Here is a 71604-nt window from a genome sequence, read left to right as displayed (position 1 = left end):
AACGGGGCGCTGCGCAGGCCTTTAATCCCAGCGCTTGGGAGGGCAGAATTCAAATGGGATCTCTGAATTCAAGGCCAGCCTAGTCTACAAAGTGACAGCCAGGGGTACACAGAGAAACCCTGCCTCGAGAAAAAAAAGGAAAAAAAAAAAAAAAAGACAGACTTGCCACACAAGGATAAGGGAGTGTCAGTTCTAGTCCCCAAAATCCACTTAAAATGTTGGACCTGACCAACACTTTATCGGATGGGAAACTGAGGCTGCTGGTCTTGCTGGCCTCACCTAGCTCCGGGCTCAGTGAAAGACCCTGTCTCACAGGGGTCTATATGGTGGAGTGTGGCAAAGCAGGACACCCAATGTCCTCTAGACACGTGCAACAGCACACATGCATGCACATACACCGCACACATTCACACACACACACACACACACACACACACACACACACACACTGTTGAGGCAAACTGCATCTTGTGTTCTGATTCAGCAACAGATATCATGTGATGTGGAGAGATAACAGTGGATATATTGTACTTGTGTTTTATAAAAAGATAAGGCAAGAAGGAATGTGTTTGGTGGCTGTGCGGTGGGGTGCCTCTGTGGGCCCATGCTGAGCCATCCCTTCCCCATGAGGGACCAGCCACACGACAAGGACGTTATAGTATAGAATAGAGTTTATTCAGGGTAATGGGGAGGGGAGTTGAGGAAGTAGAGTCAGAGAAAGGCAGAGAGAGAGAGAAAGGAGTAGAGGAAGGCCATGAGCACGTGGAGAGAGAGTGGAGAGGGAAATGGGGGGGGGGGGGGTCGAGCAAGAGCAAGAGGACAGAGCAAGAAGGCAAGAAAGAGCAGTCCCTTTTATAATGAGCCAGGCACACGCAGCTGTTGCCAGGTAACTGTGGGGCGGAGCCTAGACTACACGCCCACAGTTCTTCCAAAGGACCTGAGTTTAGTTGCCAGCACCCATGTTGGGCAGCTCGCAAGCACCTGTAACTCCAGTTTCAGAGAGATCTGATGCCTGTAGACTCTGAGGGCCCCTGCTCTCACGCGCGCGTGCACACGCACACGCACACACACACATCCACACATAATCCAGATAAGAGAACCAGAGAACTGACCATACTAACACCTTTACTTTTATTCTCGCTCTGGGTACTACTTTGAGAGCACTTGTACTATATATATTTTTTGGCTTGTAGAAACCAATCAAGTAGTCAGAATTTACAGACAACGAAAACTAATAAAAGAGTAAAAGAGGGCATCATTGACTTATGGTGCATTTATTTAGTCGGCACATCAAACGTTTCACTGAAGAATTCAGAATTTCCATCAAAAGGTCATATGTTGTATAATTGTGCAGATAAAGGTTCTCAACACGAGAGCTAAAGGATGAAAATGAATCTCTAAAGATTCATATAAATCTGGATGAAGAACGTGTCAAGGATGTGTGCCTTGAAGGAAGGAAGAGAAGGCACAGAAAACCGGAGTGTCTACAGAAAGAATGGCTAATGGTGACAGTAATCGGAACCTCTGTGAACTGTCATCCACCCAAAAGTGAGACTATCAAGTGTGGTAGGGAACAACCCTTACTCCAAGCACTTAGGAGGGAAAGAAAATGGATCTCTACAGGTTCAAGGCCCACCTGCTCTTCATGCTGATCTCCAGGCCAGCCAAGGCTAACATTAGAAAGATGGAAGGAAGGAAGGAAGGAAGGAAGGAAGGAAAGAAGGAAGGAAGGAAGGAAGGAAGGAAGGAAGGGAGAGAAAGAGAGGAGAGAAACAGGAGGGAGGGAAAGAAAGAAAGAAGGAAGGAAGAAAGAAAGAATGAACGAACAAAAGAAAGAAAGAAAGAAAAAGAAAGAAAGGAAGGAAGGAAGGGAGGGAGGGAGGAATGAAGGGAGTAACGAAGGGAGAAAAAGAAAGAAACAAATATGACTAATAGCAGAAATGTAGGTTAGAAAAAAGATGAAAAACTGTGTGTTCAAAAGGAAAGAGCTAACCTATTAGTAAACTTGGAAGCAAAATGTTAAAGTAATCCTAATATATTTGACACATTAAATGCCCAATATTTATTTTATTTATTTATTTATTTATTTATTTATTTATTTATTTATTTATTTTCCCAAATAAGAAGCCACCTTCTTTTTCCTTGCTTTTGAAGTTTATTTCTTAGGCAATCGTGCTTGTATGCTGCCCCCTGGTGGCCAAAGGATCCCCTCTTTGGACATTCCACCTATGCCTGATCTTTCTGGGGCAGGATGTTGTAACCCAGGGAACCAAGGGTCTGTTTGTTTGTGCTTTTACCCTAGAAACAACACTAAAAAGTGAGAGGGTAAAGGAATTTGTTTCTAAGACTGACAATGTGAGTTTAATTACCTGAAGGGTCCAAAGGGTACCCCATTTCCCTCTAAAAGGGCAGGCCCCACAGACTTGGTCCAACATTGAGTCTAGGCTCAGTGCAAACTGGACTTCAGAAACCAAGAAGGATTTCTGATGGTTAGATTAAAGCCAACCTTCCTTGGGAACTATGAAATAGGCTCCCACCAAAAGGAGTCACTTCCCTTGCCTCTGGCAGAAGAAACGTGGCTCTTCATTGGTTTATACCTGTGGCATCTGTCAGCATATCCAAGTCCATACTGGCTTCCCGGCTCCATCAGTGCCTATTCACAAGCACCCATTACACATTTCAAAGCCCCATGCTAGCTAGCATCCTGGCCATTCTCACCCCAATGTCCACTCATTGTAAGGACAAGCTTTATCTTCCACAACCACCACCACTACCCTCCATTTTCCCCCACTCCAGTTGTCCCTCCTCCCATCTGTCCATGTACCCCCCCCAACACACAAACACACACACACATGGAAAAACTGCAATGAAATAAAAAATGATGAGTAAGTTCTGGGTTCAGTCTCCAACAGTGGAGGAGAAAAAGAAAAAATAGCAGAGTCTGGTTTAAAATTTATTTTAGCATGGTGGTGGTGGAGCACGATTTTAATCCCAGCACTTAGGAGGCAGAGGCAGGTAGATCTCTGAGTTTAAGGCCAGCCTGGTCTATAGAGCCTGGTCATGGAGAAACCTTGTCTCAAACAAACAAACAAACAAACGTAATAAAACTCCTCATTATAGTTTTAAATATGGAAGAAAATTACTTTTATTCATAACACTTGTTATATACAGTATATCATTCTTTATTACCCCTAAGCATGTTGGTGGTCTTTTAGGGGAACTTGGATGAGAGTTAGAACTCAGTTTTTTCATCTACACTATTGGTATCCTTGAACATATATAATGCTATTTTTATACTTTTTATTTATTAGCATATTATTTGTTTATTTATTTATTTATTTATTTATTTGTACTCTTCCAGAGAATTTAGGTTGAATGGTGGTTCACAAGTATCTGAAACCCCAGTTCCAGGGGAATCTACTCCCCTTTTCTGGCCTCCCCAGTTACCATCATACACATAGTGTGCAAACATGCATGCAGGCAAAACACCCATACACATAAAATTATGTAAATAAATAAATAATAGTTTATAACAAAAAAATCCTTAAAATTCAAGTTCTCGGGCTGAGCAGAAGGTACAAAGCATCGTCCGAGCCATGAAGAGGCGTTGAAAGGTATTTTAACAAATGCTGGTGAGGATGTGGGGGGAGGGGAGTCCTTTCCCTGATGGTGAGTGTGTAAATTAGTGTGACCACTATAAAGATGAGTGTGGACATTTCTCATAAAACTGAAAGAAGACCTACTGTATGTCATCCCTGGGCATGAACCCAAAGAGGTCTGTATCCTACAGAGCCGCTTGCACATCTGTGGTCATTCAATAGCTAGGAAATTCAAAATCAGGGATGCATGAACAGAATTATTCCCAGGAAAGTGGGTGGAGCTAGATCATTGCCGAGATAACTGGGGCTCAGAAGGACAGAACCTACCCGTTCTCTTTCATATGCAGATCCCAGCTTTGCATGTGTAGATTTGTTTAATTCTGAAGTGTCTATAGAGAACAAGAAACTAGAAAGAGCTCCGGAGAGGGAGGGATGAGCAGAACACACAAGATATGAAATCAGAAGAGCAGGGGATACTGGGAAAGGAAAGGCTTAAGCCAGGACAGGGATGAAGAGACAGGAGAAAGGAGGAGGTGGATGGAAAGATTTAAGCAGGAGATCAGGGGCAAGATGGCTCAGTGGGAAAAAGCCCCTGACAACCTGACTCCACAAAGTTGTCTTCTGACCTCCACGTGTGTGCTGTGGAACATGCGTGACCACGCACACACACGAGCACATGCATGCACACACACACACACACACACTAATGTCGTTTATGTAAAACTAAGACTTTTGGATCCTCATATGTCCTGTGGTTACTTAATTCTAAAGTGTACTTTTTAAAAAAGGAATTTTGAGCTGAGGCATTCTGCATGGGTGGATAACGCCATGCCCACAAGCCCTGGGATTATTCAACAAAATCCCTAGTGAGTCTAGGTTCTGACAAGCTGGTATTTAAAACTAGCCATCTGTATTGGTTTCTTTTTTTTTTTTTTTCCAACTTGACTAAGCTGAAGTTATTTGGGAATGAGGATTCTCAGTTAAGAAAACGCCTCCATCAGATTGGCCTCTGGTCAGTCTATGGTGCATTTTCTTTTTTTTTTTTTTTTAAGATTTTATTTATTATGTGTAAGTACATTGCAGTTGTCTTTAGACACCAGAAGAGGGCGTCATATCTCACTACGGATGGTTATAAGCCACCATGTGGTTGCTGGGATTTGAACTCAGGACCTCTGGAAGAGCAGTCAGTGAGTCAGTGCTCTTACCCGCTGAGCCATCTCACCAGCCCGGTGCATTTTCTTGATAAAGGATTGTTGTGGGAGGGTTGAGAGCCCAGAGCACTGAGGCTAGTGTTATTCTGGTCTGGTGATCCTGGGTTCTATAAGAAAGCAAGCAGAGCAAGCCATGAGGAGCAAGCCAGTCAGCAGCTGAGCAAGCCATGAGGAGCAAGCCAGTCAGCAGCTGAGCAAGCCATGAGGAGCAAGCCAGTCAGCAGCTGAGCAAGCCATGAGGAGCAAGCCAGTCAGCAGCTGAGCAAGCCATGAGGAGCAAGCCAGTCAGCAGCATTCCTCCATAGCCTCTGCATCAGCTCCTGCCTCCAGGATCCTGCACGAGTTCCCACCTTGATTTCCCTCAGTGATGGACTGTGGTGTGGCAGTGTAAAGCAAATAAGCTCTTTCTCTTCTGAGATGCTTTGACCCAAAGGTCAGAAGGGTTTATCAGATCCACAGAAAGCACACCAAGACACCATCACTGCACCAAAATGCATAGCATAACAAAACAGAGACCAGCTTGGGAAGGGTTATTGCATGGTCCTTGTTCTAGGTAGCAAAGATTCAACTGGGGTTGGAGTATTTGTGTGATTCAACGTGACCGTCCTGCATAAGCTCAACATGATGGTGTGCCTTCTTGCTACCATGGTGGTGGCATGAGTGTTGCTGTAGATAGTAAGACATTCAACTGAAATGGCTAAGCCATGTTGGAGTGTCACGGAGAGCATCCCACGGTGAGTGGCATCCACCATGTGAGTGTAAGGATGCCCTGAAATTGACCGAATGACAGGAGAATACATTGCCATCCCTGAGAGCATCGTATATGGGACAAGACTGCTGACAAGCAGTCATGTTGATGTGGCTACTGCTGGACATAAAGGGACTTGCAACCAAGGACAAGAAATGGTCCTGAGGGGAGGTGTGCTCATGCAAGGGAGGTGTCTAAAAGGGAAAGGGACATATGGACAGCATCCTCCATATTGTCCCCTGATTCATCAAGTAAATTGAAAGGAAGAGATGATGAAATGGAGGGGCTGGCTGCTTCTTACATCTGGATGAGGGCAGGGAAGCAAAAAGAGAGTTCCGCTGGGCGGTGGTGGCACATGCCTTTAATCCCAGCACTTGGGAGGCAGAGGCAGGCAGATTTCTGAGTTCGAGGCCAGCCTGGTCTACAGAGTGAGTTCCAGGACAGACAGGGCTACACAGAGAAACCCTGTCTCGAAAAACCAGAGAGAGAGAGAGAGAGAGAGAGAGAGAGAGAGAGAGAGAGAGAGAGAGAGAGAGAGAGTTCCGAGTTCCTCCTGGGATCCAAAAGCACAGAACCCATGGGAAGGCCTGGGTGGTGAAGACGGAGGAAGCAGGGAGAAGTGAGAGAAGATACTCCCCGAGTTGGCTCCTCAATATGGAAGAAGTGAAAATCCGTGATTCAGTGCACAGAGGAGGGCTTTGGTAATGGCCGGGGACAGGAAATTCTGATGGCCAAGGACTAACTCTATCTCTGAACTGCTCGAACTGGGAAAGACTTTTTAAGCTAGAGGAACTTTTCACAGCCTGGCTTGTGAGATTGTGGACATGCAGGCAGATAGAAACCGTCTAAGTATCACAGAAGCAGCGGGACTAAGTAGTCGTTCTCATAGAACTCATCCTCCCCTGAAACAAAGTCCACTTTAGCTGAGACAATATGAGGGAAATGGGCCTCTGCCGGATTGGCTTATAGGAATCATCAAGGACACTCGGTTATTGCTAGCTAAAGTCCCCGTCGATACTGGGGACTGGAAGATAATAAGGGAGGCTTGAGACAAGCAATGTTTGATGCCCAGTCCTAGTGGGACGGATAGGATTATGTTTGCAGGAGAACTAAGAAAATGGCTCAGCAGAGACCTCGGGACTTGTCTGTGATAAAATGCCACGACCAAAGGCAACTTATAAAAGAAAGAGTTTAATTGGCCTTACTGTTCCAGAAGATTAGAGTCTCTGGTGGCAAAGCAAAGGCATGGCAGCAGGAGCTGAGAGCTTACATATCAACCCATAAACAGGGAGAGCGCAGGCACACGGGAAAATAGTCTTTTGTAGCCTCCGTCTCTAACTCTACTTCTTCCAACAAGGCCACACCTCCAAATCCTTCCTAAACAATTCCACTACCCCAAGACTAAGAATTCTAACACATGAGGCCATTCTCATCCACGCCGCTACAGAACTAGTTTTGAATTCTAAGTGGTTTTGTTGCACCCCTGATGGAACATAATTTTTATAAGTAAGTAGAGGCAGTGTACAATCATAATAATTCAAACTGGCATGGAGATTGGGTTGATAAATGCTAAAACGATCTAGCGAAGAGAAGGGAAGGGAGTCTCAGACAAAAGGGTCTGCTAGCCTTGCTCAAAGGCTAACATGACAAGATGTGGGCCAATAGGAGTTCCTAGGAGGAAACATTGTCAGAAAGCCAAATACTGTGTCGTGAGCTTCTGGAAGGCTAAGACTTGGGCAACAGTTCATTGAAGGCATAAATAACAACAAGGCCAGTTGGAAAGACCATGCTTGTCCCAGAGTTGCCCAATTACCACCACAGAGTAAGCTGTACTCATTTTCTTCCTGCAAAAAGACTATGCTGGTGGGGTAGCCCACTCAGCTGACAAATATGGCTGAGGGAAAGGTAGTGGAAAAAAAGCAGGAGTCGTACCTCAATGCTGGTGCAAAGTCTGTCTGCTCCACAGAGCCAGCTCTGGCAGCAGGTGTGACCCTAAACCCCACTTAGTCCTGGGCCATGTTGAGCAGCTTGTGCCAACCCCAGTGGGCCTTCAGTGTGGGACATGCACACAGCTCCGCTCCATTGTCGCACCCCAGGATAAGAAAGTGGGACGGTTCAAGGAAAATGATTATGGGTTATAAACTGCTAAATAAGTACACTCAATCCATCCATCCATTGTTCCCAATATTATTTTTATAAGACAATTGAGAAGGACAATGGAACCTTTTCATGTTCTATTGGTCCTTGCTAACATTTTTCTTTTAGTATCCTCTTTTTTTTTTTTTTTTTTTTTTTTTGGTTTTTCGAGACAGGGTTTCTCTGTGTAGCCCTGGATGTCCTGGAACTCACTTTGTAGACCAGGCTGGCCTTGAACTCAGAAATCTGCCTGCCTCTGCCTCCCAAGTGCTGGGATTAAAGGCGTGCGCCACCACTCCCGGCCCTTTAGTGTCCTCTTAACTACTGACTGTACATTCTTGGAATGGAGGGGTGGCCCTCAGTGGTCCTTCTTCTCTGTTTAGGCTTTCATTATACAATCCCAATCTTTGAGCATCTTATAGATTTGGAAGGCACTAAAACACCAGTTACAGAGCATAACTGGGAAAAAAAAGGCACCCCAAAAGCCACATGGCTGTTGTCTGAAGCTCAGTGGGAAGGATGGGGTAGTTGTTGGCCAGGGAGGTTCTTTAGTGCAGAAGTTTTCGAAGAGCCACTGTGTCTGGCATGAACTCCAGAGTGGTGATCATTTAGGCCTTGTAGTAATCTCTTATCAACATTCAGTGATTGTTAGCTGAATTTATGGGATTGTTCTTCCGTGGGAATTTCAGAGCCTTAGCATGACCTCAGTCATAAGAGATTCCTGGCAAACCTGGAATTCTTATAATGACTGTGTTTGCTTAGGTAATGGTTTCCAAGAGGACTCCTAGATCAGGTAAGAGGTTTTTGGTATTTGGGAACTGACTTGCTAAAAGGCCTTTTGTGTGACAATCAATAAAAGCGCAGGGTGGTTCAGGTTCAGTCCTTCAGAGATTGTTCCTCCCCTCTACTAAGAGACCTCAATACATCCTGTAGTCTCTCTCTCTCTCTCTCTCTCTCTCTCTTTGATCAGACCCTGTACCTAAGGACACTGATACCCAAGGTCCCTCAGATGATGGAGACTATTGCCATGGCTGTTGCTTGCATGCTGGAACTGAATGATAAGAACCTATTGGTGAAGATGTCACCTGCTTCGGTGACAGGATATGGAGAAATGAAACTGGAACTGGGCTAAAAGTTTCCTCCCTGCTGGCTGATCTACCTGTTGCTGGAAGACATCTTGCAGTTAGCCAGAGTGAAGGGCAGTTACTGCTACAGTCCTACTCAGCTATGAATGTTGTGTGCTATATCAACAATACAGGGACCCATGCGTAATCGTGATGTGACTATTACAGGTACAACCAATAATTTTCCATTTGTATTTAAAGTCCACTCCATAGAAGAAAACACTCATCTAATGCTGCAAGCCAGGGTGAGTCGTAGGCTATTGCTTTGTTAAACTGATGCTTTATTTCTGTTAGTTTAAAAAATACGTTGGAATATATATATTGAGTTCATATGTTCACATGTGTGCGGAGGCCAGAAATTGAAATCAGCCATCTATATTGCTCACCACATTATTTTTGAAACAGGTCTGTCAGTGAATGTGTTGCTCACTAAGTCTTCTAGAACGGCTGGCCAGGGAGCTCCAGACACCACCCAAATCTGTCCCTCGGTGCTGGGTTACAGGTGTGTGCTGCTGCTACAGATTGGTCTGGGGGGGGGGTCAGGGGGGAACTTTACGCAGGTCCTCTGGATTGCATGGCAAACATTATTCTGAGTCATCCGCCCAGACCCCAGGTCACAGTTTCTTAAACCCATAAGGGATCACTGTAACTTAATGTCGGGGTTGTGAAAGATTTGGCAGCAGTGGGTTTCTGAGTATGCAACGATAACAGCCCAATTCAAAAATCAAATGTAATGAATGTGAGGTGTTTCTGGCAGGACTCACCCTGCAGTACCACATAACTTCATAAGCGCCTCAGTTCTGTACATGAAACATGAAAATGTTGTACCGTCCATGGCAGCAGGCCATGTGACACCAACAACTGGGTTCAGATGCAAGATGACTGTATATAATGAAGTGCAGCATGTTTAGTACAAAGCTCTGCTCCGTAGAAATTACAGAAACATTGTAATTTCATTTTGGACAGCAAGGAGTTAGGATTTTATCATTGTTACATCAAGGTAGGTTATCTTTGGGTTAATATTAATATTTTATCATTGTTACGTCAAGTTGGGGTATCTTTGAATGGGATTGAGTTAGAATGCTTGATTTAGTTGTTTACTTGACCTTGAGTTGCAGACTAGATATCCATAAAACATCAAGTGAAGTTTGACCTGGGATTGTCTTTTAACAAGTTTTTTAAATGGTCTAAGGCCTTCCACCATCTCATACTACATATTTATGTAAAGTGCTATATTCAGCATTGGCAATTAAAGTCAAAACACTTATCAAGTCTGACCACTGCTGAAGTGTTAAAGTGGCCTTTACTTGCCTGATGTAATTGTCTGACGCTCACTGTTTCTAGCACTTTCTGAACTCTGGCTGGCTGGTTCAACTCAGCTGTTCTAGCTCAAACTCCTCTCTAAGCTGACTGATTCAATCTGGCTTCTCTCAGCTTCAAGCTGAATTGCTCTGTTTGGCCTCAAACTAACTCTGGTAATTTGTTCCAGTCTTCTGGCTCTTTCTCATTCTCTGGCTTCAACTGTCTCTGCTGAGCTGCACTAGACTGCATAAACTCAGGAACAAACTCAACTCCACTTAGCTGCACTCACTGCACTGACTCCCAACTCACTCAGGGGACACTGCAATGACCTCAACTGGACAGAACTGACTTAATGGAACTGGCCTGACTTGCAACTCCTCTCTTCCTGAACTGCTCTTAAATAGCCTCTCTTTCTGGCTTGTTCTTTCCAGAGGCAGGCATATCCTATCTGTCTCATTCTGTCAGAAAAATTCTTTTTCTAATTTGCCACTTGGTCTCATTAGTATGTTAATAAATAGTAAAAGGTATACATCGGGTTGGTTACTTTTTTGTTGCTGTGATAAAACACCATGACCAGGAAACTTAAGAGACTTTAGTGTAGCTCATGGTTGCCCAGGGAAGAATCCATGGGGCAGGGAAGCACAGCAGCAGACAGCCGGCATGGCAGCAGGAGCAGGAAACAGAGAGAACATCCTAGAAGTAGGATGAGGCTTTAAACTTCAAAGCACCTCCCATTCCATACAAGTGCAAAGCTGCACCTCCCTTCTCCAAACAGCATCACCACTTAGGGTGCAAGAGTCTGAACCTATGGGGGGACATTTCTCAAACATACACACACACACACACACTCACACACACACACACACACGCATATACACACATACACACACAATTTTTTTAAAAAAAATTATAATTATCAGTGACTGATTTGTATACCTATTTCATACTCCTATATACCCAGATTCTCAGGTGGGGCTTTGGGTATACAGCTACTGGGTATAGCTCCATTGGTAGAATGCCTTCCTAGTATATGCAAATCCTTGGTTTTGATCCCAGTACCACACATAAACCAGAAGTGGTGGTGCATATCTGTAATTCCAGTACTAGGAGATAGAGTCAGGAATACCACTAGATCAAGGTCACCCTCAGCAATACAGTGTGAGCTAGAAGCTGCTTGTCTTTTAAGGGTGTTGTTTTTTTTTTTTTTTTTTTCTTCTCTTTATTATAAAGACAAGGCTTGTAAGTGGAAGACATTTAAGAAGTCCTTACTTAGAGGGATTTTTTTTTGAAGGCCTTGGAGAGATTTGTTCAACTATCACTATCAAGTTCACTTGATAAAGTCATTGCTGAGTAGGCTAGTTTCTGCTGCCCTTATCCTAAGAGCACTCAGAAACGCCCACGAAGCACTCCTCCAGGTCATGGCTCAGTCCACACATTGTGGCTGACATATCTTCTTTTGCTGAAAGAGTGATTTCTCTTATATGTGGACACTATGTGAACAAAAGGATGTGAAACTAAACATGTAATGGAGTAGGGGGAGGGGAATGGGGCAGATAAAACCAAAACACACTATCAGTACACATGAAAATGTGACAAGAGCCCTTGCCTTGTACAATTATATGTTAACAAAATGTCACAATCCTAGATAAGAAAGTCTAACTTCTTTTTGTTACAAGTAGTTTCTCAGACAGACAAGGTTCAGTAAATTATCTACTGTTTTGATTTTTTAAATTAACTGTTAGGAGAGCGTTCATATAGTATCTAACCAATAATGACTTAGCCTCTGTAGTGGCTATTCCTGGTCGTCAACCTGACTATATCTGGAATGAACTACAATCCAGAATTGGAAGGCTATGATCCAGTGATCCTAATCTGGAGGCTGGGAGATACAGGTTTCTGACCTGGATCTTGGCATGGAGATCTTGAGGCATAGTGGCTATGAATGCCAGAAGATTAAGACAGGGAGATCTCTGAGTTCAAGGTGGTACATACCTTTAATCTGGGCCATACCTTCTGCTGGAGACCTACATAAGGACATTGGAAGAAGGAAGATTTACTTACTCTCTCTCTCTCTCTCTCTCTCTCTCTCTCTCTCCTTCACCTGCTTGCCTTGTGGAACTGAGCAACTGCTAGATCCTTGGACTTCTATTCACAGCTGCTGCTGACCACGGTTGGGAGTTGGACTGTAAGTCATCAATTCCCTTACTGTATAGAGACTACCCATACCCGTTAGTTCTGTGACTCTAGAGAACCCTGAGCCTCCTTTTCAGTATTTAACCATATGCTTCTCCATTAAACGAATGATGTCTCTGTGATTAAGCTCATTGTATCATGCTAAGAATGTATATGCATGCATTCTCTCCCCCTCCCTCTTCCCCTCCCTCTCTCTAGTTCATGTCAAGGCTGCAGGATAGTTCAGTGGTTTAGAGCACTTGCTGCTCTCACAGAGGACCCTGGGTTGGTTCCTAGCACTTGACAGCCACTCCTAACCATCCCGAATTCCAATTCTAGGAGATTCTGATACCCACTTCTGGCCTCTGATGTACATTATGCACATACATCCAGGCAAAAACCACTTATATACAGAAGAATGCTTCCTTTTAAAAGACCTTAGAAAATGTCGATGGAGTGGCTTAGAAAGCTTAGAAAATGTTGTGGTGGGGCATACCTTTGATACTCTTTACTTCCCATGAGACAAAGGCAGGCAAGTCTCTGAGTCTGAGACAACTTCAAAGTCAGCCTGGTCTGCACAGCAAGTTCCTGGCCAGTCAGAGCTGCCAGAGCTGCCCAATGAGAACTTGTCTTTTTTTTTTTTTTTTTTTTGGTTTTTTTCGAGACAGGGTTTCTCTGTGTAGCCCTGGCTGTCCTGGAACTCACTTTGTAGACCAGGCTGGTCTTTTTTAAAAAGGTGTTGATGCTCATGGTGTGACAACAGCTGTAACCCCAGCACTCAGTAGGCACGGACACAGCCTGAAGTCTGAAGGTCAAGATTATTCTTAGCAATACAGAGAATTTAAAGAGAAAGAAAAAAAGGGGGTGGGGTGGGGGAAGCTGGGGTAGTAAAATGGCACAGCTATTTTTTTTTCATGAAAATAAGATTGCCTTTTATTTTCATAACTGAAAACTTTCACAGTAAAAGGTTAAAAAAAAAAACAACTAAGTATGTTCTAATGGAGGTTTTTAGGACAGGAATGTCTCCCTACATCTTCAGAAGTTGCTGGAGGCATTCTTCATCATATATTCTCTATCCTCGTAAAGATATATGGAATCTCTCTACTCGAACTCTGTAACACTGTGTACTTAATATGAAAACTGTAGGGCTGCCTCAGACTCTAGAACCTTAGCCAGTTAGATGCAAACGCAAATGGTCCAAGTTAGAACTCCTTCAGAAAGCTAGACCCAGATTTTCAGTGTTGAAGAGCATTTCATCAGTCCCTGGAGTAAAGGTTTTCTAGCACCCATGCACAAGGCACAAGAGGGGAGCTAAGACCGCAGGAATCTGACTAGACATAAAAGATTCAGATTGACAAGCCGGGCGTGGTGGCGCACGCCTTTAATCCCAGCACTCGGGAGGCAGAGGCAGGCGGATTTCTGAGTTCGAGGCCAGCCTGGTCTACAAAGTGAGTTCCAGGACAGCCCGGGCTATACAGAGAAACCCTGTCTTGAAAAACCAAAAAAAAAAAAAAAAAGATTCAGATTGACAAACAAATAGTAAAGAAGGGACACTCCAAAATCCGGAACCATCCATTCAGGAGAAAACTGCTGGCTAAGAGTGACTGTTCTGGAAGTCCTTGTAGATCCAAATGGTGGGAACACTTCAGTGCGATCTCATCCAGAGAACACCTCCATATCCTCAATTGGTAAGTCTCATTCCAGTTACTTTTTAAACAGGAAAGATAATCCACCTCAAACTATAACATCTAACGCCGGACAGTGTGTATTGGCCACACCCTCTCTTCTGCAGGTAGTGAGGGCTCCAGGTGTCTTCAGCTCACTGCAAGTGCTCACCAACCCCAGCAGGTGTGCTACAGATCACTGTGAGACAATTTTTTCCCCACGTGGCTCCTCTGATGTTGAGCAAGGTATGAAGTTCGGGTAAAGCCCTTCCCGCATGCATCACACTGGTAGGGTTTCTCACTCGTGTGGATTTTTTTATGTTCAAGAAGGCTTCTCCTCCGAGTGAAACTTCTCTCACACTCATTGCACTGGTAAGTCTCAGGAGCTTCAACATCTTCCCCCTGGCCTGCCACCAGACTCTGACCTTCCCAGGCCTCTCCATGCAGAGGTTTTGGAGCAGTTTTATCACCATGGATCCGCTGATGTCTCAGGAGATGTGAGCTACGCCTAAAGGCTTTGCCACACAAGCTGCACTGGAATGGCTTCTCCCCAGTGTGAATTTTGTGATGTTCAAGGAGGCTGCAGCTTTGAGTGAAGGTTTTCCCACAGTCATCACCCTCATAGGGCTTTTCCCCAGTGTGGGTTCTCTGGTGCTTGATGAGGTTGGAGCTGTGACTGAAGACTTTGCCACATTCTTCACACTCATATGGCTTCTCACCAGTGTGAACTCTCTGATGAATGACAAGGGCAGAGCTCCCAATAAAGGTCTTCCCACAGTCTTCACATTCATAGGGCTTCTCTCCTGTGTGGATTCTCTTGTGCTTGGTCAAGCCTGAACTCTGAGCAAAGCTCTTCCCACATTCACAGCAAAAGTGCTGCCTGGTTCCTGTGGCACGCTTCTGTGCTGTCTGTAACTTGCCTTCCTGCTCACTGGCTTCTACACCTGTAGGAATCGGGACAGTGTCTTCACCCAGGAAGCACACTGTCTGCTCAGGCTTTTGGTCCCTGTATTCTTCAGCTCGAGGCAAGTCCCTGGTCTCAGGCTTCATTTCGAGCCCTCTGGCCTGTAAGGGTGAACACTCCAAAGATTCCTGAGATTCATGCTTGAAGAGTGGCATAGCTATTAAAATGCTTACTGGGGGAACGTCACAGCCTGAGGGGCGCCTTGGAATCCACGGTGGGGGAGAGACTGAGAGACACTACCCATTCCTCTCATGTTCTCCTAAGAGGCTCTCTCTGGATCAATGGTTATTGTCTCTTTTCAGGGAGACTCTGAAATCAGCCATTTGTCTATTCTTCACTTCGTCTTTGATTAGGTTATCTCATGCTTTTGTTTTTGTTTGTTTTCGAGACAGGGTCTATGTTTCTTGGCAGTTCTGAACTTGCTTTGTAGACAGAGCAGGCTGGTGTCAAACTCAGAGATCTGCAGCATCTGCCTAAGAGCTGGGATTAAGGCATGAACTGTTACTCCCAGCCTAACACATTATATTAACGTTTAAAAACAAGATTTTTTAAATTCAGTTTTTGATTCTACACATTTGTTTTAAAATGGTTCTGTTTCATCAACTTCCAATTCTATCATATTTTTCTTCCATTTTTTTTTTCATTTCCCTTTTTAGTTTGACTTTGTATTTAAGCATCACTTGAACTACATCTTATTCATCCAGATGTTTTATTAGCTGGTATGTAGTCTCTGTCTTTAATTCCAGAGTTCTTGAAGATTAAAACATTTATTTTTTTAATTTTTAATATTTTTATTACGTATTTTCCTCAATTACATTTCCAATGCTATCCCAAAAGTCCACCATACCCTCCCCCCCCCCCCCCGCACTTCCCTACCCACCCATTCCCATTTTTTTGGCCCTGGCGTTCCCCTGTACTGGGGCATATAGTTTGTGTGTCCAGTGGGCCTCTCTTTCCAGTGATGGCCGACTAGGCCATCTTTTGATACATATGCAGCTAGATTCAAGAGCTCCGGGGTACTGGTTAGTTCATAATGTTGTTCCACCTATAGGGTTGCAGATCCCTTTAGCTCCTTGGGTACTTTCTCTAGCTCCTCTATTGGAAGCCCTGTGATCCATCCAATAGCTGACTGTGAGCATCCACTTCTGTGTTTGCTAGGCCCCGGCATAGTCTCACAAGAGACAGCTATATCTGGGTCCTTTCACTAAATCTTGCTAGTGTATGCAATGGTGTCAGAATTTGGAAGCTGATTATGGGGTGGATCCCCGGATATGGCAGTCTCTAGATGGTCCATCCTTTCGTCACAGCTCCAAACTTTGCCTCTGTAACTCCTTCCATGGGTGTTTTGTTCCCAATTCTAAGAAGGGACACAGTGTCCACACTTTGGTCTTCATTCTTCTTGAGTTTCATGCGTTTAGCAAATTGTATCTTATATCTTGGGTATCCTAAGTTTTGGGCTAATATCCACTTATCAGTGAGTACATATCATGTGAGTTCCTTTGTGATTGTGCTACCTCACTCAGGATGATGCCCTCCAGGTCCATCCATTTGCCTAGGAATTTCATAAATTCATTCTTTTTAATAGCTGAGTAGTACTCCATTGTATAAATGTACCACATTTTCTGTATCCATTCCTCTGTTGAGGGGCATCTGGGTTCTTTCCAGCTTCTGGCTATTATAAATAAGGCTGCTATGAACATAATGGAGCATGTGTCCTTCTTACCGGTTGGGACATCTTCTGGATATATGCCCAGGAGAGGTATTGCTGGATCCTCCGGTAGTACTATGTCCAATTTTCTTTAAAATTTTTTAAAAAATATTTATTAATTTAATGTATGAGTTCACTGTAGCTATACAGATGGTTGTGAGCCTTCGTGTGGTTGTTGGGAATTGAATTTTGTAGGACCTCACTCACTCCAGCCTGCCCTGCTCACTCCTGTCAACCCCATTCACTCAGTCCCCCAAAGAGTTATCATAAGTACACTGTAGCTGTCTTCAGACTCACCAGAAAGAGGGCGTCACATCTCATTACAGGTGGTTGTGAGCCACCATGTGGTTGCTGGGATTTGAACTCAGGACCTTCGAAAGAGCAGACAGTGCTCTTACCCGATAAGCCATCTCGCCAGCCCAGATTTAGGAATTGGATTGGAGCCCATCTGGGCATTTGGTAAGATTCCATCTCTAGATAGTTTGTTTCTAAGTTAGCAGCACTGCAGTAAAACTGTTGTCTGCACAATTATTGGTCATTTAGCAGTTGTCCTCTAAGTGCTTATAAAAGCGGATGTCTGGCTTCTTCGGGCATTCATGCGGTATTTGGATTCTACTATTCTTGTTCCATCCCCAGCAGCACTTTTTGTTCAACTAATGTCACTGAGAGATAGATGAGTGGCAATACCTTTAAAACAATGCTTTTTATTTGGCGTGAATTGGAGTTTTCCCTGCATGTGTCTGCATGTTGGAGCTCCTGGAGCTGAAGTTACAGTTGTGAGCTGCCATGTGGGTGCTGGGATTGAACCCCGGTCCTCTGGAACACCAGCTAGTTGCTCTTAATTGCGGGGCCATCTCTCCAGCCCCATGATCAATATACTTATATCTAATCCTTAAGTACCTTCTATAACTTCCTATAAACGTTGAATGTCAGCAAATATTTCAACTATTGGAAATTGTATCTATAGTTATTGATTTTTTGTTTTGTTTTGAGACAGGGTTTCTCTGTGTAGCCCTGGCTGTCCTGGAACTCACTTTGTAGACCAGGCTGGCCTCGAACTCAGAAATCCCCCTGCCTCTGCCTCCCAAGTACTGGGATTAAAGGCACGTGCCACCACTGCCGGGCTGTTACTGATTTTTTAAAACTTCAATTCAGACATTTCGAATAGTAAGAGTTAGTTAGCTTCTTGGTATATTTCCATGTTTGGTCAACATTTTAACAGTAAATATTATGTGCAAGATGATGCAAGCACTTGATATCCGTTTTCAATTTTTTGTGCTTATTCATTTGCCTTATGAACATCCAGTATGTGGCCGCTTGCTGCCTGTTTATTCCAGGTAGCTCTTGAAAACAGGCTATTGCCTCAAATATTAAGACTTACTCAGGGAAGGAAACTGAAGGTACATCGCTACCAGGCTCTGACTTTGTCTAAGGCAAAGGGGTTGGAGAGATGGCTCAGCAGTTAAGAGCACCGACTGCTCTTCCAGAGGTCCTGAGTTCAATTCCCAGCAATCACATGGTGGCTCACAACCATCTGTAATGTGATCTGATGCCCTCTTTTGGTGTGTCTGAAGAAAGCAATGGTGTACTCACATACATAAAATAAATATTTAAAAAAAGAAAGACAAAAAAAGAAAACTGAATGTACACCGCTCCCAGACTCTGACTTTGTCTGAGAGAGTGTATCCTGTGTCTCTTACTGGCCAGCAGTTCAGTCACAAGTCATTTTCCAGTAAGGGTACAGTAAGAGGACTGACCTGCTCTTTCACAGCTACCAGATTTAAGGGAGTGTGCTCTGGATGTGATTGCCATCCAACTACTAAATTCCAAACACAATTTTAGTGGTAACAGTTTCTCCAGAAAGGCAATACCAGGTGAAATTTTAGTGTAAGGAAGGAAGGGTCCCATGTAGACTGTCAGGTAAGATTGTTAACGTCCTGTCCACTTACCTATGCTTTAAGCAGCAGGCATCTGACACAAAGGGTGCCGTACAGGCAGCCTGGGCAGCAAAGTATTGGTGTGAGAGCAGCTCAAAACCGAGCAGACGACAGGAAACACAGGAGCAGGGGAAGCTCTGCTGTAGGCTAAGTTTTTGACCAGTTCTGTTTTGGGAGCATAACTTGGGGACTTGGGATCAAAAGTTGGGAGTCAGTGGCTGGCTGTAACGGTTCTCCTTCATATGTTCCGACACAGCAATAACTGGGTGGACGTCTTGGCAACCATGCTTTCACTTTTTTTTTTTTAATCTATTTTGGCTTGCTCAACACACCTTTTCGTAGTTAAGGTTTTACGAAGGAGAGCTACCCTGAAGCAATGAGAACTTTGAACTATCCCTACTATTAAACTGATGCAACCGGTTCAAACTGTGGTGAGTACAAAGTCAAAGAGAGTAGGGCGGCTGGGCGTGGTGGCACTCATCTCAAGACCACGGAGCACAGTTAAAGGAGTAAGAGGGAAGTGGGGACCGCCTCTGCGCACAACTTGCATTTTAATAAAAGTTTTAATTCTTTTTTTGTTTTGTTTTTCCAAACAGGAAACACTTCAAAAGTACATGAATTTAAAAGACAGAACCAGGCACAGAGGAACACATGTATACACCAAGCATGCAGGAGGCTAAGCCAGGAGGGACATAGGACCAGACCAGGCAGAGCTGATCCTGGCTTAAGAAAATAAACTGGGGCTGGTGAGATGGCTCAGTGGGTAAGAGCACCCGACTGCTCTTCCGAAGGTCCAAAGTTCAAATCCCAGCAACCACATGGTGGCTCACAACCACCCATAATGAGATCTGACTCCCTGAAGACAGCTACAGTGTACTTACATGTAATAAATAAAAAGGTGCTTGCCTCTCAGCATCTAACACCCTAGCACTATTCTGACCTACCCGATCCAGCCATATGGTCTCAAATGAAATTACAACTCACAGATAGGCTTTCTGGATACTCAAGTAAAGACCAGATTGAGCCTGGCAGTGGTGACACATGCCTTTAATCCCATACTTGGGAGGCAGAGGCAGGCAAATTTCCCAGTTCGAGACCAGCCTGGTCTACAAAGTGAGTTCCAGGACAGCCAGGGCTATAAAGAGAAACCTTGTCTCGAAAAAACAAAGAGAGACCAGATTAACTCACAAATTACTTATCACTACTTTTTTTTTTTTTTTAAAGAAATTTCTTAATCCTTAAGAACCTAGAGTGAAACATGCTACAGTCTTAACTCTCTAACCATTTTGGGATCTTTGGAATGTAATTCTAAGTATTTAGTCAGTTTGTTTCTCTTGAATGCCTAGTTCTTTCTCAACTTCTTTGGGAGTCGAATGATCCTTACACAGGGGTCACCTGAGAACATCGGAAAACATATACCAGATGTAATAGTAGCAAATTTAGCATGAAGTAGCAAGAGAAATAGTTTTATGATGGGGTCACCACAGCATGAGGAACTGTATGAAAGGGCTGCAGCATTAGGTAGGGGGAGAACCACTGGCCTAGGATGAAGCTGCCTTTCTTATAGCCATGACTCAGGAAACTGGAAGGTTTATGTTGGCTTACAGCTCAAGGGTATATACAGCCCCTAAAAGCATGGAAAGCCGTGACAAGGACACCGGACAGCAGGTCACAGTATCTAACCAGGACAGGAAGAGAAGCCAGGCAAGGCATGGTGTTACTGATTTAAATCCCAAGAAACATGTAGATGTGTGGTGTCTGTCTAGTCTATATAGCTAGCTTATTGTTACAGAGTGCAATCCTGTCTCAAAGCGGGGGCCAAGCTATTCAACTTTAAGACCCGCCCCCAAAGACTCCTGTCCTCCAGCAGTGAGGCTCCACCTCATAGAGGTTTCACAACCCCACAAAACACGGGAGAGCACTGTGTATGTAACTGTTATGGCTACATCAAGTGCACTTGGGCCCTTGGCCATTTGCTCAGCTGTACTTGGAGAGTACATTTACAATTTTACTCAGCACCAAGTACATTTAACATCTATGAAACTAGAATCAAACAACTGAGGTTAGCCACGGAGCAATTACAGCTTTACCATTTACCTGGCGGCTTCCACAGTGATACGTGTACTATCTACTATGCCTCCAAAGTCTTGAAAATCCCCAAGAACAGACTTCAAAGTTATTTTTCTTTCACTACACTGTACTAATGAATAACTACAAAATACATATTTGTTTTAAGTCAGAGATCTTGACTGCTCCTTTGCTTACTTGTTAAGGTGTATATAGACGGCTCTTTCCGTTACTCTCCACCTTACAGATTGAGGCTCCCTGGGACTCCCCGTTTTCCCAGTGCTGCAACGACAGATGGGCCATCACTGTCGCCCAGTGTTTACATGGAAGCAACAAGTACTCACCTCACTGAGCCAACTCCTACCATGGGGATCTGTAAGTTCTTATTAAGCGCATGCTGTATAAATGAACAACATAACTGTAGGAGTCACACAGCTATAGCCCCGGCACTGAGGAGCAGAGAGGAATACTACTTTCCAAGTTCAAGACCAGCCAGGACTATATATAATTTACCCCCCCTCTCAAGAAAATATATCATCAGTTTTCATTTGCTCTGTTTTATGGAGGTACTGGAAATTCAACTCAGGGCCCTGCACACTAAGTAAGCATTCTACCACCTACCTTTTCCTTGGTGAAGGGGGTTTCTCACAGCCACCTGTCTCTGCCTCCAGAGTGCTGAGATTAGAAGCATGCACCACCAACACTACCACAGGACTCATATCCCAGAGCCTTTTTCTTTTCAGACAGACAGGGTCTCAAACTGCTGCTCTAGTGCTCAAAGGCCTTAGCTCTTCTTGACTTAGCCTGTCAAGTAGTTGAAATTATAGGTCTATGAGAGCACACATTCTTCCACCTCAAAAGATTATTATTTAAAGGATTGTCAATATAAAATGCCTTTATAAATTTGTTTAAAACAAATCACTTGAGGAAATTACCCAATCATCTTATAAGATATATTTCAGAAATGTATTTATTCTAATTTTTGGCTCACTTTTCTGGTAAGCATTAGTTTACAAAATACACAACAGAAGAAACTTGACAGTGTTTTTTACAACTCACTCATATTAGTGTTTTCCACACTATGTAAGGGCAGCCAGACCATTTACAGAATATAGATTTTGCTCTGGTATCCAATGAGCCATTCTCAAAAAAACAAATAATTTAAAAATGTTATCTGGCAAAATACAAACATCCCTGATTATTTCAGTTCAAGCTCAGGAAATTAAGTGTCTTTATTATTCCTAAACTACAAACTAATTTTTACACACTTAAATTGTGCTTATGTTCAACCTTCCAATACCAATATAACTAGTAAATATGAAAGGTCTTTTTTTCTATATATTATCTCCATTACTGTCCAGTGTGCAGTTCTTAGAAAGCCAGAAGGCCAAAAGTCATATACCTTAGACAAGACTTTTAAAATAAACCGTATCAGATTAATAGAATTACCTAAGACACAGAAACAAGATTCTACTTCATAACTAACAGATGCAGTCCACATGAATACAGTCATTAAAGAACTGACCATGGCTCTCTAGTCTTCTCCACATTCTTCTGAAATCTACAAATACAAAAACCACCTGGTTCTAGACATAAACGTCCCTATTTATAAAAATGTTTTATACTATGAAAACTACTTGGTTGTAGTTTGAATAGCAGTGAGGAGCCTTAGTTATGACCAGGGTGGGAGAAAAAAAAACACAACTTCTTGAAAAGGTAAAATAGCTTAAAGCATTTAATATCTAAACAAATCAGTCTGTTCATAGTAGTCACAAAATATGCTTCCTATAGAAACCAACATTATGTCTTAGGAAAGTGTAAATTGAAATTTACCTCAAAACATAAATTAACCTGCTTAAGAATCTGCAGCCATCAAAATTATGGTGAATTTTAAACAACTTCAGAATAAAATAACAATAAGTACTTTATACTGCTTTATATCTAAAAAAAAAAGTTTACAGCTTTTCATGAAAATAGTTTGAGACAACTCCTCTTGTTCTTTAAGAGCTGTTCAGCATCATGAGCAACATTTTTAAACCTTAGGTTGTATAGTTTCACACATTCAAATACTGTGGTCCCCCTTTTATGTGATTCAATCAAGTTAGGAAAAAAAAAAAGGCATGGTAGACAACTTAATACATTTCTACCAAGTTGGTAGTAGTACAAAAAATTTTAAGATTCTACAGAACTACACATCGTACCTAATATATCATTAAAAATAGAAGACAGTATTTTCTTCAGCAAATAAAACAGCACGCTGGTATGCTGTCAATGTACACCCTTTAATATGCACTGTCATAAATTATTTACAGCTCTACTTTAGTGAAGAGAACTAGAATTTAAATTTTCTGCAAAACTGGAAAAAAGCAATATAAAATCTGTGAAAGCCAGTGTTTTATATAAAAGCCAGTTTTTCTCTTCAAACACCAGATACTGGATTCAGTGACTACTTAGAGAAGTTACAGTAATTCTTGAGGATGTTTCAGTGCTGGAGGTAAGTTTATGGGTCTTGCTTCTTCATCAAGGAGTACTAGATCCTCAATCTCGTTACCTCTGTACTTCCTTTTACAGATCTTCACCACCACCTTCTTCTTGAGAAATAACTTAAGTGCTTCTCTCGATGCAACTGCTTTTGCATTTTCTTTGCTTTTTCCACAGCCAGTGCCCAAATACACCGACTTACACCTCAATTCACAGACAATACTTTCTTGAGAGCTCTTATTTTGAGGCAGATCTGCCAGTTCTTTCAGTGGGACAAAAAACACATCCAGTGTTGCTTTCAGAGCCTCAATAGCTGCGTTCAGCAGCTCTCCATGATTCACAGTGGGGCTGAAGCCACCAACTGCTACTAACTTCCAGGCCACCGTCTTATACAGTCTATTGAAGAAAGGCTGCTTCTGTTTTATGTCTTCGTTGGTTAACTTCCGATAAGCAAACTTAACAGAACTCTCACTGGCCTGGGAGGTGCTTTTCGAAGGCAACTGTGAAGTGCTACTCTGAGACCCACTCTTGGAAGCCAGCTGAGACACGCTTCCTAACGAAGTGCTGCTTTTGGACGCTAACAGTGATGCAGCTACCTGAGCCGTGCTTTTGGATGATGTCAGCAGTGATGGATTTGTGGAACTGCTCTTGGGGGTCAGTAAAGAGCTGCCTGATGAGGAGTTGTTTTTTGAAACTGATGATGAAATATTTGCCTCTGAACTAGTTTTAGATGCTAACCCACTTGAAGCTGTCTCTGAACTAGACTTACAAGACAGTAGCGGCAACTCTACTTCTGCACTTCCAGAGGAGCCCAACAAGGGCACCTCCATCTCTGAGCTGCTCTGAGAGGCTGAGCCTGAAGAACCTTCCAGAGCACCCTTTTTAGGTGATCCACTCTGCTGTCTGTTATCAGTGGACTGGGTCATATGACTATTCATACTAGACTTCAACAGGGAAGAAACAAGTGACGCTGAACCACGTTTATCTGGAGCTTCTGACTCCGAAGCCTTTCCAGACCCTGCGGTTACCTGAGAGGAATTGCTGCTGCTCTGGCTGCACACAGATCTGTCTCCTTCACTTGTGGAGCTATCCTGATGGGAGCCACTGGAGCTGCTCCGAGCTGAGGTCCCACCACTCTCGGACTTGGTGGACGACCCCCTGGACGGTGAACTGTTTTCTTGCTGAGCTGCTGAACGATCTGTTTTGGCAGATTTTTTCCCATGATCTCGCTCAACTGAAGAATTGTTTTTTCCTTCTACGGCTCGTTTTTTGGATGGTTCCTCTACCCCTTCTAGAAAGAAGAAAAACACAGGTATTTTACTAAGACTCCTACAGACATCACAATCAACAAAACATTCATTTAAAAAGCACAGAGAGTGGGGTGGCAGCAAAGTGCCTTTCATCCCAGCATTCAGGAAGCAAAGGCAGGCATGACCCCTGAGGTTGAGGTCAGCCTGGTCTATAGAGCAAGTTCCAGGATAGGCTGGGCTACACAGAGAAACCCTGTCAAAACAAAACAAAGCAAACAAAAGCACAAAAAAATTTTTTTTTCAGAACCAGTAGTTTCTTTTAAAATATGGAACAACTTCATTAATATGTTAAAACAGGATCAATTAATATGATTAGTTTCTAATATTAACAGCATCAGACATTGGACTTGAAAATCTAAAAGTTAATCAAATTCAGCACCAAAACAGACAGACAGACAGACACATACATACACACACACACACACACACACACACACACACACACACACACAGTGTAGCTTTAACATTTTAACTAGATTAATACAGCATACACATTCTGGATTGTTAAAAGAAATTAGTAATGTCAGCGATTCCTAATTTTATAAAGCATATTTTCTACACTCCTATGTATGTTCACATCTATGATCTGCTAACCATTGCTACTTGATATCCCTCTTTTCTTCACCTTGGCAACCAGTTCGTCTCGTGTGGTATGGATTGGAGCATCTGTCACTTTGATGCCTTCAGCCATACTAAGAATTTTATCCATAACTTTTTGAGGGTACCTGAAAAAGAAGCAAAAGTCGCTCTCAAGAAGTGGTTTGTTTTTGTTGTTGTTATGGTTCCCCCCCCCCCCCAAGTACTGGCAGCGTGAGGAATGCAGGAGCGCGAGGACTGCATTTCCTGGTCGTGATCAAAGTGTACGATCCGCGCGACAATCGGAGATGGCCCAAACGAATGCCCTAAGGGCTCGGGAGGCGGGTCTGTGCCAGGGAACCTTTAAACTCGGGGTCTCCCGGGCGGAGTACTGCCAGCTAAAAACCAACAACTCCATCTGCCGGGCACATACCACCCGGACGCCCGGCAACTGTGAGGTCGGGGGCTGCCCCGGACGCCCTTCCTGCCCTCCCTCCGAGGACCCACAGTGTCACACCGATTCCCGCGCTTCCCAAGCGGCCGTCCCCAGCGTCGCCGGTCCCCGCGAGAGCGCTCCCCGACCAGCGGCAGGGGGCGTGGAGCAAAGCCCGGAAGGCTGGCTGGAGAGCGACGCTCCCTCCACTCACCGGCACCCTAGGAAGACATGGTTCGCCCAGGCCATGGAGAAGGAGACGAGCTGCTGGAGCTGCCGAGTGCGGGCTCCGCTCTCCGCGTCCGCAGTCTCGTCGGTGGCGGGGACCAGGTCCCCGGCATTGCGAAGCAGAAACTCCCGGCGGTGGCGCCAGTGTTTGTCCGTCTCGCCCTCGCAGCGCAGCGTCTCCACCCAGGCGGCTACCCGCGGGTTTTGGCTCAGGTACTCGGACACCTCCTGCGCCATGTTGGGGACCCTGCGGGACGGGGAGAGCGCGAGCGCACGGAGCCCCGGGGGCGAAGCGGCCCTGTGTCAGCGCGGCCTGCACCGGCGGCCCTCCCGAGAACGCCCCTCCAGGAGCCCAAACCCCAAACAACAGAACAAGGCACCGACGAACCGCCCACTTCCGCCGGCCGCCGCCTCGCTCCCTTTTATAACCTCGCCGCCGCCGCTGCCGCCGCACGCACACAAGACCTTCCGGCGCGAGCGCGTCCTCCCAGGATGCTTTGCAGCGCCCAGCCGCCAGCGACTCGCTCGGCGGTCGCGCCCGGCGGAGGCGGGGCCGAGGCGACTTCAGCGGCCCGCGTCCCTCCCGGCCCTCGGCGCCTGGGGGCGGCCGCCGCGGCGTTCCGCGGGCGCTTTGTGACGCCGCACTCCGGGTCCACCCCCGGGGCGCCGGGGTGGGGGGCGGTGGGACACAGCGGGCGGAGCGCGGAGACCTGGCGACGTCCGAGTCACCGCCCCGCCCCTCCTGCGCGTTCCGCCCTCGGACGCCCGCGGTCGCACGCCGCCAAAATAAACAAAAGCTGGCTTCCGCGCCTGCGCCCTGCTGCGAGAGCCGCTGAACCCATGGGCCCGAGGCTCGGAAGGTCTCCGGGCGTTTGGGGACCTGCGGATACCTTGTGGGATGGGGACAATAAAAGTACCGAGCACGGGTGTAACATAAACGACGAGCACAAGCGGCTCCTCCGGTTGGGTCTAGCCGGCTCTTTGAAACCAGGCCTTTGCGCTTGCGCCCCACGATCTGGCTGGGTTTCCGCGGTTTCTTAGGTTCCTGGTTCAACCCGGGCAATACCCGCTTCCTCTCCCTTAACGCTTTTGGTCCCCGATATAAACGACCCCGTGCCAACTGGTTTTAACTGTTAACTCCGATTGGACCAAAGTGGAAATGTATCTGCTTATCTTGTCCTCCTGGCCTCCTCCCTCAAGAGCAACTGCTTCTGCATTTGTTTTGTTTTGTTTTTATGAGTTCGATGGTTTTTGCTTGCATGTATGTCTGTGCTACATGTGCGGGCCTGATGCCCTCGGAAGCAAGAGGGCAATGGCTTTCCTGGAGTTGAGGTGACCCAGGATTTTGAGCGCCCTGTGGGTGCTGGGAATTGAACCCAGGTCTTCTCGAAGATCTGCTCGTACTGCTGAGCCATCTCTCCAACCCATGGATTTTTTTTTTTCTGGCGTGTTTATTAACATTTCCAAATCCAGGTATGTGTCAATAAATCAAAGCATCAGTGTAATAATATGAGATGGTGATAAATTATGTAATTGAATTTTCCCTCAATAGATGCTTGCATTTTGTTGTTAAAATGCTTAAATCAGAATAATCACGCAAAAATTCAGTCATTTGGTTACTAAACTTGACAGCCATGGGCCTGTGCCCCAACACTGTTCAGCTCCAATACGGCAATTAGAAGGGACACATTAGTAGTGGAAAGCAGGAAAAGGCTTTCAAAGAGGCCACACTGACAAGGAGAGACAAAGCAACCTTTTAATTCCAGCACTCTGAATCAGAGGCAGGGGGATCTCTGTGAGTTGAGGCCAGTCTTATCTACAGAGATAGTTGCAGGACTACGCAAAGAACCCCTTTCTCGAACTCTCCCCTTTCTAGCAGAGAGAGAGAGCGAGACAGACAGAGACTCACTGGCATCCATCCCATCTCAAACGAGTCTTTTGGAGCTCTGAAATGAGATTCACGTTTAAATAAAAGGCCAAGGACATGGACATTTAAGATAGGAGCCATCAAATAGTGGCTTGCCCATCAACCAGCTGCCTGCTCACTGGTGTCCGGATCTGAGGCTGCTGGGACAAGGTGGCTTAACCGTGTTTAGAACGCGAACTCTTTCTCTGGAAGACAAAGTCTCCGTGAGCTGGGACCTTTTACTTCTAAGATGTTTGGGGGAATTCTTATTTCTCCGGGGTCCATTGTCTCAATGGTCTAATGAGAGAGTGAGAAGCAAGAGTCTCTTCTAAAATAACCAAGTCAGCCCAGCTTTGTTTGAGGCCAGCCTGGGTAACAAAATGAACAAGAACAGCCAGGGCTGCACAGAGAAAGCCTGTCTCAAAAAAACAAACACCAACTCTAAATTTTTTTTTTAATCAGGCCAGTTATAATTTTAGATAACACCAAATAAGCAAAATGGTGTTTTGTTTTTGTTTTGTTTTGTTTTTTAATTTATATACATGCTGAAGCAATAAGAACCAGATACTTCATGAAAACAATATTGCCTTCCTTGCCGTACCAGAAGAAACTACAATAGGTCCCCCAAAAAAAGCCACTTTTTTTGAAGTTTGAAGCTTCAATTTTGCTATCCCATTCCTTTTATTCCTGAAATCTAAAGACTATAGAAACATTTGGCAAGGGGTTTAGAAGAAAATATGATTTCATAGCTGATGACATTGGTAAATTGTTACTTGTGACAGGGTTTCTCTGTGTATCAGAGCCCTGCCTGTCCTGACTTTGCTTTGTAGACCAGGCCTGCTTCTGCCTCTCCGAGTGCTGGAATTACAGGCATGTGCCACCATGTCCAGTGGCATTGGTAAAAATTTTATTTTTTTTAATTAGGTATTTTCTTCATTTACATTTCAAATGCTATCCCAAAAGTCCCCCATACCCTCCCTGCCTACTCCCCTAACCACCAACTCCCACTTCTTGGCCCTGGCATTCTCCTGTACTGGGGCATATAAAGTTTGCAAGATCCAAGGAGCCTCTCTTCCCAATGATGGCCGACCAGGCCATCTTCGGATACATATGCAGCTAGAGACACGAGCTCTGGGGTTACTGGTTCATATTGTTGTTCCACCTATAGGGTTGCAGATCCCTTTAGCTCCTTGGGTACTTTCTCTAGCTCTTCCATTGGGGGCCCTGTGTTCCATCCAATAGCTGACTGTGAGCATCCACTTCTGTGTTTGCCAGGCACCGGCATAGCCTCACAAGAGACAACTATATCAGGGTCCTTTCAGCAAAATCTTGCTGGTGTATGCAATGGTGTCAGCATTTGGAGGCTGATTATGGGATGGATCCCCAGGTGTGGCAGTCTCTAGATGGTCCATCCTTTCGTCTCAGCTCCAAACTTTGTCTCTGTAACTCCTTCCCTGGGTGTTTTGTTCCAATTCTAAGAAGGGGCACAGTGTCCACACTTTGGTCATCGTTCTTCTTGAGTTTCATGTGTTTTGCAAATTGTATCTTGTATCTTGGGTATTCTAAGTTCTGGGCTAATATCCACTTATCAGTGAGTACATATCATGTGAGTTCTTTTGTGGTTGGGTTACCTCACTCAGGATGATGCCCTCCAGGTCCATCCATTTGCCTAGGAATTTCATAAATTCATTCTTTTTAATAGCTGAGTAGTACTCCATTCTGTAAATGTACCACATTTTCTGTACCCATTCCTCTGTTGAGGGACATCTGGTTCTTTCCAGCTTCTGGCTATTATAAATAAGGCTGCTATGAACATAGTGGAGCATGTGTTCTTATTACCAGTGGAACATCTTCTGGATATATGCCCAGGAGAGGTATTGCGGGATCCTCCGGTAGTACTATGTCCAATTTTCTGAGGAACCGCCAGACTGATTTCCAGAGTGGTTGGTAAAATTTTAAAACAAGATATTTTTTTTCTCTTGCTGTCCCGTGTCTTCCTCCTGACTAGCTTCAAGATCATGGCAGAAAATCAATTAGTACATTTCTTTTCCTTTACCTCTGCCTTTCTCTCTCTCTCTCTCTCTCTCTCTCTCTCTCTCTCTCTCTCCCTCCTCTCCTCTCTCTCTCCTTCCTCTCCCTCACTCCCTCCCAGTTTTCTTTCTTTCTTTCTTTCTTTCTTTCTTTCTTTCTTTCTTTCTTTCTTTCTTTCTTTCCTTCTCTCTCTCTCTCTCTTTCTTCCTTTCTCTCTCTTTTTTTTAAAGATTTATTTATTATATGTAAGTACACTGTAGCTGTCTTCACACACTCCAAAAGAGGGCATCAGATTTCGTTACGGATGGTTGTGAGCCACCATGTGGTTGCTGGGATTTGAACTCAGGACCTTTAGAAGGGCAGTCAGCGCTCTTAACCACTGAGCCATCTCGCCAACCCTCTTCCTTTCTCTTAACAGGGTTTCTCTGTATAGCCCTGGCTGTCCTAGAATTAACTTTGTAGACCAGACTAGCCTCAAACTATAGATCAGTCTGTCTGCCTCCCTCAAGCTGGTATTAAAGGCCTGTGCCATCGTTTCTGGCTACAGCTAACCTTTCAACGGCAAAGTGTTTTCTCTTTGAAGACATAGTCTTGCTGTCTCTATGATGGCCTGAAACTGGTGGTTCTCAGAGTACAGGCCCGGGGCTCCTCACTTGGATTCAACAGTTATAACAAAAGCCAAAAGAGTCTGGAAACAAGTATTTATTTGCAAAAATTGAGTTCTTGATAGGAAATATATATGTATTTTGGTTTCAGATTTTTGTGAGGAGCGGGTGTGGCGGCAGTCCCAAAGGTGCCAGGGACTGCAGCTAAGTCTTATGACTTGCACCTGACTTCCTCATATAAGCCACAAACATCTTGAGAGCTGTGCAGGTGTACCAGGATACTGGTGAATCCATTTTGATGGAGATATGCCCCTGCTGCCCTGATTAGCTGAAGCTGCGTGCCTGGTGAGGTGACGTGGCCTGCTGTGAGTGGATGGGAACTGAGAGTATATAAGAGTGAGAGGCCCGGGGTTTGGGGGAGATATAAACAAGAAGAAAGATGAAGACTGAATAAACTGCTGTTAGAAGGACTGGTGGTCGTGTCGTTCTTGCTGGTCGAGAGTGGACGTGACAGATTTTTTTAAAGGTTTTTTGAGAAAGGGTTTCTCTGTGTAGCCCTGGCTGTCCTGGAACTCACTCTGTAGACCAGGCTGGCCTCGAACTCAGAAATCCGCCTGCTTCTGCCTCCCAAGTGCTGGGATTAAAGGCGTGCGCCACCACCACCACCTGGCGGTTTTAGAGTCTTAAAAAGTTCAGTTTAAGACCAGTGGGATGGTCCAGTCCTCCACGCTCCATCTTTGACCTCCACATGTACCACATTGCACCTGTGCATCCTCCCACAAATACACATTCACACTACATAATGGGTTTTTCATTCAATATAGCCTGATTACAGTCCCCCCATGATGTAATTTTTGTAAATATGAAGATTCAGGGTATAGGCCATAGACCACAAAGTTGAGAATTCCATTCAAGAGAAAAGAAAACTCAGGATAGCATTATGATTTACGTGTGAAATGTTCCCCCATAAGCCCATATGTCTGAACATGGCCCCTAGCTGACAACACTATCTGGAGGAGGTAAGACTTGGAGGAAATCACTGGGCATTGGACCTTGAGAATTATAGCCTGACTGGCCATCCAGTTGGCCTCCCTGCTTCCTGTTCTACTAGGAGTTAAGCAGTCCTGGTGGTACAATTGTGTCTCCACAGAGCTGTCTGCTGCCTTGTTTTCCCACTGTGAGGGACTGTACCCCTTGACTATGAGCCAATGTTTATCTGTTGTGTTTTCTCCACACTGTCAAAGTGTGGAGAAATGAGCACAGAAGAGAATCCTTATGCCATGACCTACCACAGTACTTTCTTTTCTCTCCCAACAAATGAACACCACACAGACATATATAGCCATATACAGAGAGCAAGAGACTGTGTGTATGTGTGTGTGTGTGTGTGTGTGTGTGTGTGTGTGTGTGTGCACTCCTGCAAGTATCTTAGGACCTAGAGAGAGCCATGAAACTTTTCTAATAGCTAATTGAACTAATTAAATGGTGAAGTGCCTGCTCAATGTTGAAGAACAGGCAACAAAATCCAAGGTGATTTATGGCTGGGATAGTAGCCTAAGTTGGCAAAGGGAATTCTTGGTAACACACCTGGCTGCTGAGATCCAGGGAGAGCCAAGCCAACAAGGAGGAGCCCTCAGCTTGTCCTGACCTGAACAGAGATTGTCCTAAATAGACTGGAGGTCAGATGGTGTCACTGTCAACAGAGCACAGGCCTAGGATGTTCAAGCCTGTCTCTACTAGAAACCCAAGCACAGCTAACAGGGAGAACCTGTGAAGAGATATTCACAGCCACTCCCCCTAGTAACTGAGTTCAAGCGCTAATGAGTCTTCCTCGTTTGAGGAGATTAGGCTTTGTGCTATCAGTGGGAGATCCATCATTGTAACTGCTGTTGGATTCTGTCTCTCTGAAGGAATCTGTGAACAATTCCAGCATGGAGCCAGTTTTTCTTCAGATGTCATCCCACAAAACAACCTAAAGGGAGCCATGGAGATGTGAAGACCCACATCTGGACTGCAGAGCAAATATTCCAGCTGGTGTCTTGGCTGAAGTTCTGGTTTAGTTTGAAAAACACCTCACAGTGAGGGAGAATTTTTGACACAAAATATGTGAGGTCACAAGGCATATAGATCCCAGTGATAAGGAGTCCTGAATGTCAAAGCCAAGATTATCTAACATATGGGCTGGTGAGATGGCTCAGTGGGTAAGAGCACCCGACTGCTCTTCCAAAGGTCCAGGGTTCAAATCCCAGCAACCACATGGTGGCTCACAACGAGATCTGGCGCCCTCTTCTAAAAAAAAAAAAAAAAAGATTATCTAACATAGATTTTATTTATTTAATTTTCTTGAGACAGGGTCTCTCTACATAACCATGGCATCCCGGAACTCACTATGTAGAGCAAGGTGGACTCAAACTCACAGAGATTCTCCTGCCTCTGCCTTTTCAGTGCTGAGATTAAAGGTGTATGTCACCATGCCTGGGATACATTTTAATTTAATATATAGTTACACCATTATTCCCTTCCTCCAGGCCAATTCAAATCCCTCCCCTCGTCCCTTCCCAAGACCCCTCTTCTCAACCCTTTCCATGCCCTCCACCATTCTGAAATTGATAGCCTCTTTTCCCCAATTATTACTTACATGTATGAAAAAGTGTAATATAAAAACATAAAAACTAGGTCTTTAGGCCCAGGCTTGAGAATGTGACCTTTGTGACTCAATGCTCCAAGGCATGCTAATCATAAAACAGATATCGACATTCCTCCACCCACCTGCTTCCTGGGTTCAGGGAGTGTTTGTTCAAAAAGGACCACCCTGACCATTCATGGGACCCGCTATACAAATGTGCTATTGTTAGGGGCTCATAGAAATAATGTCTTGAGAAATGACCCACACAATTACCAGGTATTCCTTGTGACTCTTAACTGGTATTTTTTGTATTTTCCAACAACACCCTCCCCACCCCCTTGAGTTGTGGTTTCTTCCTTTAAATACCCCCTTACCCAGCTACTCAGGGCGCCACAGTCCTCTACCCCTGTGTGGTGTATGACTGTGGGCCTGAGAGCACTCTTGAAATAAAATTCCTCTTGTAGTTTGCATCAAGACCGTTTCTCGTGAGTGATTTGAGGTGTCGCCTCTCCTGAGTCCTCACCTTGTGAGTCTTTCATTATATGCACAAGATGTGTTTTAACAAGAGCATGTTTTGTGTTAGAAGCAGTAGTCAACTTAGAGGAACACTGGTATTGATGGTTGTCTTATTGTTTTATTGCTATGAAGAGACACCATGACCACAGCAACTCTTATAAGGGAAGCATGTGGTTGGGGCTTGTTTACAATTTCAGAGTTTAGTAGGTTATCAGCATGGCAGGACACACAGAAGCACAAAGGTAGATGTGATACTGGAGGAGTAAAGACTTCTACATCTGGATCAGCAGAAAGAGACAAACCTTGGGCCTGGCTTGTGCTTTTGAAATGCCAAAGCCCACCTCCGGTGATACACTTCCTCCAACAGGCCACATCTACTCTAAAAAGGCCACAAGTCCTAATCCTCTCAGATATCGCCACTTCCTATGAGCCCCACTCCCTCCGGGGGCGAGGGGGCCATGTTCATTCAAACCACCACATTTAGAGATTGCAACCATTGGTGAGCTGAGCAACAGAGTTTCTGTTGGAGTGAAGGCATACCGGACATTTAATAGAACAAGAAGGAAAGTGTATATTAGAGTATATTAGCCAGACAGCAGAAGAAGGAAATGGAGTTTTAGTTGGGAAAGAGAGAAGAGAGAGGAAGACCCTGAAGCTCATGGGTAGTTGAGTGTTGTGGTGCAAGCCTTTGATTTCAGCACGCAGGCAGGAGCCAGAGACAGATCAGCCTGGTCTATATAGAGTTCCCAGCCAGCTTCTGAAATTAAGGTGGGAGTGGTTTGAATGTGATTTGCAAAGGCTGGTTGGTAGAGCTAAGAGAAGACTGTGAAGACCTGTAAAGGAAAACCAGGTAACAAGTTATTCATAAGTAGAGGGGGCCATCTGTGATGCAGGTAGATTGTTTTAGATAACTCTGCTGCTTCCTCCTCTTCCTCCTCCCCCTCCTCCTCCCTCTCCTCATCCCCTTCTTCAACTCTCTTCCACCCCCTCCTCCTTCCCCCACCCCTCCCGCTCCCCCTCCTCTTTTCCTCTCCCCCTCCCCCTTTCCTTTTTGCAAGCATACTACTGAGTATATCCCCAGTCCAGTTCTCTAATTTAAAAAGAAAAAGAAAAAAAAAAGTGTTCCAGCTCGCCCTGCCACGGCGACAGAGAATGACAACATCAAGTTCAGCAGAGGAAAGGCTAATGTGTTCAGTTTCCTTGGCTCCCGCATCCTCTGCGGGTAATAGCACGGAGTGTCGAGCAGAGAGCACAAGGACGAGAAAGTCTACTTGCTTCGTGGGTGCTGAGAAACGAAGAAAGGAAGAGCCTGGGGTCTCCGCACGTTCTTCAAGGACACGGCCTCTCTTATGACCTACCTTCCTTCAGCTTGGCTTCACCCCCAAGAGATTCTACCACCTACCAGTAACACCACCAGTGGGAGCCCAAGCCTTTAGGGTACATGAGCCTTCCAGAGACTCCAGATCACACCGTAGCAGAAGGCTTTATAAACCTGGAGGTGGGAAGTCGGGATGGAGTGGAGACTGGAGTGTGCATGCTGGAGCTGAGAATGTTTGAAATGGACATTCTGGAATGCAGAAAAGGAAGGTGTTCAGATAAACACAGCTTCTCTACGGCCATACCACTCTGACCGTGCCTGATCTCCTCTGATTTCGGAAGCTAAGCAGGGTCGGGCCTGGTTAGTTACTTGGGTGGGAGATACACACAGCTTAAGCTCTGGCCACTTTTAAATAAACTGTAAAGCACACATGCGTGGAATAAATGAATGTTTACGAAAAATGAAAAAGCATAAAAGGAAAGTGGAAATCTGTTGATGGTTGGTCTGGTGCTGTGTATACAAGTGCTATGCTAAATTCTGAACAGTTACTCTTTTTTTTTTTTCTTTTTTTCTTTCTTTTTTTTTTTTTTTTTTTTTTTCAAGTCAGGATTTCTCTGTGTAGCCCTTACTGTCCTGGAACTCACTCTGTAGACCAGGCTGGCCTCGAACTCAGAAATTCGCCTGCCTCTGCCTGCCAAGTGCTGGAATTAAAGGCGTGCGCCACCACTGCCCAACTTATGCTAAGTTCTGAACTGTGGGATTTGGTTGTCATCTTGTAAGCCAGCGTTTATTGTGTAAATCTTGCTCCCCAATTTAATTCCTGATTAGTCAATAAATAGCTGAGGCTTATAACTGGGCAGAAGATAGGGTGGTGGCCCTTAGAATCGGGGGTGGGGGGTGGGGAGATTATCTTGAGAGCCATCATGAGGAGGAGGAGAAAGAAGACAGAAAGAGCAGGAGGTGTCCATTAGATGGGATGGACCATCATCAAGGCAGAGACAAGTGCACCCTGAGCACAGATCGTTGGAACAGAAGCATTGCGGGAGACAGCAGACCTGCAAGGGACCGGCATTCCATGGGTTTAACAAGTGGAGGGATTAGTAGAGCTTGCCCGGCTGAATGCCAACAGGTTTTTAATAAATTATAGCATTTCTGTGCTGTGTAGTTATACAAACAAGAAGTGGGGTAGAATCCCCATACATATTAAAGAGTAAAAGGGGTCATACTAAACCCCCAGGAAAATAAACACGCCAATAGAAATCTCCCTCATTTCTGGGCCCAGTCCACCAGGCCAGGGTTAATGCCACTTTCTGTCACTCTTATTCTCACTTATATGTCTCTCTCTCTCTCTCTCTCTCTCTCTCTCTCTCTCTCTCTCCCTCCCTCCCTCCCTCCCTCCCTCCCTCTCTCCCTCCCAGCACCCACAAGGTGGCTCACAGCTGTAATTCCCGTCCAAGGCCATCTGCAATCTTCTGTCCTCCCAGGGCACCAAGCATGTATGCGGTATACATACAGGGAAAGCAGCCATAAGTGAAAAGTTTAAAAAAACTTAAAGCATTATTTTATTTTCGAATGTACAAGATGATGAATCCACAATACTTAACAATGCCTCCTTCTCCTCCCAATTTTGGTCAGTTAAAAGAAGCTATCTGACTGAGTGTGGAGGTGCATGCCTTTAATCCCAGCACTTGGAAGACAGAGGCAAGCGGGTTCCAGGACAGCCAGAGCTATTTAGAGATTCTGGTTTGTTTGTTTGTTTGTTTGTTTGTTAAAGAAAACAAACAAACACAAAAGAGGTTGTTCTTTGTTCTTTCATAAATTTAAATATTGTGCTTCATCTTTACCGTCATAATCTCTCAATTTTAGACAAATAATGCTTGACTCTTATATAAAGAAATTCTAAAGGAGAAATCCCACTGTAGATATATGGATAGTCTAAAAGTATGTGCTTATAAGAAAAATCTAATCCCTGGTGGTAAATTGGCAGTGTGGAGAACTCTATGTATAAACTCATGGTTTATCCTAAGACCTCTGCCTTGGTGTTAAGGTTCAAAAGTAGCAAGCTGGGCAGACATCTTTAATCTAACTACTCTGGAGCAGCGGCAGGCAGATTTCTGAGTTCGAGGCCAGCCTGCTACAGATGGAGTTCAGGACAGCCAGAGCTACACAGAGAAACCCTGTCTCTGGAAACCAAAAATAGGTAAACAGAACTTAACAGTAACCAATGTTAATCCTCTGTAGCAGCTTTGAGGGCTAAATGAGACTATGAAGTGACACTGGTCACTGGGTTCATCTGGGTTCCTTTCTCAAATCAGCACAGACCCCTGTCAGGTGTGCTACAAGGACTCATTGCCTTCTTTTCTGGTGGCACAGCAATTGACTTCGGTTATATTTTTTTATGTCAAGCTTACACATACGTTGTATATAAGGTTGGCCTCTTTTTTTCTCCATCCCCTCTTCTCCCTCCCCTCCCCTTCCCTCTGAGCACATGTGTGTGTGTGTATGTGTGTGTGTGTGTGAGATTTTAAAATGGCTTGTGTTTAAACAAAAAAGAGATGGGTTGGCCGTCATAGTTAAGAAGGCAGACTGTGGGAGCCAGGGATTCAGTATAGTCAGGAAGCCCGTTTTTTTTTTTTTTCTGGGTCTGTTGACATTTCTTTCTCTGAGTCAGCTAGGATCTCAATCAAGTTTTTCAAGGGAGTGGCATACGGTTGGTTCTCTTCACTCACTGTATACACTCTTCAGGGCTTAGCAATCTCAGGAGGAAGGGAGCTTGCATTTTATGGCAGATTTTGCCAATCTGCTGAGACTTGGTCGGGAATTTGTTGAATTCATTGGCTCTCGTCTCTGTGCCTTAAATAAACGCTCTGGCTAGTGGTATGAAATCTTCTAATTATAAAGGTCTGAGTCATGTTTCTACCACAAGAATAATAAAATATGAGACAGGCCAGTATCATGGAAGAAAAAGAACACACTCAATACATACTGGAGGAGACCAGGACTACTCTGTGATGATTGGAATAGGTTTTTATTTATTTTCTTTCTTTTTTCATTATTTACTGGAAGGAAGAGGGGTTTCTCACCCGTAGCCCAGATTTGAACCAGGTAGTCTTTCTGCTTCACCTACCTAAGCACTGGGATTCCTGACAAACATAACTATGCCCAGCTACCGGCCAAGTTCCTAAAGAATGGCCGCAGGCATGTTCAAGAGACATGGGGCAGCTCTGGGAAGAGACATGGGGCAGCTCTGGGGAGTTCTGTGGCCAAGAGGACTTCTTTTTCTAAACCTTTTAACCAAAGTGGGACACGTTTTTAAGAATAGAAAGTCTTGTGTTTCTTTATATGATTTTATACAGTCTCATCTTATTGATTTCCACCTTCCTTTTAATGGCGATAAGATCAGATGTTGCTGAACTTTTTCTCCCTTTCCCCTTGAGAAATTCTATACTTTATCCTAGAATGTGCAAGATTTAAACCTAGAGAGAGCACACACAGACCAGGGAAGGGCTAGTATTTGGAGGCGTGGCATGGGTAAGACAATAAACCTAATCCTGATTCTTCAGAAAGTCAGGCCTCCGTGGGCCCTTGGAGACATTTATCATGCACATAAAGAGAGCAGTCTTTAGAGTGCTTACGTGGTTAGTTCATGGCAGAACAATAACAGAAAGCCAGCCAATGCAGCTGGTTTCTTGCCTTCTACTGTATCGCTCTTTGGTAAAACGGCGATTATGAAACAGCGAGGATCTGAACCAAGACTGGAACCCAGGGACTAAGGGCACAACAGAAGAGGCACTCAACGCTGGGCGACTGAGAGTTATCTGTGTGAGTGAGAACTTTCGGGAGGAAACTGCAGAGAATGACTGACCAGTTAGCACTGCCCAACTGTGGGAGGTTGGAATATTGCAAGTCCAGAGGGAAATTATGTTATCCTGGGCTAGTTCTAACCCAGTTCCAGAACAGCTGTTTCTTGCCCATCCCTGTGTCTTAACTAACATCTTATAAGTAATACATTCAGAATCTATTAACTCAGCAGGCCACTTGCTTCCACCAACCCAAAAGCTAAGAATGTCACCACGTAGCATCTTGAACCTCTAGAAAAGCTTTTCCTGGGGCTGGAGAGATGGCTCAGCAGTTAAGAGCACTGACTGCTCTCTCAAAGGTCCCGAGTTCAAATCCCAGCAACCACATGGTGGCTCACAACCATCCTTAACAAGATCTGACTCCATCTTCTGGAGTGTCTGAAGATAGCTACAGTGTAACTTACATATAATAAATAAATAAATCTTTAAAAAAAAAAAGCAGCTTTCCCCATCTTCCTGTAAATGTCATTTTGATGTACTCTCTCTCTCTCAATTCATTTTAAACTAGCCTTGTTATGACTTTCTTTGCTCTATAAAACCAGAACACTTAATGTGGAAACTCCTTCCACATTATAACAGAGAATTTGGGGCAACCTATATCAGTGTTCCCAGGCTGTGGTCACTCAACATGGCTCCAGAATAAACCATATCTTATTCCCTGTAAGATAAGAGCTGTGAGCTGGTGGTAGCAACACGTGTCAATCCTACCACTCAGAAGACAGAGGTGGACAAATCTCTGAGTTGTGAGGCCAACCTGGTCTACTCAGTAATGTCTTGGACAGCCAGGGGTACATAGATAAATCCTGTCTTTGGAGAAAAAAATTAAGTAAGAGCTGTGGGTTTTGTGTTAACAGCAAGAAGAAGAGATGTGTGATTCTCTGCTCCCTCGGCCCCAGCATGTGACTGTGTGGTCGCCATGAACCCGAGCGCAGCAAGTTAGCAGGAAGGAATGTTCCTGAAGAAACCCATGGGGCCCAAGGAGCATACACTGGGTTGTTTTACTTGGTGGTTTAAGAAAATACTGCCTTTAGGAGTCAGACATTCCTGAGACTGAATCTTGGCTCTACTGTTTAGCAATACTGCGATCTTAGGCAAAGTATTTAACTTTTTAAATGTGTCTCTTTTTCCTTATATATAAGATGTGGGTACCATCACTTATGAATCATAAGGAGAAAGCAGTGCTCTATGTATAAACAAATGAACACTGGTTGTTTTTATGAGACAGTCTCATGTAGCCCAGGTTGGCCTTAAGCCCCCTATGCAGTCAAGTACAACTTTAAATTCTTAATCCTCCTGCCTCCACCTTCCAATGTATCCAAGGCCCCAGACATTAGCACAACTGACTCCATGATGGAAGTACCACTCAGGCTACAAAACTCAGCACGGAGACAGCATCATCTGCTAAAACAAAAACAAACCCCTAATCCAACAAAGTGCATAGTTCCCTAAATGAACTAATCTTGTTTATGAGTTTCTGTCGTCCTGCTTCTGGCTTACTGCTCTTGTTAACTGGAGTATGTCAATTCAGGGCATGATTTGCTGTGTGTAAAAGCTCATCCCGGGAAAGGCTCAGGGCTACACTGGGATCCCGAGCACATAGTCAGTTGCCAGTTGGCTGGTAAAGACTTTGTACTGGCTTAACCCCATGGCCGAGCAGTCTTCCCCGGGTGACTATTTTTTAAGGCCAAGTGTTGATGAGAGGCCAAATCTCTTAAATTCAGATTCCATTTTTCAAGAGAACTTGACCTAAGTTTAAATTCAGGTAAACTAACAGGCTGGCGTCTATCATTAGTTTCCAAGTTATTTGGGGGCTTCTCTCTCTACCAAAACCATCCTGCATGTCGGTGGTGAGCTGAGGGACCCGAGCTAGTTTGAATAGAATAAAGACCCTGCCGTTAGTTGCATCCTGTCTATTGGGGGGGTGGGGGTTAACCCTTCCTTGGCACTACATTGTGACTCTAGGTATGAATCCATGCCTGAATTCAGTGAAGGAACTTGAGAAATGGTGGGTTTTTACTTGGCAACAGGGATGTAGTTAGTAGACCACACCTCTTAATCCTTCCCAAACAGTTCTACCAAGCCAAACACATGAACCTGTAGGGGCCGTTGTCATCCAAACTGCCACACGCATATATAGAGGTAGATGTATTTACTACTGCATCCTGTGTGGTATGAGAGTTCATATTAGTAATTGAAGTCACAGTAAGGGAAACTGTATTCACCTTAGCCAGATTACGGAGGTAGGCAGGGTCATCTGGCAAGTTACTACCCTTGAAACCATTTTACCTTGAGAATTTATTGTTCTTCAGTAATTTCTAATATTTTGAAAAGACACCAACATGTTCATTTATGTTTCTAGCTAACTTGCTACAGGCACTGTAGAGGGAGCCCCTCAGGTCCCTGCAATCTCTCTCCCTCTCTCAGGAAGAAGTGATCACTGGACAGACCTGTTGGGGTACCACATGAACCTGCTTCTGGCCCACTGGCCCAGGCACACTATGTAGTTGGTTCTAGTATATGTCTTGTTTAATTTTTTTTCTTCTTCTTCTGTCATTGTGACAAAAATATGTGAACAAAACACAACAACTTGACAGATGACTGATGCGCATCATGGTCTCAGCAGTCTCTGCCCACGGTCCACTTTGCTCTGTAAACTAGAACAAATGGAGAACACTGATAATCTCTCAGTAGTCAGGAACCATGAAGGTTTGTGGGACAGAATGCCTTTCTAAGGCACTCCTTCAATGGCAGGCTTCCTCCAATCAGGCCCCTCCTTTCATGGTTCCTGCTGCCTTCCAGTACTTCATTCAATTATGAATCCATCAGCACACTAACACACTAATGAGGTCAGGGTGCCCATGATCCAATCTGTTGCCCAAAGCCACACCCCTGAACATTTGTATTGGAGACCCAGCCTTCATGCATGTGAACTTGTAGGAGGTACATTTTGTATACAAATCAAGTGCCACACAAGAAGAATATGTTCCATGGTGTCCCTGGATGCGATTGGCAGTGGGGCAGGGGTCACATTGCTCAAGGATTCCCCAGACCTCTTTAGTTTCCACCTTCCTTCCCTACATCTTATCCCCCTGTAGCTACAACTCAGCTTTAGGGCAGAAGGCAGGACACAGAGCCTTCCTTAGGAAAACGTATCAGCCGTCAAGGTCTCTTGGTCACCTTCCAGGTCTCGGTTTCTTTAGTTAATTTCTTTTCTGCATGCGAGCAGCCCGCTATTTGTTCTTCGAAGCCTACAGTGAGTACTTTGCTTTTGGAGTCTGGCCTTCATGCCTTTTGTCTACATTCTGACGCATTGTGAATCCTCTGCTCTCAACGATGCTGCAGATGATTACAAAAGGTAGAGCTGCCTCTGGAATTCCCCAGGAAGAGAGAAGCAGCCCTCTTCTGACATTAACTATCAAACCCCCTCAGACATTAATACTGGAGGGTAGTTTTAATTTGTTTTGTTTTGTTTTGACAGGGTCTCTCGGTGTAACCCTGACTGTCCTGGAACTCACTATAGAAACCAGGCTGGCCTCAGACTTACAGAGATCCTCCTGCCTCTGCCTTCTGAGTGCTGGGACTAAAGGTATGCATCACCCAGCTCAGTTTAATTTATTTTTTCTTTCTTTCTTTCTTTCTTTCTTTCTTTCTTTCTTTCTTTCTTTCTTTCTTTCTTTCTTTCTTTCTTTCTTTCTCCCTCCCTCCCTCCCTCCCTCCCTCTCTCTCCCTCTCTCTCTCTCTCCTCTTTCTTTCTTTCTTTCTTTCTTTCTTTCTTTCTTTCTTTCTTTCTTTCTTTCTTTCTTTCTTTCTTTCTTTCTCTTTCCGAAACAGGGTTTCTCTGTATAGCCCTGGCTGTCCTGGAACGCACTTTGTAGACCAGGCTGGCCTCGAACTCAGAAATCCACCTGCCTCTGCCTCCCGAGTGCTGGGATTAAAGGCGTGCGCCACCACGCCCGGCTCAGTTTTAATTTTTAATGAGCAATTTCTTTACTTCATAGAATGAGCAGAATAGGCTGGTGGCAAATGTGCAAGCCAATAATGAATCTATGTGTCGACAAATATCTATTAAAAATTCCTGCCAAGATCCAATGCGTGAGGCCAGAGCTACAAAACAGGAGAAGAAGAAAACAAAGGGGCTGAAAAGTATTCAGAGAGTGGTCTAAATAGGAAGACTCGCTGAGAGCTGTTGACAAGCGAGCGAAGACAACATTTTAAAACCTCATCTACTTCTCCTCTTGCCTTCTATGCAACTGTTGGTTGGGCAAGGATGAGTTTTTTAAAACGTCAATTAATTTTAAGGACAGAAACAAAGTAAGTATTTTCCTTCTCACCAGGGAAGGCCATTTTGATGTTAAACACCTCATTGGTGGTGGTAATACTATGAAGTTAATTTTAAAGATGGGAACAAAAGCGGTGTTTCCATTCTCACCAGGGAAGGCAGTTTTAAACACCTCATTGAGGGGAGCACCGCCTGGCTCATTGGGGACTTGATAATAGCTCCTATTGACAAGACAATATGGAAAAACACAGGGTGAAACCAGTCAGCGCCCAGGCGGTCGTCACCCCCACCTCTTAGCGAAGGCACAATTTCTCTATTCTCGGAAAGAAGTGTTAAGAGCCCAGCACGTTCCAATTATTTTTTACAGTGCCAAGTCCCATGGAAATGACTTCCAGAGCTTATTGCACTGAGTTCAGGGGACTCGGTGTGGTGAAATGGAGTCCATGGGGCTTTGATACACATAGAGAAGGAGCTGGGCACTTCTATTCACTTTAGCTCCCACTCCCCACCCCCCCACCATCGCCCCCTCCAAGCTAAGGAATAAAAGGAGAATCTTCAGGTTGTCCCTGCCATCTGGAGCTAGAATTGCTAAACAGGAAACTAATAGTTACATTACCCTCACCTTGGGGGGGGGGCAGGTGGGGGGATGGGGGGGAAGAGATCTGATGGTACTTTTAATCAATCGAGAGAGTGGGGTCAGACATTGTGGTTGGCATCTCAGCCTTGCACTCACAAGAGGAATGTGTTGTGGGAGTCCTTTGCTGTGTGAGTCCCGCTGCTCAGGGTAAGCAGTGCTTTCATGATCTAGGTGGCTCAGGGTCACAACTTAGTATCGCCCTGGATTGTCCTGAGAGTCAGAGATCATAAATGCTCAAGTTATTGGGTCAGTAAGAAGATACAATGTATCCACTAAAAACAGTAATTCAGTTCTAAGAATCTAATTGTAACATTTGAGACAGCAGATGCAGACTGGCAGAATTGTTTGTATGCAGTCTTCTTGGGCATGACTAGGATGAAGTCAGTCCTCGTTTTTTTAGGAAACTTGAGAAAGATTAGAAAACCGGCTTGCAACAGGCATTGAGCAGCAACTAACATGACTTTTGGGCTGGCTTTCTTCCTTTTAGCTTTGGTTTGGAGGAGAGAAGAAAGAGGCTGGGGGCTAATCACTTGAAGTCCCAACTCAGACACAAAGAATCTTGGTTTCCAGTGTTAATCATCTTCATGTCCCTGTAACAAAATATTTGAGATAATCAGCTTAAAAAGAGAAAGGGGGCGGGCAGTGGTGCTCCACGCCTTTAGTCCCAACACTTGTGAGGCAGAAGCAGGCGGATTTCTGAGTTCAAGGCAAGCCTGGTCTATAGAGTGAGTTCTAGGACAGACAGATTTTCTACACAGAAAAACCCTGGGGAAGGGGAGGGGATGTAGAGAAAGAGTTTGTTTGGGTCTACAATGTTTTTGTTTTTTAAGATTTACTTGTTTGTTTATTTTGTGTGTGAGAGTACCTGTATGTTTGTATGTGTACCACATGTGTGCCTGGCACACCTTGGAGGCTGGAAAAGGGCATCAGATCCCTTGGAACTGAAGTTACCGCCTGCCAGGTTCAAAGGAAATTCCATTTCTCCAAATTCTAAAAGGCAGAAGGGACAAAAGGCTGTCTGTGGTGCCTATTAGCATACCAAAGTGCAATGCTGGCCTTCAAGATCCCTCAGTGTGACAAGTACCTAGGACACATTTCAAAGTCCATGCTAGCTCTTCTCATCCCTCCCCTTTCCCCCTCCCCCAGCTACTCCTTCTCCTTCTAACCCTGCTAATTTGGCTATGTTCTCGCTGTCCTCACCTCTCTGTTTACCCGACTCTCCTGCTTCTGCTCCCCGCCCTTCTCTCTCTGCTTTGCTATGCTCCTGCCCCTCTCATGGCCAGATCCAGCCTGCTGGCCATAGTCAATCTGCTTTGGACGCTTCCAGCTGCCTCTGGCTGTCCTCTCCCTCACACCTACAATAAAAACCTTCCATATAACCATACCATGGAGCGGTCACATCATCATCAGTCTATCCAGTTACAATTATGAGCCATGGGTGTTGGGAATTGAAACCTTGCCTTCTGGAAGAGCAGCCAGTACTTACTCTCTCTCTCTCTCTCTCTCTCTCTCTCTCTCACAGATTTATTTATTTATTTATTTATTTATTTCATGTATGTGAGTACACTGTCTCTGTCTTCAGACACACCAGCAGAGGGCATCAGATCCCCATTACAGATGGTTGCCAGTCACCATGTGGTTGGTGGGAATTAAACTCAGGACTTCTAGGAAGAGCAGTCAGTGCTCTTAACCGCTGAGCCATCTCTCTAGCCCCGTGGGTCACAATTTTGAAGGTCTATAGTCCTTTGCCTCAGGCCTGTAATAAGGCAGCAGATCATGGTGAGAGCCTGTGGTACAGCAAAAACATTTATTTTATGGCCAAGAAGCAAAAAAGGAAAAGAGACCAGGGTTGGTTCCAGAGTCCCCTGAAGAGCATTCCCCACCAGGCACTACCTCCTGAAGGTTTTACCATCTTCCTCCCAAACTACCCTAAGGACCATGCCTCCAAACCAAAGACCTGTGGGAGGGAAGTTCAAGAGCCCAACCATAAAGTCGAGGGTACTAGGTGGTTTATTAATAAACATATATTAGAGCTTGATGACACCTGATAACCACAAAGAGATAACAGGAAAGAAGTCTGTCTACACCCAAGTGGGAAGGCCATGGGTGTTAGAGTTCTTAAACGAGTACCATCTGATTCCAGCGTGTGTATGTGCGCGTGTGCGTGTGCGTGTGCGTGTGTGTGTGTGTGTGTGTGTGTGTGTGTGTGTGCGCGCTCGAGCAGAGCCCAGGGGACTGGGTGGTTCTGTCTCTTCTCTTGTTAGGGAGGAGAACCTTACATTAGGAGACTATTCCCACCAGGCACTCTTGAGCCTTTTAGAACGAGAAGTAGGTTTGAATATGTTACAGGACATTTTTATAAAAAAAAAAAAAAGAAATATGATAAAACAATAAGACAACGTCAGCCAAGCTCTGGGTTTGAGATCCTTGAAATTACAAGCTCTCTAGAAAGTATATTATTTTCCTTTATTCCAGAACACGATGGATGGTCTTACATTAGCTTTTACAATATGAGAAATTTTCCCCCTCAGAGTGTCACTGATGCCTCTCTCAAAACAACAGGAAAGGAGCTTCCATAACCTCAAGTGTTCATAGAAGTTTTCTGTGAACTCTACCCCGTTACTGTCTGTAGAACCCACTTTTGGAGGCTTCAGTTTACCTCAGGGGCAGGAGGAGGCTTTCGATCCTGCTTTGTGTGGCCCCAGCTTCAAGGAATCAGAGCGCCTTCCCAATTGTTCTGGGCTCACACTGTTAAAGCGTGTTTGAAGTTGCAAGAAACCCAGCCTGCCAGGAAGTGCCAGGGTCCAGTCAGAGCTCTCTATTGACAGGGGTGCAGAGGGCATTATGTCCCACTTAGGACCTTCCAAAGCACAGGCTAGGGTCTCATCCTATCGCTCGCGATTCTGGAGTCACACAGAAGGAAAGAGACGCCAGAGGACAGATTATGTTTCCAGGAGTCCATACTCACAGTCCCTTGATGAGGTCTCCAGCCCTGCCAGGGATCAGTCACTACTCAAAACTCAAGGCTGTGTCTTCCTATGGTTAGCTTGTTGCCCTAATGATGTAAAGACCCCGTGGCAGGGGTCCTCTTTACTTCCCTTACCTCCTTCCTTGCCCACTATTTGCAAAGCAGAAAGGGCAGAAAGGTTTCCAAGCTACATTTAGTGGGGTGACCTTCCTCAAATTGTATTCCCCTGTGTGTTGAGGTTTGGTCTTGCTGTGCATTGTAATGCTAAGTGAGGGCCCCGGTAGTCCCAGGTGATGCTAAATGACCATGCCTCCAAGTTATTTCTGATTGCTAAATAAAGATGCTGGCAGATAATAGTTGGGCAGAAGAGACATAGGTCGGGGTTTGAAGAGGAGAAGGAGAATGGAGGAGAAGTTGCCATGAGTTAGGTCAGCCATGAAAACATGGCCCCGAGGGCTGGCCAATTGGAATTAAGAGCAGCCCAGATAAAACATAGTAAGTAGTAACTAGAGGTTATCAATAAGAAAGTAGATTCTAGTACCATAGAGGGTAAATACCTGCGCTAGTGCTGATTGTTTTTGTTTGTTTTTGTTGTTGTTTTGTAAATATAAAGGTTGTGTGTGTGTCTTTTATCCGGGAACTAATTGGTCTAAAGTGGGGTAGAAACCCTGGATTGCGATTAAAAATTTCTACAACAGTATTATAATACAGTCTCTGTATTTTCAATTGTTAATTCTGTACCAGCTGAGAGCTAAGTGCTGGCAGGATTCTGGTACTGTCATTGCTATGGCCCATCATTACCCAGTTAAATGTTTATCCTTCTTTATCTGCCTACAGGCAACCTAAGAGAGGGATCAGGTGTTGTCTTGTTGCTGATTGGCTGTAATAAAGAGCTGATGGCCAATAGCTGGGGCCGGAAGACTGAGGGCAGAACTTCCCCAGGCAGGGAACGTGATGCAGGAAGAGGCAAGAGGAAGCGAAGTGAGAGATTCAGAAGCAGACACAGAAACAAACAAACAAACAAACAAAAAACAAACAAAAACCCGGCGTGGTGGCGCACGCCTTTAATCCCAGCACTCAGGAGGCAGAGGCAGGTGGATCTCTGAGTTCAAGGCCAGCCTGGTCTACAAAGTGAGTTCCAGGACAGCCAGGGCTACAGAGAAACCCTGTCTTGAAAAACCAAAAAAAAAAAAAAAAAAAAAAAAAACCCAAAAAACAAAAACAAACAAACAAAAACCAAACAGAAGCAGACACAGAAAGGGACAGACACAGACCAGCGTGGAGCAGAGAGATAGAGAACTACAACATGGCAGGTTGTTTAGAATAGCCAGGATACGTTTAAATGGGAGAGTGTCTCAGCAAAGGGCCTATGCTTTAAACTACATTAGAAGTCTCTGTGTCATTATTTAAGCCTCTGGCAGGACGGAGAAAGTCCTGCCATATACATTAGTGGGACTCTATATACTACTCCGGCACAAGGGTCAGTTGGGTTTTGACCCAAATCGCCTCTGTCCTCTTATGGGAAATCATCTTAGAAAAGAGTTTACTAATATTATTTCCAACGTCTTCGAAACAATATCTTGGGGCTACTGGGATGGTGTTTGCTGGTGGAGGCTTTGATGGAGGTGGAAATACTTGTTAGTGTCTAATAATAATTTTATAATGATAATTTTCAAATGTCAAAGCCCCCTTCCCTTGTCTATAATTTGGAAACACTGGGATAGACAATCCCTGAAGCACGTCTTTGAGCTGCTTGGATCCTGGGTCTAACTTTGCTGATGGAGAATGGAGGTCTGCTTCGGACTGAAGGGAAAATAAATGAATTGACTTCCAGTAGTCATCTTTGTCACCCACTTAGATAACTTAGATAAGCATCGGGGACAACTGGGCTTGAATCTATGATATCATATTAACTATGAAATGAGTTAAGCTCTTTTATAAATATATGAAAAGACTCAAATCTCCCCAGCCTCTTAGGTTTCATTTCAATATCTTCCTGATATTTAGAAACATAGTTCACTCTTCTTTTGGACTCAGAGTCACCATCTTGAATACTAGTCATTCCCCAGTGAGATTAGGATTTCAGAGTTGAGCGAGATGACCAGGGTATCTGGGAATGGCAAGATTTAGTCTTGGGTCAGGGTGAGAGGCAGGATATAGAGACCGGAAGCTCCCAGAGAGGAGTGGATTGAATATTAAAGGAAACAAAAGGGGGTGGGAACTCCATTACACATACCTGTCCTAAGGCAGTTTAGTTAAGACTGGATTGCTCATCTGTGAGAGGGAATAGTTAACAACTGTGGTTACACAATGCAGGGGTCTTGTGGGGTGATAACAAGAAAACACCCCATTCATTTCTTAGCTCAGTACCCAGAATTTTGTGATTCTTTGATAAGGAGTATTGCTATTAATCATGAACAATTTTAATTGTTTTAAATGCTATGTGTTGGTAAGAGATGAGACATATTCGATGATAAGTCATAGATAGTCACAGAGCACCTTCCCCCGGGCAAGAGAAGACTATGTTATGAGGGGTGTGATTGTACTGTCCCCACTATTGTTTGTACCAAGTCTGTGGACAGATGTCAAGTCTTAGAACCTTTACCACGTCCCACTAGACAGCATTGCATTGCTGTGACAAATAATGAGGCAAGATTTCTTTTGGCTTATGGTAGTGAGGCTCCAGCCTGTGGTCAATTGGCTATATTGCTTTGTGGCCTGTAGTGAGACATGATATCATGTTGGCGAGCACATGATGGGGATCGAATGGTGGGGAATCACATGGTGGGGAGCGCATGGTGGGGAGCACATGGTGGGGAGCGCATGGTGGGGAGCACATGGTGGGGATTGCATGGTGGGGAGCACATGATGGTGGGGAGCACATGGTGGGGATTGCATGGTGGGGAGCACATGATGGTGGGGAGCACATGGTGGGGATTGCATGGTGGGGAGCACATGGTGGGGAGCACATGAGGGACCAATCCTCTTTTCCTTATGGTTACTAGGAAGGGAAAAATAAAACAACCCAGAAAAAAATCATTTTTTAATATCCCCTCGAATGGCATGGCTTGAATAACCTTCTGCTAGGACCCACTCCTAATAGTTCTACAACCTTCTAATAGTGGCCTAGGCTGTGACCATATCCCTCACATACACACCTTTGAAGAACATTTCACATCCAAACCATCACAATGTCGGTTTACTGTTTAGATCCATCCTGCTTAGACATCAGCCAGTGCAGTAGGCAAGGGACAGATGGGGGAAGAGATGGGTCTTCCAGCTCAGCTCCGAGTATCCCATCAAATCATGGGGATGGTCAGAGGTCCTCCAAGGCAAATGGTTCCAGGTAGCCTGTCCCAGTGACATCTGCCAAAGTTCAGGCAGATCCCACTCCTGGATAGCAGGATTACATTGGCTGATAAGTCATAGATAGTCTCAGAGCACCTTGCCCTGGGCCTAGCAGGCAAGGCAGAAGCAATTGATCTCTCAGCCTGTGATGATATCACAGGCATCAAGAGCTACTTAGTGTCAAGGGCCAGAGGATGGCTTGGAAAACCAGAACTGGAGTCGACCGACGAGCAGTCAAGCCATATTACCAGTGAAGTAATTAAAACTCAGCCCTCAGAGGTGGTGGCATGTTAAGTGACGTATGATACTCAGTCCTGTCACGACGGAGTAGTGGCTTGCTTGCGCTGGAGGTCCCTGAGTACTGGGGCAGTGCATTGGGAGCAACTGGCTTCAGAGATTGCTATGAGACCTTAGAGAGCTGAGGAGCTTAAGCAGTGCTGGGCCCTTTTAGGTCTGAAGGTGGTTTGCAGATTTTCTCTGTCTCTCATAGAGTTCACCACTTTAACCTGTCCCTGAGTGAGGGGTTGTTAACTATAGTAAGTACTCCTGCCCTTCCTACCTTCTCACAGTCCAACACAGTACTGAAAGCAAATGCAGATGAAGAGCTGAGAAACACTACTATTGGGTTTGTCTAGATCCTCTGATCTTGGGATTTCAAAGACTGTTAGACAAATACCTAGCGGCAGATAAGAGTCCCCTTCATTTCCTAGATAGATAATCTGAACCCCACTCACCAGGGAGGGATGGATCCAAGTGTGTAATGTAGGTCAAATGCTTTAGAGGGGAGATGCCACAGATGCACGAATGCAATGGCTTTCAAACGTGCGTGTGGATGTAAGCACACACACACACACACACACACACACACACACACACACACACACACACACTCTAAAATCTCTCAAACTGCACACTCATCAATTCTCTTCACACAATCTTTCTATGAAATGTGGGTGTGGCTCTAAATTCTGAGTTTCTATGTAGGCAGTTGGAAGTGTGTGTGTGTGTGTGTGTGTGTGTGTGTGTATAAAACATTTAAAAAGTACTGATTTAGCCGGGTGTGGCGTGGTGGTGCACGCCTTTAATCCCAGCACTCGGGAGGCAGAGGCAGGTGGATTTCTGAGTTCGAGGCCAGCCTGGTCTACAAAGTGAGTTCCAGGACAGCCAGGGCTATACAGAGAAACCCTGTCTCGAAAAAACAAACAAACAAAAAAGTACTGATCTAGAGGAATCACAAAGTTGTAAGCTCTGCTGGAGGGATGGTGGTTCTTGGAATGGCCAAGGGGAACGCCTCTGTGGCCAGAATTGAAAGTCTACAAAATTCATAGCTCACAGTTCTGTCCTCTAGGGAAAAGACATGTCTCAGGCTCTCTCTCTCTCTCTCTCTCTCTCTCTCTCTCTCTCTCTCTCTCTCTGTTTGCATTGGCAGGATTTTGATATGTAGCTGAGGCTTGCTTAAATTTACTTCACTATGTAGCCCAAGCTGGTCTTTGACTCATGATCTTTCCGCATCCACCTCCGGAGTGTTAGAATTACAGGAATGGACCACCATTACCTAGACGGAACAGCTTTTAATAATGAAATGCAACAGTTTTCTGAGGGAGAGTGTGCCCCCTGCCAGGTGGAGGTGGGGCATACAGGAAAGCACTCTTTCCAGGCACTTTAAACCCACAGCTCAGAATGGGAAACCGGGGGCTTACTTCCAGCTTCTGATGGCTCCTGGGGTTCTTGGCTTGTGGGTTGGTAACTGAGCTCTGCTTGGCATTCCCTCCTCCCTTTGCCCTTCTCTGAGAAGAGCAATCATGGTTAGATTCCGGTCCCACTCTGATAATCCATCAAGAACCATCTCTGCCTTTTCTTTCTTTCTTTTTTTTTTTTAAAGATTTATTTATTTATTATATGTAAGTACACTATAGCTGTCTTCAGACACACCAGAAGAGGGCATCAGATCTCGTTACGGATGGTTATGAGCCACCATGTGGTTGCTGGGATTTGAACTTCGGCCCTTCGGAAGAGCAGTCGGGTGCTCTTACCCACTGAGCCATCTCTCCAGCCCCCATCTCTGCCTTTTCAATGTCACATCTGCAAAGACTTCTGAGAAGAAGCCTAAATTGGGCCACGTCTATTTCAGACGAATCTCTCGTATAGGACACACAATTCCAACAACTGTAGCTTTTGGTGACATATCACTCTATTCTCTCGTTTCTTTTGGCACAGTTTGGTATCAACCGTCTGCACAATGCATCACCTGAAAGGCTTGAATCTCAGAGTGAGCTCTGCAGGACCCTATGCCTAGAACATGGGCCTTCACCGTTGGTGTTAATGAATGAATTAAGTATATTCCATTGATCTGTTCATTTGACAATTACTATTAGTATAGTTTAGTATGATGTAGAACTATCATTGCTAGTGAATTACTAGATTTGTTTACTCCTAAGTTTTAATAACTAATACTATATTTTATATGTAAATATAAGGTACTATTATATATGTATAATTATATACAACATATAACTATATATTACATATATAATATGTAATAAACTGAGAAATTGTGTACTGGACTATTTGTTGTCAAGGTCTGTACTGTTTTTTTGTTTTGTCTTGTATTGTTTTTGTTTTGAGACATGGTCTCACTATGTAGCTCTGGGACTCACCATGTAGACCATGCTGGCCTTAGACTCACAGTGATCCTCCTGCCTCTGTCTCTGGAGTGCTGGAACTTAAGGTGTGTGCCACCACTCCTGGACTGTGTGGGTTGATTTTTGTCAACTTCATACAAGCCTAGACTTCTACGGGAAGAGTGAATCTTAACCGAGACAATGCCACCATAAGATTGGCCTGTAGGGGGGCTGGAGGGATGGCACAGCAGTTAAGAGCACTGACTGCTCTTCCAGAGGTTCTGAGTACAATTCCCAGCAACCACAAGGTGGCTCACAACCATCTGTAATGAGATCTGATGCCCTCTTCTGGTGTATCTGAAGACAGCTACAGTGTACTCACATACATAAAATAAATAAATAAATAATCTTAAAAAAAAAAAAAAAGATTGGCCTGTAGGCAAATCTGTGGGACGTTTTCTCATTTAATAGTTGATGATGGAGGGCCCAGATCCCTGTGGGTGGGGCCATCCCTGAGCAGATGTTGCTGTGGGTGGGGCCATCCCTGGGTAGGTGTTTCTTGGTGCTATAAGGAAGCAGGCTGAGCAAGCCAAGGGGAGCAAGCCAGTGCACAGCACTCCTCTATGGCCTGTGCATCTGTTCCTGCCTCCAGGTTCCTGCCTGACTTCCCTCATTGATGGAGTATGACCTGAGTATTGTAAGATGAAATAAACCCTTTCCTCCCCCAAGTCGCTTTTGGTCTTTGTGCTTTGTCACAGCAACAGGAACCCTAACTAAATCACCCAAAACAATCACCATTGTCCCCTCTGTTTGGAGATACTGAGTCAAAAGATGACCACATGTGGGCTTGGACCTGCCATGGCCATGGGCTGGATGTTCGAATCTCCTTCAATCTTTCATGTCGGCATCTAATCCCCGATGCAATACTATTTTTTTTTAGAAGATAGCACACATTTTTAAATTAGGTATTTTCTTCATTTACATTTCAAATGCTATCCCAAAAGTCCCCCATACCCTCCCCCCCCCACTCCCACTTCTTGGTCCTGGCGCTCCCCTGTACTGAGGCATATAAAGTTTGTAAGACCAAGGGGCCTCTCTTCTCACTGATGGCCGACTAGGCCATCTTCTGATACATATGCAGCTAGAGACATGAACTCCGGGGGTACTGGTTAGTTCATATTGTTGTTCCACCTACAGGGTTGCAGACCCCTTTAGCTCCTTGGGTACTTTCTCTAGCTCCTCCATTGGGGGCCCTGTGTTCCATCCAATAGCTGACTGTGAGCATCCACTTCTGTGTTTGCCAGGCACTGGCATAGCCTCACAAGAGACATCTATATCAGGGTCCTTTCAGCAAAATCTCCGATGCAATACTATTAATGCCAGGAGTAAAAGAAGCCCAGAGAACCTTTCAAATCTCTGTGTGTGTGCCTAGTATCCCACAAGAACAAGTTGCCTTTTTCTCTATGTGAGTCCACCAAGGAACAGTGTTTACGATGAGTGACTTGTCACCAGGCATGCACTCTGCCAGCACCTTGGTTTTCCCAGACTCCAGAATAGCAAGAAATTGGTTTCTATGACTACAAATTGCCTAATCTAAGGCATTTTGTTATCACAGTGGGAGTGGACCAAGAACCCATTTGCTCTTTTTCTGTTCTTGAGCAATATACATCTGTCAAGACTTTGCTAAAAAAAAAAAAAAAAAATCCTAGCCTTTGTTGTAAATGACACTGGTCCTGTGTGGGTGTGCATGCGACCAGACATTTGTCAGATGTCGGTGCCAGGGCTGTATTGACTTCAGGAGCGAAACTGGAAACCTTTTGTGTTCTTTTACACACTGCTGTAGGGCTGGAGCATAGTCTACTGGCAATACCCATGTGTGCTGGCCTCAATGAATGTGTGCAGAAAGAAGGAATGAGAACTCTCTCAGGGTGGTGTGCGGGTTTGCCACAGACCAGCCTGTTTCCAGATGTTCGCCATGGGAAACAGATTGTGTCTCCACAGTGCCATCTGGCTCGGAAGGTTGACTCCGCAGACATCAAAGCTCACTTGTCAGAACGTTGCTCACGTTCCCAGTATATGTCCCCACCATTGCCCCGAAGCTGTCACCTTCAGCAATGCACCCTGGAAGGCCGAAGTGCTTTGAGTTGCCAATCATGAAGCAGTAATATCTTTATGCAGAGGAAGGACGAGACTGCATCGCTCAAGTGCACAGTTCTATCATTGGCTTTAAAAATAACATTTCCGGCTGGTCTTAAAAGAGAAAAGAAGTTTCTAAGCGGCGAAGAGATTAGACTCTGAACCTAGTTTTTTTGTTTGTTTTTTTTTTTTGGTTTTTTTGTTTTGTTTTGTTTTTTATTCTCTGCAGAAGAGATTTCATTTGAAATGTTTTATCGCCAGCAGGTTGACAGGCTACTATAGTCACTAGCTTCATTTATTGGGGACTGGAAAGTAATAATAATAATAATAATAATCCCTCCCTATTACAGGCCCACCTGTGTCTGCAGGGTGAACTAGATGTCCTGAGCAGCAGGAGTGGGATGGAGGGGTGGAAGTAAATTGAAACAAGAGTAAGAACCCCAAGTGACTTATCACAGCTATGCTTTTACCCAGAGCCTGACAATTACATATACCCGTATGATAATATCTAACATGAAAAATGTCTACATGGGGGAGAGAGGACATGTCACTTCATTTCATAAACTCTGTTCATTTTAATATATGGACATTTTCACTAAACTATATAATGTTTTTTTCCCCCTTCTAAACTTCACCTCAGGGTTTATGAACGAAATGTCATTCTAACATGGTTCTAAATGACCAGATGAAGATTTATCGTCGGAGTGTAGAGGGCCTGGAAAAATACTGACATCGAAATAATTGCTTTTTGGCAGGTGGTCTTGCAGTTTCATGATTAGAGCTACAAATTCTATGCCAGCAAGCTGTCCGTGAATGCCCTCCCTGGATCTTCATGAAGAATGACCTCTTCTCCCAGAATCTGCCTCCTCGAGGCTCCTTGGCTCCAACAGAGCGTAGCCAGGGCTTTGGATGGACACCCTTCCATTGCTTGTCTAAAGTCACAGCATATATTAACATAGGGCTGCCTTACTCACACACATAGGACTATGCATGAAACTAACGTGTGTATGTTTTCAAGTTGTACAAATGAAGAAATGGGGTGACAAAATCTTGTGAACTAAAAAAAATTAAAAATAAAAAACCAAAACAAAACCCTCTCCTCAGAAGTTGACAATATTTAAATATGCAGAGCCCTCTCTAGGCAACCAGGGCCTGGAAAGGTTATGTCCTAGTTGAAGGATGTCTCACAAACAGCTCAGAGGAAGCGTGGATGTGTGTGGATAATAAGTGGTCTCCAGAGATAGGCTGCTACGAAGATGCTTTTGACTGTATCTTAGTTACTTTTCTATTGCTGTGAAGAGACATCCTGATCAAAGCAACTTAAAAAAAGAAAATACTTAATCTGGGGCTGATGTATCCAGAGGGCAGCAGAGTCCAGGACTATCATGGAGGGGAGGCATGGCAGCAAGCAGGCAGGCAGGCATGGTGTTGGAGCAGCAGCTGACAGCTTACATGTGTCATGACAGCTAACAACCACAAGGCAGAGAGACAAAGACAGAGAGACATAGAGAGAGAGGGAGAGGGAAGGAGGGAGGGAGGGAAGGAGGGAGGGAGAGAGGAAGGGAGGAGAGAGAGAGAGAGAGAGAGAGAGAGAGAGAGAGAGAGAGAGAGGGAGGGAGGGAGGGAGGGAGGGAGGGAGGGAGGGAGGGAGAGAGAGAGAGAGAGAGAGAGAGAGAGAGAGAGAGAGAGAGAGAGGTGAGCTTTGGAAACCTTCTCCAACAAAGCCACTCCTCCTACCTCCTAATCCTTCCAAAACAGTTCCACCACCAGGGGACAAAGCATTCAAACATATGAACCTGTGGGGGCCATTCTTATAGAAACTACCATGGAAGTCAGGCGTGGTGGCACACGCCTTTAATCCCAGCACTTGGGAGGCAGAGGCAGTCAGATTTCTGAGTTCAAGGCCATCCTGGTCTACAAAGTGAGTTCCAGGACAGCCAGGGCTACACAGAGAAACACTGTCTCAAAAAAAACAAAAACAAAACAAAACAAAACAAAAAAAAGAAACTACCATGGGATACAATGAAGATTTCATTTGGAGAACTGTTCATTGGAAGCTCTCATGTGTCAGGCTCTGTTGTGGGTATAGAGGAGGAATAATTAAGAGATACAAATAACCTGTTGTCAAGGAACTTGTTTTCAGTGGGGGATATAGGTAACAAATAAGAAAAGCCATGTCTCTGTTAGTCTTCTTGCCTCTGTGACAGCTTGTCTGACATAGAAGAGGAGGGATCATTTGGCTCTTGGATTCAGAGGTTTCAGTCCTCTGTGGTGGGGAGGGAGTGGTGGAGACATCATGCCAGACAGAAAGAGAGAGAGGAGAGTCTGGGGGACAGATGGAATTCTCAGAAGCACAATCCTGGTGAGCTACTGGCAAAGGCCCAATTCCTGAAGTTTCTACCACTGCCCAAAGTAGCACCACCAGGTGGAAGCCAAGGGTCTACCACAGGGGCCTTTGAGAGATATTTTGTATCCAAACCATAACAAAAAAGATACATAGACTAGTCACAGTAGCAGGAGAGAGAAGTGCTGGAAAGGCAGAAGCAAGAGTAGGCAGAAACAACACACTATCCTGGAAGCAGAAAAATGACAATCTCAAGGAAGAGGGTAATAAGCAGATCTAATGCTGATGGTCAAGGGTGATGTCAAGTCAGACTGATGACTGGCTATTAGATCTCACAAGAAGGTCCCTGGAGATCTCAGGTAGACTGAACGAGTGCATGGTTAAACTAAGTACTGAGGTTCAAAAGAAACTAAGTTTTTATCCTCTTATGATGATGCTTACTGAGTACCTACTTTTTGCCAGGCTGCGTATGGCCATGGGCAATGCCACTGGAGCCATTAATCAATGCCATTCCGGTTGGCCGACGTAGCACAGTAAAGCAGCCTCCACAATACAATTAGAGGGCTACACGCCCGCAGTAAATCCACCCAGGAATTATGCAGGCTTCCAGCCTATTAAGTTTTACCACTTCCTTGATACAAAGAGAATTTTATTACCAATTATGCAGCAAGTTAAATTAATATTTATAAGAGTCTCGGAGGCCGAGAGGTGTGATGAAATTTCTAGATGTTCCTTGCTGGTGCTAGATTTTTGTTCCCTCTTGTCATCTCGTGGTCCCTCGGTGGGTATGCAAAATACTAAGTAACAGGAGCTGTGATTCCTATGAAGGATTTCCTGCCTGAAAAGTAGAAATTGGGAAAATCCTTTACAAGCTAGTAAGAAACTTAGTATTGCTTATGTTTCTATCATCGAGCCCAATCTAATGCAGCTGTATGTTCGTAACCCAGGGAAAGTACCACTCAACTGCCCTGGATGTCCCCGCTCTGGGAAGGGTGCTGCCTTTGGATTTCAGGCAGCCTCAACCCTTGGAGTTTGTGGAATTTCCAGAAGTCACAGCCCTCACTGCTTCACACTTACCATTAGCAGCTATCAGCGTTCTTCAGCCAGCATCTTCCTCATGCCTGGCTACTCTTCAGAGGCAGCTGAGTTCCTCTTTGCTTCCACCTGGCCCCAGCAGAGGAAAAGTCCCTTTGTGGGAGGCAGCAGGGGTAGGGTAGAAACTTTAAAGGGGGTAGGCCTGGACTTTAAAGTCATCCTGGCATCATGGTAGGTGTCTGGTTCTGTATCCTCTTAGCTGTGTGAACTTGTACCCAAAACTGGACACATTGCCCAGCCTCTGTTTTCTTATAGGAAAATGGCAGCACTTGGCTCAGAAGGCTGTGTAAGGACTGAGGGCTTGCCTTCATTAAATGCCAGTTTTCTCCTCTTAGTAAGGCACCCACTCTTTTCAGGGGAGCAACATGGAGGGAGAGGGGAGAGAAGCCAGGGAGGAGAGCAGGGAGGTAGAAGAGGAGGAGAACAAGAGGGCATGAGGGGGAGGTAAGAGGGTCCTGAGGAAGGTGAGTGCAGAAGACAGACATGTTAAGAGCTGAGGAGCGATTCCAGAGGATGTCTTTGACAGAGATTAGACACCCGTCAAGCACAACTGAAATCCTTCCAGGGTTTGAGGCCAAAAGCTGTCCTCACTAACTAGACTGGGGATGCATAAAGAAACACCTTCCGTGGGCCACACCCAAAGTCACGGCACATTGCTATTGGAAAAGTTTTATGTGTCTTCCAACCCGCCCACAGGCATGAAGATACTGATGGCGGCGTATGCTGCTTCCTTTGTGCATGCGTTCCAGTTTCACCAGACCTCCTGGGGACATCATGTGAGTGTCCTGTTGCTGCCCCTTCCTCCCTGTGGAGAGACATTAATATCATCTATTGAGTACAGATATGGCACAGACGACATTCCAATGAAATGGCTCCATCCGAGTCTTGTGTAGTGAGCCAATGCATTTATTGGGATTCTCAGTGACTCAGGTAGCTACATCCCTAAAATTCTTACTCTAGCATAGGCATAGGATGACTTATGAGAGTCACATTCTAGGAGTCCTCTGTGTTCCTGATAGGCAACTCCAGCAGAGCGTCTTGCCCCCCCCCCCCAATTGTGTGCTGTTTGTGTAACCCTTAGGATGGAAGCTCCTGGGTCTTGTTACTTCCTTGTGTGTTTTTTGAGCCCCTCTCCTTTTTCTCCAGGAGAGAATATTTCCTTCTTAGGAAATAGGTATGCGAGAATCCCATTATCATTCCAGCAGTTCATCTGTCTTGGATGATGTTGAGGGTCGTGGGAGAGCTTTCCTAGGGGTGCAAGAGAGAACCTTCACCGTGTGTGAGGTCTCTGTACCACCGGGCTCACCGAGCTCCTCCCAGGCGACAGAGTAGAGGCATAGAGAAGTCTTATAGCAAAGTGCTGTCCCACTGAGGCCACCAAGCCCCCTAGGGGTAGAGAAAGGCTGCAAGGGTTTCCCCATGAGACAGGGTCTCACATTCAGGGGAACAGACAGTCCTTAGGGATCAGACTGGAGCAGGCACGGATCTGGGCAGCAACTGATGGGCTCCAGTTAAAGGCTCTGTGTTGGCTTTTAGATAAATAGAACCGCAACAGCCCCGAGTCAGGCAGGAGACCCTCAAACACAATGGCTTCAGTTTCTTACCACACAGGCATGTTGATTTAATATGCTTTTGAACAATTCACAGTGTGGCCTTTTTGTAAACACTCTGTACCGTAAGGTAAAATTCATCACCACCAAATAGATAGTATCTCATTAGAAACATGATCATCTGGGACTAGAGAGATGGCTCAGTGTTTTCAGAGCTCTGGTTGCTCTTGCATAGCATTACCACATGGTGGCTTTAGCTACAGGGTATCCATTGCCTCTCTGGGCATCAGACATGCACATGGTACCTATACATACGTGCTGGCCAAATACTCACACACACTGTTGAGATTTGAATGCGAATGGCCTCTGTAGGTTCATATGTTTGAGTACTTGATCTCCAACTGGTGGCTGTTTGGGAAAGATTAGGAGGTGTGGCTTTGTTGCAGGAAGTTTAGTGTGGGGCAGGGGGTGAGCTTTAAGGTTTTAAAAGACTCTTTCTTGCCTTTCCCAGTGTTCCCCCTGCCTCCTGCTTGCCGTTTGGAGATGTGAATTCTCTCCCCTGTTCTCGCCTCTGTCTTAATTCCACCATCATGGGCATCTAAATTTCTGGACTCATGAGCCTAACTAAAGCCTTTCTTATAAATTGCCTTGGACATGGTATTTTATCACAGGAGTAGAAAAGTAGCTAAGACCCATAGGTCTAAACTATTTGTGCTTCACCATGTGTCTCGTGGGCAATAGAGCACAATTTAGTGTTTCCTTGCAACCCCTCCCCCCTGCCTCCTAGGGTACTGAGAAGCCGTTTTGCCGCAGGGAGGCACACAAGGACATCTAAGGTGCCATTCATTCTGGCTCACAAGCCCATTTGCCCTTAGCTATGCAGGCAAGAGAGTCAGGTTCAGTGTTATTAACAAACTTTAAGCAAGAACGATGGTGGTGGTGGTGGTGGGGCATAGAGTTAAACAGCCATAGAGAGCCCTTTGTAACCGTTTAGTAACCCGAACAGAAAAACCTTTGATTAACTCCCCGGAGAGCTTAAATATTTCCCCTCTCCGGGCCCAGGTAGCGATGCCAGCAGGTCATCCTTGAAACAAGATGACCAACTCCATCAACCTCAATACGCCCTAATCCTTCAGGAAGGAAGTAGGGTTTGGTTTCCACGCTCACTTTAAAAAAAAAATCAGGGCTTTGTTCCTCCGGATTGCTCTTCCAGGATTTGTAACACACGGTGACTTGATTTGGCAGGAAAAGCACCTTCTGAACACAAAGGCTTGTTTTATAGGCTTTGAGCTCCGTTCTCCAGCTCTGCGGCGCGCTCCTGTCATTCTCCACTTTGGCCACTGGGTGGCGCTGAAGGAAGCGGGATTGCCAGGAAGGCTGTTGCTTTCCATTTTCTTCCAGGGCGCCTTGGGGCTGTGCAGCGCATACCTGGATAGTCAGATCCCGCTAGACTCCACTTTTCATATGGATGGCCCATGTTTTGTTTAATTTTTTTATTCTGACATATAAATAAGGACAAAGTGTGCTTAGAAAAAAGATGATTTTATTTGGAAAACGCTTTTTATTGGAGTATAGAAGACCGTTTGAATTAAGAATGGACAGATGCATCTTCATTCAAGTGGTCTGCCTATGTGCCGTCCAGTGTGCTGTCCTCCCTGTAAAAGCTACTGGCATAGTTTTCAATATACTCCCTCTCTCTCCTTTCTTTCTTCATTTCTTCCTCCTGTGTAGTTCTCACACCCCATCATCTCTCTGCATCCCGAGTGCACTCCACTGCCTCCCCAGGAACCAGTCATTCCCTCCCCTCTGCTGCTCTTTTGAACAACACTGGTTTGGTAATGTCTCATCTTTAAGACCAAACTAATCTACAAGTTCCTTCCCTAACCTCACCTCCTCCTTCGACTACTCATGGTCTGTCTTCCTTCCCTTCTCAACAAACTGTGGCACTCCCAGTTTTCCTCTTGTCTACTCTGATTCACTGCTTTGGTGTCTGTCACTGCAGCATCTCTGAATCCCACCGCCCAGTGGTCAACCCCGGAGATTGCTTTTGCCCACTTTCTACAGTGGCTTCTCTCTCCCACTGGATCTGATGGTAGAGTTCTATCCTTGGTTCCTGTGACGCTCATATCCCTCGAACAACCCGGAACTCTTTTGGGGGGTTACTGGGAGCTACATTTCCCACCAAGCATCGCAGTAGCTGTAAAAAGCAGCTTCAGAGGCCCCACCCACAACATGGCTTGAGCCTAAATTCTAAGCAGAACCAGAGTTCTACATTTCTATCTATATTTACACATTAAGTGAGGGCAACCTTGGCCAGTATCTTGAGTATTGAATAGGCCCCCAAGATTTAAAAAAAAAAAAATAAGGATGCAGAGAGAGGTTGCAGGAGGGAAGATTTCGGTTAGGCATTAGTCACTGTAACAAAACAACAAACACCTTAAAACAAGAAAGATTTTTGTTGTTGTTGTTTGTTACCTTGTATTTGTTTGAGACAGGTGCTCCCGCTCCATCTCCCTGGGTGGTCTGGAGCTCTCACTGTCATTTAAGTTGGCCTTGAATTCTTTCTTCTCCTGCCTCAACTTCCTCACTACTAGGACTGCAGATGTGCCACCTCACACGAGTTGGGAAGTTTGAACAGGGATCTGGTACGTGGGAGACCCGTAACTGTCACCGAGAGACCAGCTGCGGCATCTGCACTGGAGCATGAAGACCTGCTTCACGATGAATCACTCATACAGCCAGAGAAGTGCAATTAGCTGTCCACTAAGAGCTCAGTCAGGGGAAGGGCCCCTGATTCTTCTCCATGTGACTTTTCATGATCTGCCTGGGCTTCCTTACTAGGAGATAGGGTCCAAGAAAGACTCTGAAAAGACAAGAAAGATAAATTATCAGGCTTTTGTTGTTATTGTTGTTGTTCGTGGTGGTGGTGATGGTAGTATTGGTGGTGGAGGTGATGGGTTTTTGTTGGTGTTGGTGGTGGTGGTGGTGGTGGTGTGTGTTAGACAGCGCAGAATGTGGTCGGGGGAGCTGGAACTGTCCATGTGTGGACACTGGCATTACATATTGTCTATGTAGACCAGGCTAGTCTTGAACTTTCCAAGTGCTGGGAATAAAGGTGTAAACATTATTGTGCCAGACTTTGAGCATGTCAGACTGGGAATTTGATTTGCTTTTAATTTGCTCTACAAATTGGTTGGCTCAGTAACACATTCTTTATTATTATTATTTAAAGATTTATTGTCTTCAGACACACCAGAAGAGGGCATCAGATCTCATTGCGGATAGTTGTGAGCCACCATGTGATTGCTGGGATTTGAACTCAGGATCTTCAGAAGAGCAGTCAGTGCTCTTAACCACTGAGCCATCTCTCCAGCCCTCAGTAACACGTTCTAAGTTGTTTAATCAAGAAAGGAGGTCATGTGTGGTGTCATACACATTTAATATCAGTGTTCATGAGGCAGAGGCAGGGGGATCTCTGTGAGCTAAAGTTCAGCCTGATCTACAAAGCGAGTTCCAGGCCATCCAGGGTTATAGTGAGATCCTATCTCGATTTAAAAAAAATTGTAGGTCATGTTTCAAAAACGGTGCCCTCACTTTCCTCATTACTATTGGCCCTTGTCTTTTTAAGCTGGGACTCAGGGGGTGGGGATAGCAGTCCCCAAAGTGGAGCACACAAGGTTATGACCATGGCCTTATGTTCTTTATTATTCTACCCTAGTCTTAAGACTTTTCCTCTTTAGCCAAAGCCAAGCTCGCAGGAAAAAGAATGGCTGTCAGTAATTTGATTCATCGCCCTTTCCAGGAGGGTGGAAACAGCCAATGCTGGCGTTTAAAGCAGCCTGACACTCCCCTTTGAGGGAGGAACGGTTGAGTTAAGGGACAACAATGATCAGAAATGCCGGAGCTCATAGTTGAGTGCATGTGTGAGGCCCCCCCCCTCCCCCCCCCCCCCCCCCCCCGGGGCCCACAGCAGCTGACCTTTCAAGGCCTAAGATGCATTCTTGCCTCTTCAGTTATTGTTGCAGGTGGATTGTTACAATCATCGTCATTGGAATGGTTTAGTGGTTTTGATTTGTTTCAAAGGTAGCACATTCATGGTCACGAGGTCCTGGCAGGCATTTCTCTCTGAGGCTGGTGATCAAGAAGCGAGATGAGATGCTAACTAGGGAAGGACATCAGTACAGCAGAGCTTCAGTGGAAGTGGCTAATTTGCTGGCTCAACCCTGCTAAGCAACCAAACGGGGTAATGACTCCCGTCTCTTTTCGGACTCTGACCAATTTGAGCTTGTGACCTTGAGTGACACCATACTTTTCATAGCTATGTACTAAAGGAGAGGGTATTGTGCAGTCAGTGAAGCAATTCTTTCCAACGATATAGGCGACAAAGGACAGAAATGTACCAAGGACTGAGACCAGGGGAGACCAAGTAACTCGGTCAGTGACCACTGTGACAATTTACACCCATTAGGTATGTCTCCCAGATGTAATCTTTCTTTTGCAAGCATTGCATTAATTTTCCTAAAGCACACACACACTCCTTCACCCTCCTCAACCCTGGAGTTCCACATGACTTTCTCCTGCAGGGAGTTTGTCAATTGCAGTGAATAAAGTGGACACCCAGGTCCAAGCACTTTCCCTTAGAATGACAAAAGACTCCAGAATGTCAACCCATCTTAGGAAACAGGAATCATTCCTTCAGGATTTCACTTCTTTGTTGTTGTTGTTGTTGTTTGAGACAGGGTTTCTCTGTATAACCCTGGCTGTCCTGGAACTCACTCTGTAGACCAGCTGGCCTCGAACTCAGAAATCCGCCTGCCTTTGCCTCCTAAGTTCTGGAATTAAAGGTGTGCACCACCACTGCCCGGCAGGATTTCACTTCTTTCAAGAACTTACCACACGACTTTGTAAAGGGTCTGGCCAATTTGTACATTAGTCTTCTTGGAACATCTCCGCTGGATATTTTATCAGTCTTTCCATAGACTTTGGGGTTCCATTGACCAGGGTTCTGTTGTCTGCTACAGTTTTTTTTAAAAATGATTTTTTTTTTTTTTTTTTTTTTTTTTTTTTTTTTTGGTTTTTCGAGACAGGGTTTCTCTGTGTAGCCCTGGCTGTCCTGGCACTCACTTTGTAGACCAGGCTGGCCTCGAACTCAGAAATCCACCTGCCTCTGCTTCCCGAGTGCTGGGATTAAAGGCGTGCGCCACCATGCCCGGCTGATATTTCTTTTTAAATTTAAATTATTATTATTATTTTTCCAAGACAGGGTTTTTCTGTGTAGCCCTGGCTGTCCTGGAACTCACTCTGTAGACCTGGCTGGCCTTGAACTCAGAGATCCACCTGCTTCTGACTCCCAAGTGCTGGGATAAAAGGCATGGGCCACCACTGCCCGGCAATTTAAATGATTTTTATTCCACTTTTACCTGTATTGGTATTTTGCCTGTGTGTATTTTCTCTACCTTTTGTGTTCCTGGTGGTTCCTATGGAGGCCAGAAGAGGGCATCAGTCCTCCAGAACTGGAGTTACAGATGGTTGTGAGCCACCATGTAGGATCCAGGAATCAAACAGGTCCTCTGGAAGTGCCAGGCTCTTCCATCAAAACCTTTTGAAAGTCACTCCTTAGTTTCATTGACAAAACCTAAATGGGACGGCCTAGTCGGTCATCAATGGAAGGAGAGGCCCTTGGTCCTGTGAAGGCTCTATGCCCCAATGTAGGGGAATGCCAGGGCCAGGAAGCAGGAATGGAAGGGTTGGTGAGCAGGGGATGGGGAGAGGATATAGGGGGTTTTTGGAGGGGAAACCAGGAAAGGGGCTAACATTTGAAATGTAAATAAAGAAAATACATAATAATAATAATTATTAATAATAATAAATGGTAGGGGTTAGGGGCTGAAGAGATGTCTCAGTAGTGCTCATTGCTCCCCCCAGAGGCCCCGATCTCCATTCTTACCACTGAGGTTGAGCAACTCACAGCTATCTATAACTCCAGCTCCAGGGGGTCCAACACCCTCTTCTGTCCTCCTCAGATACCCTCATATATGTGTGATGACTTCATATAGATGTACATACATACACATAAACAAATATTTAAAAAGTAGAAATGGATTAAAAGACCTATACATATAGCTCACCAATTAATTAGACCAAGACTTTGCCTCAAATCATTTTGTTGCAGGAGTTCAAGGTAGGTGAGGCAGGTAGACCAGATGGCTCTTTTGTCCTTGTCTCACTTTGCCATACCTAATAGAGAAAGGATCAAAACAGAAGGTAAATTGAAAAGGTGAGTAAGACCCATTCTTTCACATGTGATTTTTTAAAAAGTGCTACTTTATAAATTTGCATGGATTTTTTTTTTAAGGAGAGCCAGTTAGCAACTTGTATTCCAAGATCAATGGTTTTTGAGCAAATTATTTCACAGGAGTGGATTTGTTCTTAGCATTTGAATTAAAGTTGGAGCACAGCAGGGTGGGGGCATCAGAAAGTTGGGGACTGGAAGGGGACACTGTATCCACATGTGGGGTAGGAAGCAGAGGTATTGTAGGATGCTGGAGCCCAAGTGGGCTGAGGGAGCATTATCTGCAGGGGCCAGAGAAAGATGTCGTGGGAGGGGACAACAATGGAAGACCAGATATGGGGAGATTTGTACTTAGGTTCCTGTGTCAAGGTTGAAGGAAGACAGGTTTGTCACAGTGGAGAACTCCAGAAATGGGGAAGTTGAGACTGGCAGTTGTTGAAGTGTGGAGTGAGAAATGGGGCTATAGATAGAATTGATGGTTATAAAGTTTACTGGGGGAAAGAACCCCCATTCTTTGTCTCAATTTCATCTTTCTTTCTTTCTTTCTTTTTTTTTTTTTTTTTTTTTTTGGTTTTGGTTTTGGTTTTTCAAGACAGGGTTTCTCTGTGTAGCCCTGGTTGTCCTGGAACTCACTCTGTAGACCAGGCTGGCCTCAAACTCAGAAACCTGCCTGCCTCTGCCTCCCAAGCGCTGGGATTAAAGGTGTGCACCACCACTGCCCAGCTCAATTTCATCTTTTAAAGATCAGTGGGTGCCAGCAGCTTTTGTGTTCACTGACGTTTTCTGCTCAGGTCCTCTCTGACAGTGCTCCTTCCCATCCTTAACCTTGGTCTGCTTCCCCATGTGTTCCCAGCCAGGAGCTAACCCCCTATTCATCAATCTTAGGCTATTTCTTAGCCAGATTTTGTGACACGCGTTGTTCTCAGTCTGTCAAGTTTCAATCTTACAAACATTTTTTGAAAGTTAGAAACTTCCAAATTGTAACTGATACCCTTCAACCCCGTTTTTGTCACAGGTCGTGATGGTTTTAACCTGGAGCTTGATTGACTTCGGAAGTACCTGAGAGATGAAGACAGTCCGTGTCTGGGTGTGGCAGTAAAGGTGAATTCAGAGCCTATTAACGGCCGGGGGGTGGGGATTGCCTTATGTGTGTGTGCAGCGTTAACAAGTCAATGGGAAAACTGGGTGGAAGGAAAGAAGGAACAAATACCTCCATTTTAACATGGTTCATGTCTGAAGTGGTTGCTCAAATATGGAGAAAGTTGAAGATGTTTGGGGAGAGAGTATTTGCTCCCTCTCTCACTTTCCCTTTCCTTCCCTCTCCCTCTTCTTCCTTCTCCCTCTCCCCTCTCTCTCCTTCCCTCCCTCCTCTCCCCCTCTCTCTTCCTTTTCTCCCTCTCTCTCCCCTCTCCTTAATTTCCTCCTCCTTCTTACCTCTCCCTCTCTCCCTCACTTCTTCCCTCTCCCTCTGTCTCTCCCTCACCCCTCCCCTTCCCCTCCCCTCCTCCCCTTCCCCTCCCCTCCTCCCCCTCCCCTCCTCCCTCTCCCTTCTTCCCTCTCCTCCTCCCCCTCTCCCTCCCTTCCCCTGTCTCTCTGCATCGTGGATACCACCAGGTGAGCAGTCCCCGCCTTACTCTTCCAACCATCTTGCCGCTTGCGGCTGCCCCAAGCTCAGATCTATGTATCCAGCTGATCTCGGACGGCAACCAATGAAACGGGGAATTAAAATAAGTCTTCCTTTCGAGTTGTTTACGTCAGGAATTCTGTCACAAAGAGAAAAACAAACACGTGGGCATTTGAGACTCGGGGTGCACTTGCTGTTTACTGCCTCTGGGTGTCAGGCTGCCCGAATAACTAGGAAGGCCTGGATGGCAGTACTTCCTTGTTCCTGGAACAGAATCCACCACCCCACCACCCCGCAACCTCCACTCCCTCACCAGTTCTCTGTGGATCTGTTTCTGTACCTGTCCATGGGAAGGCGGGGGACCTTCCCATGGTCCTCAGAAGTGAGAGATGAGAGTATGCCTGGCTAGATTAGGCGCCCCCCGAATCTGTGATATTATTATACACGATCACATGCTATCAGCCCCTTGGGATGGTGGACTTGAATCTGCCCTGCATCCTTTGCATCCTTTGGTTCGGGACGTCTCAGTGCCTCTGACATTTTCGGCACTGCTGCCCTGGTCTGCTCCACGTGCTTTTTCAGTGAAGGAAGTGACATGGCCTGGTACACACACAGGAACACACACAGTGTTTACACAACTAACAAATAGAGGAGTAAGCACAGAGAGTTCTTGGTTGGAGCTGGAGGAAAGCCAGTCTCTTTCACAAAGAGGAGGCTGGTGGCTGTTCCAGGGCCCTGAGGGATAGAGGCAGGGGCAGGTTCACCGGAGGGAAACGTGGATGACTGTTGCAAAACATGGGAAGGTCGCTCTGGCATTCTCGCCCTGCTTGCCCTGCTCGCCCTGCTCGGCTGACCTTAGTGAGAGGTGAGGGCCCTAGTAGGGAACCCCGGATATGCATGATGGTGCCCTTTGGTGCTGCTTTCTGTCTGGTGAGTAGTGGGTGTGTTTCAAGGTCTAGAAAGCCCCGTGGAAGGTCCTAAGCCAGAAGTTCGTTCGCAGCCTATCCCTTCCTGGCACAGCTTCTGCCACGCTGGCCAGTTTTGGTGCACTGGGCACCCAGAGCGTCATCTCCTTTACTGTCAGAGTAGGGTCACCATAGCCTCATTCCCTCTTCGCTACTTGCTTTGAATGGCAAACGCCACTCCCCAAGAGACAACACGGGGCTTGAAGGTTCTGCTTTAGTGGTTTCTCATCATCTCAGTGTCTCCAAGCAGACAGGCTTATGTATATTTCAGGGGCTAGAAATAGTCCTTGTGTCAGAGAGAGAGAGAGAGAGAGAGAGAGAGAGAGAGAGAGAGAGAGAGAGAGAGAGAGAGAGAGATTTTATTTTAAATTATGTATATGTGTGGGGCATGCACATGGGCATGCTGGTGCTCTTAGAGTCCAGAGGTTTTGGGTCCCTTGGAATTAGAAGTGGTTGTGAGGGCTGGTGAGATGACTCAGCAGGTAAGAGCACCGGACTGCTCTTCCAAAGGTCCTTAGTTCAAATCCCAGCAACCACATGGTGGCTCACAACCATCTGTAACAAGATCTGACTCCCTCTTCTGGTGTGTCTGAACACAGCTACAGTGTACTTACATGTAATAAATAAATAAATCTTTAAAAAAAAAAGTGGTTGTGAATAACCCAGTGTAACCGAGAACTAAACTCAGGTCCTCTACAAGAGGAGTACGTGTTCCTAACCACTGAGCCATCTCCTGTGTCTTTACTGGGGCGGGGGGAGACAAGGGGAAAGGACAGATCCATTGCATCTTTTATTAGATTGTATATGTCATTTCCCATAATGCTCCTTTCCAGTCTTCTCTCTTCCTTCTTTCTTCCTTTCCTTCCTTCTTTCTTTCTTTCTTTCTTTCTTTCTTTCTTTCTTTCTTTCTTTCTTTCTTTCTTTCTTTCTTTCAAACCCTTCTTTCAAAACCCAGCAGTATGGTTTAGCTGATAAAGGATCCTGCTGAGATCAATCTCTGGGACTCATGTAGTGAAAGGAGAGAGCCAAGTCCTCCAAGTTTATCCTCTGATCTCCACAGTGTAGTGACACTCACTCACACACACACACACACACACACACACACACACACACACAGGCATGTGCATGCCCCCCACACATACGCATGTGCATGGCACACACACACACAAGCATGTGCATGGCCCATACACACACACACACAGAGGCATGTGCATGGCCCATACACACACATGCTCACACACAAGCATGTGCATGCCCCCCCCACACTCACACTCACACACACACACACACAGAGGCATGTGCATAACACACACACACACAGGCATGTGCATGCCCTCCACACACACTCACACACACACAAGCATGTGCATGGCCCAAACACATACACACACACACACACACACACACACACACACACACACAAGCATGTGCATGGCCCATACACACACACACACACACACACACACACTCACACACACATTAAGGAATGTAGAAAAATCAGTAGCTGTGTTAGTAGCTAAATTAAAAAAAAAACAAACTATCCTTATGCCTACAAGGTTTCTCTGGTCCTTCTCAGTGCTCCCACTAAGCCTGTATCTGCTGTATATTCTGTTACTATTGCTATGATTGTTTGTTTGTTTTGAGACAGGGTTTCGCTATGTAAGAGGAAGGACAACTTACTTTCTCTCTGTAAGTTAAGGACAACTTGGCTGTCCTTGAACTTGCTCTGTAGACCAGACTGGCCTCAAACTCACAGAGGTCCAGGATTAAAAGTGTCTGCCACTACTGCCTGACTTTGTATTTGTTTGTTACATCAACTGTTCCTAAGTAACTAGTTGGTTTCACTTTCTGGACTCCAAGGTCGTACACACATTCATTTTATTATCTTACTATGATATCTCATTATCCTAATTGGTTGTTGTGTCTTCACGACCACACACAGTATCTGACCTCAGGACCCCCATGTACTTAGCTTCAGAGTCTTGCTGCCATTCTTGTAGCTAAACTCTTTCACACCTCCCCTGTCTGCTCCTTAGGTCTGCTTGTGGGAAACAGTTTCTTAGCGATCCCATTGGATCCATCTGCGGGGATTCTGCAGCTATTTTTGCTTGTTCCTCTCAATATTGCAGCTCCTAGTAACTGGGCTAACAGGCAGCTTGTTCAGCTATTGACGATGGTTACAAGAACAAATCAGAGAAGAATAAATGGAGAAGGTTAGAATTCCTTTGCCTTCGTTCATTTTTTATTGACGTGGTAAAGTATTGACAAAAACTGATAGGAAGGAAAGGGTTTGTTTCATCTTACAAGTGATGGTTTGAAGAAAATTGGTTGCCATAGCACCATAGGGAGAGGCACAACTAGGAGGTGGGGCCTTATAGTAGGTGTGGCCTTGTAGTGGGTGTGGCCTTGTTGTAGTGGGTGTGGCCTTCTTGTAGGAAGCGAGTCACTGGGGACAGGCTTTGAGGTTTTGAGTGCTCAGCCAGGCCTAGAGTCCTGCTGCCTGCCCATTCCTGATGTAGAATTCCCAGGTACTTCAACAGCACTTTGCCTGCATGCCACCATGCTTCCTGCCATGATGGTAATGGACCAGATCTCTGAACTGTAAACTCAGCCATCTCTAATTACATGTTTTCCTTTGTAAAAGCTATTGTGTGGACATGGTGTTTCCATACAGCAACAAAACCCTAACTAAGATATAGCCCATCAACAAGGGAAGCCCAGGCAGGAGCTCAAGGTAGAAGCTCAAGGCAAGGCAGGAGCTTGAAGCAGAGACGATGGAGACTGTTAGACTCCTCTAATTCACTCAGCTACCTTCCTGATATACTTTAGAACCATCTGCCCAGGGGTGACATCAACCACAGTGAACTAAGGCCTCCTATATCACACACACACACACACACACACACACACACACACACGCCTCTACAACAGGAAGTTTCAAATCTGCATGTATATGAGCCCCTGCTGTATCCACTACCCATGGCATCTCTTTCATATTTTACAATTCTATTAATATACTCACTCACGGATGTTTGATGAGTTATTATATCCCACTGTACAAATCTGGAATCTCTACATATGAGGACAAGAATCTGGGCCTACCCAGTGGTGTGGGGAATTCTCTATTTATGGCTGACAGCTACATTTTTATTCTCGTATTGGAATATGTCTTGGTTAACCAGAATAGCCCTGAAGTTCTACTAGAGTCAAATATTCCCTGGAA

The 71604-nt window shown here is 45.1% G+C and overlaps 1 protein-coding gene, 1 long non-coding RNA gene and 1 pseudogene across 3 annotated transcripts; all 3 read right to left on the bottom strand.

Moving 5' to 3' along the window:
• Positions 1–14145: 14145 nt before the first annotated feature.
• Positions 14146–15075, bottom strand: LOC110300819 (zinc finger protein with KRAB and SCAN domains 3 pseudogene; annotated as a pseudogene).
• A 5383-nt stretch (positions 15076–20458) lies between these two features.
• Positions 20459–26338, bottom strand: Cdkn2aip (CDKN2A interacting protein). Its single transcript, XM_029480887.2, has 3 exons — positions 25647–26338; positions 25018–25148; positions 20459–24404 (listed from the first exon to the last, which is right to left on the bottom strand). The coding sequence occupies exons 1-3, from the start codon at positions 25895–25897 to the stop codon at positions 23092–23094; spliced, it is 1695 nt and encodes a 564-aa protein (XP_029336747.1). The 5' UTR covers positions 25898–26338; the 3' UTR covers positions 20459–23091.
• A 35660-nt stretch (positions 26339–61998) lies between these two features.
• On the bottom strand, positions 61999–67491 carry LOC110300775 (uncharacterized). Of its 2 annotated transcripts, none has more exons than XR_002378623.3 (4): positions 67427–67491; positions 65629–65737; positions 63479–63662; positions 61999–62363 (listed from the first exon to the last, which is right to left on the bottom strand). It is a non-coding gene; the product is annotated as an uncharacterized LOC110300775 (long non-coding RNA). The 2 variants fall into 2 exon arrangements; XR_015048727.1 differs by having other exon boundaries at positions 63479–63631.
• Positions 67492–71604: the final 4113 nt, after the last annotated feature.

This window comes from Mus caroli, unplaced genomic scaffold (genome assembly GCF_978045245.1).
Source record: "Mus caroli unplaced genomic scaffold, Mus_caroli_1 scaffold_10, whole genome shotgun sequence".
Lineage (NCBI taxonomy): Eukaryota > Metazoa > Chordata > Mammalia > Rodentia > Muridae > Mus > Mus caroli.
The sequence above is the reverse complement of the archived record's forward strand: the minus strand, read 5'-3'. Positions and strand labels throughout refer to the sequence as shown.

Excerpts from the sequence above, each read along its gene's own strand:
- Cdkn2aip (XM_029480887.2), bottom strand. The coding sequence starts at position 25,897 with ATGGCGCAGGAGGTGTCCGAGTACCTGAGCCAAAACCCGCGGGTAGCC. Across the intron at positions 25,149-25,646 it reads CATGTCTTCCTAGGGTGCCG|GTACCCTCAAAAAGTTATGG; the intron begins GTGAGTGGAGGG and ends CTTCTTTTTCAG. Across the intron at positions 24,405-25,017 it reads AGGGATATCAAGTAGCAATG|AAGGGGTAGAGGAACCATCC; the intron begins GTTAGCAGATCA and ends TCTTCTTTCTAG.